The 59,444-nt window shown below is 42.4% G+C and overlaps 3 protein-coding genes across 9 annotated transcripts; all 3 read left to right on the top strand.

Moving 5' to 3' along the window:
- The first annotated feature begins 1,606 nt into the window (after positions 1-1,606).
- Positions 1,607-4,264, top strand: LOC133916295 (cytochrome P450 CYP72A616-like). The gene is made up of 5 exons (XM_062359915.1): positions 1,607-1,997; positions 2,106-2,329; positions 2,548-2,792; positions 3,069-3,453; positions 3,557-4,264. Exons 1-5 carry the CDS (start codon positions 1,619-1,621, stop codon positions 3,980-3,982), a joined length of 1,659 nt encoding a protein of 552 aa, XP_062215899.1. The 5' UTR covers positions 1,607-1,618; the 3' UTR covers positions 3,983-4,264.
- A 21,699-nt stretch (positions 4,265-25,963) lies between these two features.
- On the top strand, positions 25,964-28,276 carry LOC133916305 (cytochrome P450 CYP72A616-like). Its single transcript, XM_062359926.1, has 5 exons — positions 25,964-26,455; positions 26,597-26,820; positions 26,920-27,161; positions 27,276-27,660; positions 27,754-28,276. The coding sequence occupies exons 1-5, from the start codon at positions 26,173-26,175 to the stop codon at positions 28,177-28,179; spliced, it is 1,560 nt and encodes a 519-aa protein (XP_062215910.1). The 5' UTR covers positions 25,964-26,172; the 3' UTR covers positions 28,180-28,276.
- A 13,988-nt stretch (positions 28,277-42,264) lies between these two features.
- On the top strand, positions 42,265-47,846 carry LOC133916312 (uncharacterized). Of its 7 annotated transcripts, XM_062359966.1 has the most exons (8): positions 42,356-42,490; positions 43,580-43,688; positions 44,201-44,258; positions 44,811-44,941; positions 45,825-45,927; positions 46,125-46,631; positions 46,991-47,328; positions 47,415-47,846. In XM_062359966.1, coding segments are annotated over exons 3-8 (1,248 nt in total). In that variant the 5' UTR covers positions 42,356-42,490; positions 43,580-43,688; positions 44,201-44,257; the 3' UTR covers positions 47,583-47,846. The 7 variants fall into 7 exon arrangements, with proteins under 7 accessions (XP_062215919.1, XP_062215924.1, XP_062215933.1 ...); XM_062359935.1 differs by lacking the exon at positions 44,201-44,258 and having other exon boundaries at positions 42,265-42,490; positions 43,572-43,688; XM_062359949.1 differs by lacking the exon at positions 44,201-44,258 and having other exon boundaries at positions 42,346-42,490; positions 43,477-43,688.
- The last annotated feature ends 11,598 nt before the right edge of the window (positions 47,847-59,444 follow it).

The following is a 59,444-nucleotide window of genomic DNA, read 5'->3' on the forward strand; positions in this document are numbered from 1 at the left end:
GTCAACGGGATTGCATAACGATCAACAGGATCGCAGTCACTATTTGATATGCTTATCTTGTAGGGTGCTTCAAATGATAGGAGTTTTGTTCCAGCACATCTGGTGGTGCTAACTGATATGTAGTCACTACTGGGAGAGCCTGAGATTGTCCTGCTTAGAGTATTTGTTTGCAGGTATGTGTGCTAGTGTAGGGTGGTGACACTTAGCACTCTAGATAGCAATGATGATTATACTATTTTGTAGGAGTGTGACTGTGAGGAGGAAGAATGCTAGCATCATGTTCTACAAAACTGTTGGTTAAAAGGCTTGCCAACACAAGTTCAAAAGCATCTCAAATCCCACAACGATGTCTAGGCTAGGGGGCGCCGCATGGCAATTGGACTAGGGGATTCGAATCGGACGAGCAAGAAGAATTCTACTAGCGTGGATAGCTCAGTTGGCCACCTATAATTTCGTCGTGCTTGTGACCTACCTTCTTAAAACTGAATTCATGACGTGTCGGGTCATAAGATACACCATCAGAAGTCTATCTGGCTCAGAATGTGCATCCCTGTATTATTTTCGGTGTAATTGATGTATGAATTTAGTTTAGGTGCTAGGTTAAGCAACCTAATATTGTTCTGTGAGACTGTCATGCAGGTGCAGTCACTGTTGTCTTCTTTACGTATTTCATTCTATTATAAAACAACACCATAACAAAGACGGAAACAAATGTTACCATGCAACAATACGTACCAAGGGGCTTTTGCGCATCCCCTGGTGCACTAAGCGAGTCCCACAGCAAAGAAAGACCTGGCTTCTCATCTTAACTTAGTTGATCCGTGTTGGCAGCCAATGCGCCAACTCCAGGCAGCAAGCATTTTGCGGTGCGGCGACAACAACACCAATAGAGCAGCCAGCACGCCATAATAACCGCAAGGAAGCAAATGCAAGCAATGATGATCACTCACTCGGTGTTTGTGAAGGTACGGTCTAGCGTCCAATATCATCACCGCTCATTGTCGAGATTGGTGGAGGGGAGTAGGGGACAAGTCCTCCTTGTTGTGCGGCGGTATGGTTTCTCGCGAAGGAGGGAGATAGAGGGAGTCACATAGGTGTATTTCTCTTATTCGTTTAGTTAGTTTGTTCTTTTTTTACGAATATTACAGAGGATAATGTAGTAAAGATAGAGTTTGTTAAGAAGGTTACATAGAGGATGACTGAGCACGGCTAGAGTTGAGCATAGGATTTTGGATCCATAATTCAGCACTTCAATGCGGTAGGGATGAGAGAACACACCACTGTCATCACAAACATGCCTTGTTCTTTTTTTATGTAGTAGAGATAAATCTTTTCACCTTTCTCAAACATCACCCACATACCTTATTCTAGGGTTGATGTCATGAATGATGATTCGCAAAGAAAGAGTCTCTTTGTTTCTTGGGGAAGACTAGTCCAACAAATATAATGCCAATCTTCCAACTATAAATAGTACTATACCGAGGAAGTCTCTGTTTTTTCTCCCAGATGTGATGTGACGGACGAAACCTGACACGAAGACACCTGGAGGATGCGAAGAAGAATCAAAAGGCCAAAGCCGCGCTATTTGAGGCTCTGTCTCCACGGTCATCGTCTCACCATGTTATCAATCCATCTTGCCACTTCTTTCCTCCCACACAACAGCACGGAGCCAGATAACCGACAGGCGACGACAGCGATGGCGATTCTTGGTGCATCACCGGCAGCACCACCGTGGAGCTTGCTCTGCGCGCTCGGGGCCCTGGTATTTCTGTGGTGGGCCTGGCGGGCTCTGGAGCGAACCTGGTTCATCCCACGGAGGCTGGGCCGCGCCCTGAGGGCACAGGGCCTCCGCGGCACGGCGTACCGCTTCCCTGCCGGCGACATGAAGGAGTTCATCCGGCTCGGCGCCGAGGCATGCTCCGAGCCCATGCCGTTGCAGTCGCACGCCATCACACCCCGAGCGGTTCCCTTCGATCACAGCGTCATAAAGCAGCATGGTACTAGCACTTCTTCGGTTCGCAGTTTTGCTGTGGTAATCTCTCGTGTGCGCGTGATTGCTGGTTAGTTTCATCTGCTACATGCATGAGTGGTCGCCGAAATGGCAGGTAATGTCGCTGTGACTTGGTTCGGGCCGGAGCCGAGAGTGATCGTGAACGACCCTAAACTGCTGCGAGAGATCCTGGCGAACAAGCACGGCCAGTTTGGGAAGCAGAGGTCCACTGCTTGGATTGAGAGGCTGTTGGCGAACGGGCTGACGACACACCAAGGCGAGAAGTGGGTCACACACCGGAGGATAATCAACCATGCCTTCCATCTCGAGAAATTGAAGGTCAATTCCGAAGCACAACCCATTGTCTTATAAACTTTTCGATTCTTTACCAATTCAAGCCTATTTGGATCTTTATGTCTTATAAAGGAATTTGAAAAGATTTGGATTTGAATCGTTTCGTGCATGATACCTGCGAAATTTCTGTAGTTTATACCTGACAGAAAAGTTCAGGTACGAGGTTTACACCGCTGTAATGCCGAATTGATTGGTTTTTGCAGAGGATGTTGCCGGCTTTTGCTGCCTGTTCCAGTGAACTGATAGGCAGATGGGAGGATTCTTTGGGGTCTGATGGTGTCCAAGAGATAGATGTCTGGCCAGAGTTCCAAAATCTCACAGGCGACGTCATCTCCCGCGCGGCATTCGGAAGCTGCTTCAGTGAAGGGAGAAGGATCTTCCAGTTGCAATCGGAGCAGGCACAGAATGCTGTAAAGATGGCAAACACAATGCATATCCCAGGTTGCAGGTGGGCTCGTATATTTTAAAACAATGTAACCCTGATTGTAGCCTAGTACTGTAGGAAATCTGAAAAGTACCAAAAAGCAGCTGCAGAGTAAAAAGAAGACTAATGGTACTCAAGATTACTTTCCTATACAGGATCACCATCTCTTACAATATGCTCAAAATGTGAATGTCCCGCCGTGTCCTGCAATTTTTCTTTTTCAATATCTCCATTTAGACCACATAATCTGCGCAGATCTCAAAGGCTAAATATGTGACATGTATTGATTTTCTTATGCAGCTTCCTACCAACAAAGCTAAATAGAAGGATGAAGACAAATCGGCATGAGGTGGAAGCACTTCTGAAAGGCATAATCACAAAGAGGGAGAAGGCAATGAAGGAGGGCCTTACCAATAACGACGATCTACTAGGATTGTTACTCGAGTCAAACATCAAAGAAAGCCAAGAAAGCGGGAGCGCCAAGCCAACAATGACCACAGAAGACATTATTGGGGAGCTCAAGTTGTTCTACTTCGCCGGAATGGAGACAACCGCGGTGCTGCTCACATGGACAATGGTTGTGCTAAGCATGCATCCAGAGTGGCAGGACCGTGCAAGGGAGGAGGTTCTTCGCGTCTTTGGGAAGAACCAGCCAGACTCCGATGGCATAAATCAGCTCAAAGTTGTGAGTACAAAAAACATTTGGGTGTGATATTGTTGCAGGTGACAATGATATTACATTTTTTATTTAGTTACAAATCTAACAAGCTCTAGCTATTCTGTTGCAGGTGACAATGATATTAAATGAGGTTCTCAGGTTGTACCCACCTATCCTACAACTTGGTCGGGAAACGTATCAAGAGACAGAGCTTGGAGGTGTCAGGTATCCACCTGGTGTCACATTCGCGTTGTCAACTGTGTGCATTCACCATGATCCCGATGTCTGGGGAGAAGATGTTGATGAGTTCAAGCCAGAGAGGTTCATGGAGGGCGTCTCCAAGGCGTCCAAGGACGCTCCGGCATTCTTTCCTTTCGGTTGGGGCCCGCGGATATGTGTCGGCCAGAACTTCACATTGCTCGAAGCCAAGATGGGCTTGACCATGATCCTGCAGAACTTCTTGTTTGAGCTCTCACCGTCTTACACGCATGCACCTTGCCCAGTCTCCACTCTGCAGCCACAGTATGGGGCACATATTAAGCTCAAGAAACTCTAGTACTTTTTACTAGAATCACAGGTGAATCATGGACATAGGGATTAGGGGGTGATACTAGAATATGTCATGTAATTTGCTTATGAACTTATTATTGTAACTAAATAAGTACTTGTGATCAACTACCAAATAGCATTGGTAGTGGTCGCTACCACACTCTAGCAGTAATGGGTCCAAATGCTACTGAGAATCTGAGATGGCATGGCGCTTTAAAATTAAACAGCGATCGGGAATATGTGGATTGGTTTTGTTGCAAGTTGTATTTGAATTTCATTAGAATATATATGATTGCCATGCTTATAAATTGGTATATCATATTCGTTCCATGCTATGCAAATACTAAGAAAACTTTATACAAAACTATAATTCGAAAACATGATATGATGTAAGAATGCAGCGCCCACTATGTCACCTACTGTGTACTGTTCAATATCCATACAATTGGAAGTTAGTGCTATATTTAATCTAAATATTATTAGTAGACAAATAAAACAAAGGACTATATGTAAAATATTTTTAAAAATGCCAGCAAGTAATGTAGCACTATACATTGAGACATGAAGTTGAGCAAAACACAATCTATTAGAATGTATTACAATAGGATTGATGGGGAAAAACGGTAGCAGCTTTGCAGCGCAATTGTGCGGTTGCGCAACCATGGTATAGAAACCTTATTGTTGCCTCCATGCCATGCAGGAGAACCCTGCGGCAAATCATGGTTTGATGATAAAACTCATCCTCCTCCTTGCCTCCCTGGTGTACACCAAGGAGAAGAGTTGGCCTGATTCTAGCTGCTTAGCAGAACCAGAACATATCAATGGGCACTGCCGAATCATCATAGAATGAGCATGCAGGTGGCTAACCCTAAAATCACACTAGGGGTGGAAAATGAATAGTAGATATCCGTATGATCCGATATTCGTATTAGGTCAAATATAAATACGGTAAGAAAAATTCGTATCCGATTGATAGAAGGACACGAATATGGATATGTGTGAACTCGTTTCCCATATATGAATATGGATCTATCCGAATCTGTTTTCCTAGAAATGGGTATGGATATGGATAATATCTGTATCCGAATATGTAGAAATATTTCTATGGAATATAAATATGAGTTACATAAAGTTATATTTTTTATCTTGTTCTCTTACTTAATTCTTTTTAGCATACATATTATTTTATTATTTGGTGATGTACCATGTATATTGTAATGGTAAATTTGGTCCTTTCATCTCCCATCCAACTATCCAAAATCATCTGAAGTCATGGTATTGTATTCGAAATGGCTCTTTGCCTTAAGGTAGAATTCCTTTCCACTAAAAATAAAGTTCCTTATATTGAATTGCCATCATGCTCGTGTCAAATAAATTTATTATTTCAAAATTTGTCGTTAAAGCTGTAGGATATTCGCATAGAACTGAATCTAATATGTATTTGGATGTGTATTTATATTTGAATAATCCGATTTGTATTCACATTCGAGGATATTCGGATTCGTATTAAAATATGGATGACAATGTAAAATGTGAACTATTCGATTAGTACCCGATCTGTTTCTACCCCTAAATTGCACACCGGTGGATGAGCGCAAACCACAAAGATGGCAACATTTGAATAGTGTGACAGCGAGGCAAGATTAGCTTAGGGCTTTGGCAATGACTACAAGGATTTGGAAGAAGGGATTTCATTTTCACTACGTAAAAAACCATCAAAGGAGACACGCCATTAGTGATGGCTCCTCAGTACCCATCACTAGTGCATTATTAGTGATGGGTCCAGTGCCGACCCGTTACTAATGTGTGGACCGGGCCGGGACTCAACCACGACCTGTCACTAAATGATGGTTCATTAGTGACGGCGAGCGAACGGCCCATCACTAAAGATATTAGTGACGGATCACATTAATGTTCGTCACTAATAATTCAGTCATTAGTGGCGGGTATATGGGGCACACATCACTAAATGTAGCCTATTCATTAGTGACGGGTCGTTATGAGATCCGTCACTAATATTAAAGTAATTAGTGATGGGTTGTAGTTGTTACCGTCACTAATGACTGACTCAGTAGTGACCGGTGTCCTTATAACATGTCACTAATTTCTGTCACTCCTATCTGCTCAACAACTCTTATCCGCCCATTTCTCTCTCTCGACCACTCTCATCTCTGCTCACGTCCACTCGGCTCCTCCTTCTGCCGCCACCACCGTTTGCACCTTGCTGCTGACGTTGCCACCATCCTCCCCCTCCACCGCAGCTCGACGTACGCCGCCACCCCCTCTACCCGCTAGGGTTAGGGCGATGGATCAAGGTAGTGGCGGGGGCCGTTGCCATCACCGTGGTGGACTTAGATGGATCTCGACAACTTCTCCATCGGCTCACGCACCAGGCGTACACTACCCTACAGGCGTTCCCCCATCGGTCACAATCGAGATCGATCATAGTAACCTCTTCTCTTTTTCTGCCTCATTGTTAGGGCTCATAGTAACACTCATTAAGACACAACAATTTAATTGAGTTTATAGTACATTAGGCTCAATTCATATCATCCTATCATGTAGGTGTTGAAACCGATCCTATGGCTTAAAGAGGCAATCCCTGCGATAGGTGGTACTGTACCTTTGGTGCAATCCACTCTAGATGGAAGAAATTTTGTGAAGCTATCTATCTCTTTTGACATAGATTCAAGGGGAGAAAGTAGTGGGAATATCACTATTAGGACACGTGGCAAGACATCACCGATTTCGTTGCATTTCGAAAAAATCGCCGTTGAAGGGCGCCTAAAAGTGCTTGAGGTGCATGGGTTCTTTTTGCTTGACTACAACTATTTTTGAATAAAAGCGGTTGAGGAGGGCGAACAGGATTTGGCTTCAATCAGTGAGAGGCTTGCTCAGTTCAATGAATATGATATGGTACAGTAATATGAAATTCAGTTGTTATGATATACATGACTGTTAGCGTGTATTATTTTCATAATTTTATTTTCTTTGCTTGTAGGATACTTTTGGTGACACCTTTACGGTAATTAGCTTTCATGCTATCTTGGATCAATCCATAGAGCATATTGGGTTAAACTTTTATGACCCCGGAGTGGATTTCACTGCTGAAGGCAACTTCCAGGCTGATATAAGGTTTCATTTAAATGGAAATGAATTAGCTAATAAGACCTTGTTTACTGTCTATGGTAAAGCATCAGGTCGTCCATGTCAAGTGAAAGAGAGTGCAATAATTCATGCGCTAATATATATCGATGAAGTACTAGGATATAATATTGTAGATTTCAACTATGTTAAATATCAGAGGTTATGTGCTCCGGCAAATGCTCAAGTGTAATGATATATGGATATTTGCATAAGTATGTAATGTATGTATAACTATATTGTATGACTGACTTGAGTTAAATTCAAGTTTCTGGATGTATATCTGTGTTCTTGAATGTGAAGATGACTGTCAAATCCTGACATTGCTTTAGGAAGTCGTCCATCAAAGTTCAGTTGTTCTGTTGAATGGGATGTTGAAGTACTCTCTGTTTGCATGCATGCCTCTATTTTGAAAGTCGATCTCTTTTTGCAGAAGTCATTAGTAACGGGTATTAGTTTCCACCTGTCACTAATGTGTCATTAGTGATAGGTATCCTTATCAACCATCATTAATGTTAAATAATTACTGGTCATTGCCCCCAAGTGGAACTTGGTCTGGTATCTCGATTCATCAAGACCAGCGGTGGGACCTACCGGCGAATGAGGACAACATGACTATACTTTCGTCAAACAAATCCTCGACGAGTAAGCTCTTCATGACTTAGGTTACATATTAAACTTTTCAAACTTACTCCAAATGTTGACTATTATATATCTCTTCACATGTAGGGCTTTTGATATGTATATGCGCTATGATCCAAAGTACGATCTAAAGGAGCCCCACACACTGACACATAAGACCATCTTCACGGTAAGTACCAGCAGACATATTTGCAAATACTCTACTACTACATTTTTCCTTTCGAACTGACGTTTTTTTCCCTCTCCAGTGTCACCAACAACCACCGGGCAACTCCTACAGATTCTATGTTGCGTGTCACATGCTGTTATTCATGGCAGAAAAGGATATGAAATCCCCAGATGTAAGATAATTGCATAGTCTTTTCATAGCTGCTTTTATTCATTACAAATATCCGATGATAAAATAATTTTGCTCACACTAATTGCATACTTTTTCCGAAACTACTTTCATTCAGTAGGAATTCAGCTTACCAGATGGCAACATCAAGGAGTTTGCAATGTCCAACATTCAAGCATGAATCACCTCGTTCTCAATGGCTGAAGTCGTCTCTTCGAAAGGTGAGTTCTATTGTAGGGAGGCAGGGCTCTCACTTTCGACTTATGTAATTTGTAACTATCTTGATGTAATTTGTGATTACACTTTCGACTTATGTAATTCGAGGTTGCACTTTCGACTTATGTAATTCGAGCTCTTGATGTGGACTTGCGTCGTTGTATATTTCGAGGACTTTTGATTATGTAATTTATGGTTGCATATCTCGTGACTTGGTCCCTACATTATGGGTATATATCTTGAAATGAATGGTGATTATGGAATGAATGTATCTGGATGTGTCTTATTTGCAGGAGAAGACAGCTACCAAATCTTGACATTACTTCAGGATGCGGCAAGGAAAAAGGTAAATCCCTTCAGGGGATGAGAATATTAGTGATGGGTGGTAAATTCACCCATCACTAATGACCGAGTCCCATTGACAGGCAGCTTTTCAACCCATCTCTGCAACTCAGTCATTAGAGACAGGTTGAAAAGATACCCGTCACTAATGACTCATAACACCCTATTGCGATGACTCGGTCTACAACCCGTCACTAGTTCTAGATAATTAGTGACTGGTGGTAAATACACCCGTCACTAATGACTCGGTCACTAGTGACAGGTTGTTGTTAGCACCCGTCACTAATGACAGAGTCCCAAAGACGGATTAAAAATCTACCCGTCACTAACGACTCAGTAACCAATGATGGGTGGTAACAACCCGTCACTGATGACTCGGTCAGTAGTAACGGTTTGTAGTTAACATCTGTCATTAATGACCGAGTCCTAAAGACGCGTTGGAAAGCTACCCGTCACTAGGGATCGATAATTAGTGACGGGTGGTACATACACCCATCACTAATGACGGTCACAGTGACGGGCAATAAGCCTGCTCAGGTCATAGGAGACGCATTTTAGTGACGGGTCTCAATTATGACTTGTCACTGGTGATTGTCATTAGTGATGGGTCCCAACCTGTTACTAATGTTTTATCATTAATGACGCAATAAGAGTGACGGGTGTCGTAACCGTTACTAATGACGGTTATCACCAGTCACTAATGTGTTGTTTTGGCATAGTGTTCCCCCACATTTGCTAACGGTGAAGATTTATAAGATTATTTCATAAAATGTGGCGCATGTGACTAATTGATTCTAATATAAAAGGTAGTAGTGTGATGGTTGCTAGACTCAAAGAATTAGAATATATGGCTTGAAATACCCTCTCCTCTCCCTTCAAAACAACAAGATCATTATGTGTATTATAGTTTAATCAAAGTAAGTTATTTGATCTTGATGATGGTGTACACATGAAAGCATTAAACAAGTGGCATGGTGAGCCGAGTGCTTGCATGTAGCAGAGATAATTAGCTTGCATCAGGCGTTTGCATTAAAATAATGTGTTCATGTGGCTGCTAACGCAATGCACCACTGCTAAGCATAAATGCAAAGGCTAATTCCTCGGTTTAATGATGCATGGCCGTTTCATGTAATTATGTGTTGCATCAGTTTCCATTTAGACTACTATTTATATATGGGTGTCTTTACGATTATTTGAGTATAAGCATCACATAAAATTGCAAGAGAAAGAAAAAGCAAAGAAAGCATATGCATATGTATGGTTGTGGTTCTATTATCTCCATCACTGAAATGTTTCATGTCAAAGAATCAAGAGGACTCTAAGATTAAAAGCTTGCTCCGCACCAACTACTCAACTTAGTCCAAATTCAAGTCTAGCAATCGAAAATGCTATAGATATACAAGTCAAAGCTCAACTATTATGATTATCTTACATGATATGATGCAATACAAATGCAACAAAAGTAAGATGGAGTATATACAAAGGCAACTCCCCCTCACACAATGTCATAGGGATGGCACACACTAAGCTCTCCCCTCAAATAGGCAAATCTAATAGCATCTAGAGGTTTGGTGAAGATGTCAGCTAGCTGGTGTTGGGTATCAATGTATTTCAAGTCTATATCCTCCTTCTCATTGTGGTCTCTCAGAAAGTGAAATCTAACATCTATATGTTTGGTTCCAGAGTGCTGGACTGGATTATTGGATACGCTTATGGTACTGGTGTTATCACACAAAAGTGACACACTCCTGAAATCTAACCCAAAGTCCCTCAAAGTAGCAATTATCCACAAAATCTGTGAGCAATAGCTAACGACAGCTACATATTCAATTTCAGCAGTAGACTGCGTAACGCTAGACTGCTTGAGAGAAAACCAACACACAAATGAAGTACCCAAGAAATGACATATACCAGAAGTGCTCTTCCTGTTAATTCTACACCCAGCAAAATCCGCATCAGAAAAATCTCGAAGAGAAAGCGAAGAGTAAGCAGAAAACTAAAGTCCATACTCGAGGGTGCTTGAGGTACCTTAGAATGCGTTTCACCACTTGGCAGTGAGACATCCTCGGTGAAGCTTGGAAGCGCACGCAGAGACAAACAACAAAGTGGATGTCTGGTCTTGTCGCCGTCAGGTATAGGAGGGAGAAAATCATGCTCTTGAACTCTCGCTGGTCCATTGCTTTGCCATCTTCATCCGGATCAAGCACAGTTGAGGTGGCCATCGATGTCGACAATGGTTTCGCGTCGCTCATGTCAAACTTCTTCAGCAGCTCCTTGGTGTACTTCATTTGGTGGATAAATGTACCCTTCTTGTATTGCTTGATTTGAAGTCTAAGGAAGAAGTTGAGCTCACCCATCATTGACATCTCGAACTCCCTACTCATAATTTCTACAAACTTGGACGCAAGTGCATGAGAAGAGCCACTAAAAATGATATCATCCAACACATAAATCCGAACAAGTAGGAAATCTTTGCTATACCTAAGAGTGAATAAAGTTTTATCAACCGACCCCATGACATACCCATGCTCTAATAAGAAATACCTAAGCCTATCATACCAAATCCTATGTGCTTGCTTAAGCTCATACAAAGTTTTTTGAAGCTTGTATACTCGGATTAGGTATTTGGTGTATTCAAAGCTTGGGGATTGCTTGACATAGATCTCTTCTTGTATGAAACCATTTAGCAACACACTCTTGGCATCCATTTGATACAGGTTGAAACCCTAGGATGCCGCAAAAATAAGAAGGATCCTAATGGCTTCTAGCCTAGCTACTGATGTAAAGGTCTCTCTAAAGTCTATCCCCTCTATTTGAGTGAAATCCTGAGCCACTATGCTAGCCTTGTTTGTAGCTACAGACCCATCCTCCCCCTGTTTATTTTTGAAAACCCATTTTATGCCTATAATGTGAACATTGGAAAGTGGCTCTACAAGGACCCAAAATTGGTTTCTCTTAAAGTTTTCTAACTCTTCATGCATGTCATTTTGACCTAATTTAAATCAGATTAAGCATGTCCTACATCATGAGGCTCAAAACAAGCAACGAATGTAGAATCAATAAAATGAACATGAGAAGCGGACTTGGACATAGTTACTCTCTCATCGAGTTACTCTCTCATTAAGAAAGAAGAACCAAGAGTAGTGAGAGTAATCATCAATAGTAACAAGTACATACCACTTCCCACCAATTGAACGAACCTAGGAATGACCAACAGTGTCCATATAGAGAAGTTCTTCTGATCGTTCAATAATCACCAGATTGACTGGTGGGTGAGGAGCGACAAACATCTTACCATGCTGACAAGGAGCACAAATAAGATTCTTCTCAAACTTGAGCTTGGGTGTCACACCCTGATTTTTAGATTTCTCAAATTTCTAAAATTTTCCAAGAGTAAATCATAGGTTGAATAAATGGAATATGATAAAAACCTATTTTCTAAAATAAATTCAATTTGACATAGGATATATTTTGTTTGAATGCATTCATGCTGGAAATAGGCATGTAGGCTTTATTTGGTTTTTGTTGGCTTTTATTCGGAATTATTTTGCTTTAGAATAGTAATAGACAAGGAAAATAGAAGTAGAATAGAAAAGGATTATAAATATAAAAGGAAAAAAATCCAAAACCAAAACCTAACCCGACCCAACTCTCTCTCCCTCTCCTCCCCTCTCTTCCCTCCCTTCGGCCCAAACCCAGCTCATCCTGTTTTCCTTCTACCTCTCGTCTCTTTTGCACTTGGGCCACAGTCGAGCCGGCCCAGCTTCCTAGTCGTCTGCTACCGCCCTCTCGAAAGCGTCCCGGTCGCAGCCATTTTCGTTGTGTGCTGCCACCATGTGGGGCTCACCCATCGGAGTTGTCTTCTCCGAGTTGATTTCAACCGTGCCGCTGTGTCTGATCGGGATTCTGCCGTCGTCCGAGAGTCCTAGGCCTTCCCGCATCCTTGAGCCGCCTATATATCAAGCTGTCGTTCGAGAGTCCTAAGCTTCCCCAGGCCTCTCTGCCATCTACACCATCGTCGAGCCTCCTCCAGTACCATTCTAACCCCGGTAAGGCCCCAAACCGATTCCCCGTAAGCTTCTCTTCGAGATCTGCCGCTTGCCATCACTTTTCGACATCGGTGACGTGGTTCCGGCGAGTAGTCCGGCCATGCGCCGCCGTGCTTGCCTTGACGACGCCGCACTCGCTCCCTTCCGACCACCTAATTCACTCTGTGCCATCCGATCTAATCTGAGCGGTCCAGATTAGAACAACCAATACCCCTTTGCGGACCAACCTAAGATCGCCACGTGCCCCCTCTTAATCCCAGTCAGCTCCAGTGCCTTGTCACCTGCCACGTGTGCGCCACCTTGGTCTTCTTGCCTATGTGTCAACACAGTCAGTGGCCACACTTTAATTCAGGGTTTTTCAATACAAAAATGAATATGTTAATTCCTAGAAATTGGTAACTTTGCAAAATAGCCCCTAAACTTCCCTATTCTTACAAAAGCGCCCATGTCTCTTTACAATTTAGCCCCTAAACTTTTTTTAATTACAAATAGGTCCCTCTATTTTTACAAGAAAAGTCCCTAAAACTTTCTATAATTACAAATTAGTCCTTTTCTTTTATAAAATAAAACCTAATCTTGTTTTTAGCATATCTTTTCGTCATAGCCCCTTTTCAGCGATTCTTGTGCCTTTAGATTCATTTTCCCGAGCTCTATCTTTCTAGATAGTTTTTATCCTGTTGTTGTTCTGCTTTGTGTTCTGTTCTTAGTATGTTTCTTTGTGTGCTTTGCCAGTAATTGTGCGATTAGTGACAATGCCCCGGATCAATTTGAAGAACATCAAGAACAAGAGCTAGAGTACACTGAGCAACAGTAAGGAGAAGGCTAGTGTCTTTGATCATGTTTAACCTATGTTTTAAATGTTTTATTTTACAAAATTGCATGCAATATCTGTCAACTTGATGGGTTTACCTAGTTCTTCCTTTACATTCTCTGAAGCCAAACTGGTAGTTGATATGAGTTTCTTAGGTAGAATTACTTAGCCATGCTTTTGGGATGTTGGGGAAGTGTCATATAGATGTTTAGTGGACATATGCAATGGTGATGATGAACTTGTTTTAGTAACATAGAACCCTAGGACTTGGTCAATGAGTTTGTTTGATAATGGTGGTTCATTTGGTGGGTTTGTGGATACGTTCCAAGAAAAGGTGTTAGGTTTTGTTGGTTATTTTTCTATTAGATAGTCTTTGCCCAAGTGTCACAAATATGGACCGGTTCGTGGAGCGACAACCCAAGAAATATCGTACCAAACACGAGGACGATATGGGTAAGGTTTTGCATATCGATTGGATACTTGGCTGATATTCCTTGGAGTACCAGGACCTAATTAATGGGCCATGCTCCGTAGTGATTCTCCTAACGGCACACAACTGGCGTGTGTTAAGTGTCTTACAAACACGACAACATGGATATCACGACTCATAGCTAAAAGTTGGACAAAATCTGCAGAGTGTAAAACTGTTATAACAGCCGTACTCACGGTTATGAGAGACTTGGATCTTCACATGATTAGATGATTATGGTCATAGTTTTGGGTATAGTACAGGTGGTACTAGATTTTTATGGTTATAGGATGGTTAACCTTGGATGGTTAGTTGTCGAGTTGTTTGGGTGAAGTCTTTATGTAAAAGTTAAACGATTGTAAGTTAAAGAATTGCTTTTGTTACTTCACCTATGATGTCCTAATGTGTGATGAATTTCCTGGGCACACATGAGCCGCAGTTGGTTTTATCCATTAAAACCAGGTGTGATATTGGGCAATCCTCATATCAAGCCTAGGGCACTCAAACAAGTAAGCAAATCAGAGCTCATGTGCCATAGTCTCCTATGCCACATCCAAAGCTCAGAAGAAGTTTGGACAATTAAACACTGAGAAGTACTAGAAGACTCAGAAAAATCGGCTCCAAAAACTCTCCAAACTCAAGAAATCTTGCAAATCAAAGCGCCACAAGAATCAAGAAATCGAGAAGTATCACGCTTGAAATGCACTTCCAAGTCCTCATCAAGAACTAAGATACAAAAAGCAAGTTGTATCTTAGATGCTCAAATAAAGTCATATATTTGAGAGTGAAACTCTCATTTACCTTTACTATTCCTTTGGCATTCACTCTACCTTTCTGATCATCCCCAAATGTGATGTACTCGTTATGCTTCGTTGGGGTGAGTCTGGAGAACCATGATGAATCTCCAGTCATGTGACGCAAACAACCGGAGTTGATAAGCCACTTGTTCTCCAGGCCTCTGCCTGCTACCTACATATGAGAAGAACAGAAGGTGGATGGCTCAGTACTGGAGTTAGTCAAAAACCTCCTGGAAGTCCAGTATTGAGTCATCCGCCCTGAAGTAGTGAAAGTGCCTAGAGGGGGGTGAATAGGCTTTTCTGAAAATTAAAACTAAAACAGCAGATTAAATCTGCCGGATACTCCGGTTTGGTCCGGAGTATCCGGTCTAGTCCGGAGTCTCTGGTCTATACAGGAATTCTAGAACAACTACGAATTAAAGCAAGTAGCTAGAATCTAAGGTTGAAGCTAGGTCTACTGGATATCACAGAGCTAAAATAACACTTAACACTAGCAAGATGATCACTAGAGCAATTTGTATGAAGAATCACAAATTTCACACGATAAAACAAATTGCACGAATACGAACACAAGAGATTATCCCGGAGTTCGGCCACCTCACAAAGAAGTGCCTACGTCTCCGTTGAGGAGCTCACAAGGAGCCGGGTCTTTTCCAACCCTATGCTCTTCTAGCGACCACCAAGATCAAGCTAGAAATTCTTACTCAATTCGAAGATGTTTACAAACTTCCCGTGGCACTCCACAAGTTTAGGTGCTCTACGGGTGACGCCTTGCCGTCTAGAAGCACAAAGCTTCAAGAGAAATGATTGCAGCGAATGCTCGATGAAGAACTCAATGCTCAAGTGGCTTAAACCCTCTCCAAACACAAACTCTCTAAATTTTTGCAAACTTTGCACTAGAGGTGGTTGGAGGGTCTTTCAATGCTCTTAAAGTGCTCAAGAGGTCTAAAGTTCACCAGCAACAGCAAGCCCTAAATGCCATGGGGTGTGGGAGCATTTATAGCCCTCTCCCAAAAACTAGCCGTTACTGTTTTGTCAAAACTGACCGGAGTATCCGGTGAACACCGGAGTATCCGGCCCTAAATCCAAAAACGGTGTCAGAATGGTCACAGAACGTGTCAGAACTAGCCATTACAGTTCTGTTAAATTACCGGAGTCTCCGGTGAACATCGGAGTCTCCGGTCCTGACAGGGCTTCCAAAAACACTAAGTCCAGAGACTAGCCGGACCCTCTGGCCTCTCCAAGTACCGGAGTATCCGGTGAACACCGGAGACTCCGGTCTTTTTTATCAAAAAGATTAAAAGCTAACCGAGACTCTCTGCCGGAGTCTCTCTCTGAGACTCCGGTTAAAACTAAATCTCTTATCGGAGTATCCGGTGAACACTGGAGACTCCGGTCTTTTTCAATTAAAATAAAGACCTAACTGAGACTCTCTGGCGGAGTCTCCCTCGAAGACTCCGGTCCTATAACCCATAAGTTACCGGAGTATCCGGTGAACATCGGAGACTCCGGTGTTTTTCCAATAAAAATAAACCATAACCGAGACTCTCTGCCGGAGTCTACCTCGGAGACTCCGGACTAAATACTGAGTACCGGAGTATCCGGTGAACACCGGAGTATCCGGACTCAGTGAATTTTTGCAGAACTAGCTCGGTGTCCGTGGGTGATTGTGTCTCTCAACAAGTTGGTTCTAAGGGATATCTTGAGCATTGAGACACTAACCAAGCAATCAAAAGTAACCCTCTTAATAGAGCGGCTATCCTAGACTCAATTTCAAAAATAAAAGAATTTAAATCCTATTGAGTACTCTTCGTTGATTCTCCATTTGTTTCGACGGGCGTCAAACGTCACATGTCTTTTCAACTAATGCTTAAACATGTTCATAACTTAGATAAACATATTAGTTCCTTAATCGTTTTATCATCAATAAGCCAAAACCCACTTAGGGGGCCTAGATGCACTTTCAAGTAGAAAATAGTAGGTGCATGCAACTTAACACCAATACGCTGGGGGTGAGTACCACGATGAGAAAAATATGGTTCGTCTAAGCGCTGGGACTCAAGGCCTCTTACACATGGACTAAAACCATATGAGTCATGGTAAAATCCACGCTTGGCAACGCCTCTAGAGGAGAACTGAAGAGTGTCAGAAACTCATGAGCGAGAGTGAGAAAAAGGCTCATATACATCAAAAGAGGAGCGGTACATGTCCCGGGTACTTCATTCCCACTCACGCTACTCATCTCTCCTACGGCAAAAGCAAAACCCAACCAAGTCATCCTTCCTCTGACAGTAGGTGCAATGGTAAAGTCTCTCGGGAGCTCGATTGCCGGTCACTCTGGGCTCTCTCATAGGGTCTCTCACCTTAGGTTGTGGAGCTTTCTTGAGCTGTAGTGCGGTTTCTTCTTGATGGGTTGTGATGTGGGTTTCTTCTTGATGAGTGATAGTGTAGCATCAATCTTGTACTTTTTGTTTTCTAGGATAGTAGGTGTGGTGAACACAGTCTTACTCTCCCCATTGTAAGCCATCCTATCAAAATCAGCACACATATTGGTCTTTTCCAAGATCAAATTCATTTTTTCCTTGCCATCTGAGCACTTCTCCACTAGAAAAATGAGGTACTCATTCTCTGTCAAAAGTTTTTGAACTTGCCCTCTAACCCAGCTGAGCTTGTCCTGAAAGACTATATAGGTGGAACAGTTTGGCTGCATATCCATTGAACACCCAGCACTCTCTAATCTAGATTCTAGCTCCTTAAGGCGCTTGTCTTTCAGTTCAATATCCTTTGCAAGCAAATGGTAATTCTTGCAAACACCTAAGAGAGTAGACCTAGACTCCTCCTCAAGGAGCTTCTTCTCGGCACTCTCAAGCCGACTGTCAACTTGAGCATGCACATTCCGAAGCTCGGCAAGTTCAGCCATGACAATCAAACAACTCTCACACTCCTCATCATCAGGCCTAGACCTAAGCAATGCAAGTTCAGTTGACACAGACTCATACTTAGACCTAAGATCCTTTAACTCACACACTGCTTTAGTAAGTAACCTATCCTAGCTAACAAGAGTATCATTCAAGGTATCGACTTGGATGAAAAACTGGTCGTATGAAGGTAATACCTCAAAAAGATCAAGCTTAGGGTCGCTGTCATTGTCATTGTCATCCGCCATGAACTAGAGGCCGGTGAGGTCCTTGGCCATCTTCTTGCTCGTCACTTGTGGTCCTCCTCCAAGCTCTCCTCCTCGCTTGAAGAGGTGTCGATGTTGCTAAGTGCCACCACGAACGCCCTAGAAGCCACCTTGGCCACCTTCTTGGCCATCTTGTCACGTTTCTTCTTGAAGAAGGGATTCTTGTTCTTCTTTTTGTTCTTGTCATAGTCATGGTCATGGTCTTCCTTCCTCTTGAGCTTAGGGAAGTTCGCCTTGAAGTGGGTCGTATCACCACACTCAAAGTAGATACGAGAACCACCCCTCCTCCAGTCTTGTCTGTTGTTTTAGAAGCGGGTAAATTTTTTCACAATTAGCGTAAGGTCCTCATCATCTAGTGCGTCCACCTACTCCTCTATGATAGAAACTATGGAAGACAAAGCAAATCCACTCTGTGAAGTGTTAGCACAAGAAAAATTAGCTTCAGTCTGATTGTCACAACTAGGTCCGGAAATCAAAGCCATGTTCTGAGACAGGGGGTTTACGAGACTGATCTGAGCCGCCTTGGCCATTTCGGTAAACTTGAGTTTACTGAAGAGTTCATCACAAGTTAACGTATCATAACTTGGTGACTCTGCTTGAGATCTTAACTTTCTATATGCTACGGTCAAGAGTATAGATAAGCTTGATCGCTCTCTCATGACCAAAATAGGGCAAAACACCAGTGGATCTAAGGTTGCTAACAATTCCATTAAAACGAGCAAATATAACATCCAAAACTCTCCAAGATTCTATACGAACATATAGTATTCCTGGTTGTACGTGCTCTGGCGCCTAGCCTTAATATGGTTAGTGCCCACATGAAAGGCACTAGGAGTGGACCAGATCTCGCGAGCAATACGGAGGTGTTGAACTCTGTCAAACTCATTACGACTCAGTCTAGTGAATAATATATTGCGAGCCTTGTTGTTAGTCTCATATTTTTCAATCTAAGCCAGAGAAGAACGAGCAATAGGAATTACATAGTTGGAGTCCACAATCTCCCACATTGCACTTCCTTAGCTTATGAGATAAGCCTCCATGCGCATCTTTCAGTACGAAAAATCTCGACCATCACAGAACGGATTTTTTCGACTTCTCTCAATTGTCGCTTAAGGATCGCAAAGTCGGTTAAGGTCAACAAGTGATCAAACCGGCTCTGAATACCAATTGTAAGTTCGAGAATGGTGACTAAATGGGTGAATATGCACCTTGCAAATTTCTTGCGAATAGATGGCCTACTCTTTGTTCACGTAAAACCTCTAAAAATGTACAATCGGAAGCATAAACTTTAGAGAGACAAAGTGAGAAATAAAGTTCTAAGACAACATGATTCCACAGATAGAATATGAACCATATGCTCTATTCAAGACCATTCCATATGTCTTTGAGTATAAAAGCTTGAAACTTGAACAAAGAACAAAGCAAAAAGACAGTCACCGAAAGAAGCAGCTCTCCAAGTTGATGGTCTAGAGATAAGGGGATTCAAGACCCTCTCAAATACAAAAGTATATGAACGTTTATACCTCTAGAAACAAGAAGAACAACTTCCTGAGGTTGAAAAATCATAGCTCAAAGGAAAAAATGAAAACCAATAAGAAAATTACAACCGAAAAAGGAAAACTTGCAAACTTACAAGGGAATCAATAGAGAGAAACTAAAAGGAAGGGAATTCAAGCATATGCAAAAATATAAACTTCATTACCCAAAGAGGTCAACCCTATTTTAGGCGGATTATAAAGATTTTTTCTTTAAAAAACTCTCACATATTACATAGGCTAAGCATTCATCTTACTCTCCTCTAAAATCCTAGCACTAGACTCTCAAATGGGTGGCACAAGAGACTTAAGTGGCTGGTTCAAACTTTCCTATAACCCTACCCCTCTATTTATAGGTCTATGAAACTTGAGCCCTAAGTTTCCTAGTTTATTACCAAAATACCCCTTTCTTCTAGTACACTTCTACCTACCACCAAGGGTATTTTGGTCCATTTCTTGTTCTGTCCATCGAACGGCCATGCCGCCTTCACGACTTAGCTTCGCCTCGACACAAGCTTTGCGATGGTGCCACATACTTCTCCAATCCTCCTACGGTTTTGAGGTCCAACCGTGAAACCCTCTGCACACTTCTCAAAGCATGACACACCACTTGCTTACACCTTAAGCAAGTGCTCTGATGTCGACATGTGTACTCCATCTTGTAATCCTGACCACCAGCAAGTCTCTCCCACTCCTGATCTTTTAGGCCACCTTGTCACTTGCACCGGCATCCCTTTCACTTGACTTTGTCAACATGTCGTATTCATCATCCGTTTCATACTTTGATTGATCTCCACGTGTACAACTAGGATCTCCCTTGACCCCGTCTGACCTCCTTGATCATTCGGCACAAAGCACTCACTTAGCCCTGATTACCCGCCGTCGACCGCCAAGTTGCATCTATCACCTGTACACCATGGGACAAGCAAACCAAGCTCAAGCAATCCAAAACTCAACAAACCAAATCAACAACCTTGTCAATCACTCATCACATAAAAACTAAGACACATTTCAAATTGGTTTCTCAAAGGAAGAGTGGTATCTTCTTCTTCATAGCTCCTTGCATCTCTCGAGCGATAACTGTTGTAGTTTTGGCACACTTAAACATATTTCCATAACCACCCATAAGATGCATAAGATGCTCCTTGAGCTTTGTAATTTCTCCTGATAACTTTTCTTATCACACAAGCAACATTGCACGAGATCTCTAATGCCAATGGTTGGCCAAATTTTATTTTTCCATCCTATCATTTGACTTTGCCTTTCGCCTTGGATCGGTCTTTGGATCAATCTTTGATGTGGCGTCTGAGGCCTCCATGCTTTGATCAATCATATTCTGAAAAAAAAAACATATGTTCTTAAAAAAATCAAGTTTTGTCCCTGTAGAAGTTTTATTTAAGGAAAAAATGATTACAAATGTTGAACCTAGTGTATGAGATAAGACCAATTTCACATGTTTGCAGGAAATGCAAATTGGTTTTGAACTAGGAGGCATGAAAGTAAATAACTATTACACTATGGGAGATAATGAAATGAATTTTGTTGGGCTGTGAAATTTGTCCGACGTGCATGCTCTAAACTTAAGAAATAGCTTAGTATGAGTTACACGTTGACAAGAAACAATGTAAAGAGTCTGAAGAATATAATGAGAAGAAAGCACTCAGCACTTAAGAATATTTTTAGAGCGTGCAAGATGGCATTGAATAAACATAGTAGAGAGAGATCGAGAAGTGGCGTGGAGCGGCTGGCGAGGTGGACGGCGGGGGCGGGCAGGGATCTAGGCGGGCGAGAAGCGACTGGCGAGGCGAACAATGGACGGGAGATGGTGAGGTAGGCGGGGATCTAGGTGGGGGCAGGCAGAGGGCGACCGTCTCGGCGGCGGTGGCAGTGAAGGTGGACGGCGGGGTGGTCGGGGATCCAAGCAAGCAAATGTCGGCTGGCAAGGTGGACGACGGGCAGGGATCCAGACAGAGGAGGACCGAGGGAGGCAGCGACAATGGCGGTGGCGAATGCGGCTCGGGCTAGGGCTCCTTGCGGGTTGCGGCTTGGACGCATGCAATGAAGTGTGTTAGGGTTGCGACCTTGCTTCACACGATTAAAGGTATGCTCACTTGGCCCATTGGTCGCCACCTAACTGGAGTAGTCGCCACATGATGCCATGGCGCTATAGCAGACGTCATATATTCCAAGCTGTGGCGTCGGCGTGGTGAGAAACGGATTGTCGCCACGGTGATATAGTGACGTTATGGCGACCCCTAACAACTATGGGTATAGGCACTCCCAACCGAGCACACAAGACAAAAAAAACATCCCTGTATGCAAGGGGCTTATTATATTTGTTGCTTTCTGCATGCAAGGTACCCAGCAATTTTCTAATGCAACACGCCCGTTGAGAGAAGGGGAGACATGCATATGTATATACTTATGGGCTGCGACAACATTTATCACAGGCCACATTTTAACGTGGCATCAATACTCGTTACAATAAGCACTGCTGGGTTAACAAGAGCAACGGGCAGTTAGTTCATGATGTTCATGGCCCATGTAGGTAGTAAGCACTAGTTAGGCAGGAGAATACAAGATACAACATTTTTGTTGACATCACCACCATAAGTTAGTTCATTCTCCTATACCCATCCTTCAGGGAGCAAGCAAGATGACACACAGCTAGGAACAAAAGAACGAAACAGGACACCTGCTCTTTTTCTTTGGGCAACGGGCCGGGAGGCAAAAACAGCAAGATGCGGCCTAACGGTGATTACTGTAGATATTGGCAGAGGGAAATAACACTAGTTATTGACAGGGCACACATCCCAATGGATTATACTTGCTTTCGAATCAGATAATGCACCTAGCTACTGGAGCACTTAGCAATTCCACTGTCTTTACTGTAGGCGTCATGACATGGTAGATTTGCTTGTTTGGAATTATTGTGTTGTTTTCTCAACTGTATCTTTCCAGACACACACCAAACCCGGTTTGTTGCAGAAGTTATTAATTTTATTGCATTCCTTTATCGAAAATGTTGTGCTCTAACTAAGGGGATCAGAGGGCATTCGGGTGGTAGCTATTATGGGGATGGATCATCGCTGTCCCCCAAATGACTGAAGCAGATGAGCAATCAGGAACTTCAAAAAGAGCACCCCCAGGCAAGGATCAAGGCCTTCGTTATAGATGGCAATCGAGTGCGATAGGTACAGGTAGTACTTTTCTATATCCGTACTTGCAAATTTTTATTTGCCCACGGGCGTACACGTCATATTACATATGGCTTTACAACATATCTAATCACCACACAAGGAGCATCTTCTGCAATTCGTTATGCAGGGGACAGAACCACATTAAGCCAAGAACAACTCCTGAAGAACACTAACAGATCTCTCTCCAAACCACAACCCCAAAATTAAATGTATATACTATTACTAGAACAATCCAACCGATCAGCAGATCAACGCCAATCATGTGTTGCCTGACACTGACTTGCTTGTCCCAGCAATTAGCTTCTCATATCCAGAAACAATACAACAACCGCGGGATCACAAAGGCAACATAGGATATGAATTAGAGAGAAGAGGAAATGGGAATCGAGCCGACCTGGGCCATGGGCTCGGTGGGGGCGAGGAGTGTGTCGGCGGTGGTGATGAGGATGGCCTTGTGCGTGATGTCACCGTAGATGGCCTGTCGGTAGTCGTATTACTCTTGCGCCCCCATCAGCTCCCACCTCACAACCCCAGTGGCCACCCCTGCCTCCACGGCCACCTCAGCCACGACCGTCCCAAGCAGCCGCCTCTCGTTGCGGCCGAGCATAGGCGCGGCACCGCCATTATGTTGAGGAGAGCGGGCGCGTTAGGTGATGTGGCCCAGTGCCAGGAGCGGGTGGTGGCGTCTCCGTGCCGTCCCTAGCGTTGCGCGCGATGTGTGTGTGTGTGTGTGTGCACGTGTGATCGAGCGGTTGGGCTCTAGGGGCTATGGACGGGTGGCATGGTGGCAGTCGAGCGAATGATGATGGATGGGGGGGATGGGTGCCGCGGTGGTGAACGAAGGCAAGTACAAAGGAGTGTCCGAGTAGGAGTGCGGGAGTGACGCTTGATGTGTCCATGTGTGAGTGATGGCGGGGTGGGGGCGGGGGGTGAAGCGTTGGAATAGTAGGGTTAGGGACTTAGGGTAAGTCGGACCCACCTGTCATGTATATAGATGGGTAAATAGGTTCCACAGGTATAAGTATGTCTTGTCCATACCCGTTTACCCGTCGGGTAGTAAATTGCGCCCACGAACATGCTCGCAGGCAGCAAATAAGAAACAAACCCGACCCTATTAGGGTATTTACCCAAGAGTAAATGGGTAAAACTGCCATCCCTAGCCTTCGTCCGTGACGAAGGCAAGAGCCCCTTGGGCCTCTCTCGTGAGGGTACCCGTGAGGTCTCGCGGAAGGCCCTAAAGGGCTGTACACGCAAGCCCAAGTGAAGATACCCCGCAATTATTCCTTGGGACTTGCCAGGGCCAGATGGCACTCTGCGAATCCTAGTTCTCTTAACTTCCACACGACGCGGCGGGAGATCTAGGACATGAGCTACAGTGCTCCGCATGTCCCTAGGGGTAGGGTAGCCAATAGAAGCATGACGGTAAATATCCTTTGTGGCCTCTCAAAAGTTACATCCATGCCCAAGTAGGTGAGTCCCGGTGGCATTCCCGTAATATCTGAGTAGGGGTAAACCTGTAATCGGCCAGCCATGTGCGACAATAAGGGGTGTTTGTCACAGCGCCAACTCCAAACTCCACCATGGATTTGGGGGGAGCTCTGCCAAACACCCCAGCTCCACCAATTTTCAGAACACTCAACTCCATAGAGCAGGCCGGGTCGTAGTTCATTTTGGTGGAGTAGCTCCACTTGTCACAGCATCCATGTAGTTGGGGGTAATTACCCTAATTGCCACTAGGGTAACCCCTGACTCGCTCTTGCTCGCTCGAGTCGCCTCTTTCTCAGCTCTCCCAACTCGCTCTTCCCAAACCCTAGAACGTTGCTGTCCTCTTCGGCCGTCGCCACCACCAAGACATCGGAAACAGAGCCCTCTGCACACCCTAAAGTCTCTAGATGTCGCTTCACATCTCCTCTGACCTCCTCGATATCCTCTACACCTCACTGCGTCGCTGGACGTTGCCATGCATCCCCGGTCTCGTCCCCTCTCCTCCCCCGGTGTCCTCCTCACTATTTGCCCATCAAGGAAGCATCCCCTCTGGTGTCTCCCCTGGCTAATCCTGCCCACACCTCCTCAAGCTCGCTCCTGCTGCTTGTCCCAAGTCAAGGTGAGCTCGGTTCACTCCCCAGATTTGATGATGGTCTTTGATGTCTCAATAGGCTGAATAAGATAATATGATGATGGTCTTGATGTCTCAATGGGCTGTGATTTACAATATCATCCTTGTGTCAATGCGAATTCCTGCTCATCTTCAAGTTGCATTCTCTTGATTTTGTTTCAGTTTCATCTTCCTTGTAGATGTGATGTTGATAAGCATCTGTTGGTTGATGCAGCATATTGATTTACAAGAATGTTGTTTTACAGGAGCACCATATTGATTTGATTTGTCAAATCAGTGGAAGCAGCTTTGCAAAATCTATAAGTGGTTTAGCCCCCTTGATATTCAGTTCAATAGTTCTCGTACACTTAACAATTGTTCTTTGAACGTTCAGTTTTGCAGTTCAGTTGCAATTGTTCAGTTCAGTAGTTCTTCGATGAACTTTAATTGTTGTTTTACAAGAATGTTGTTTGACAATATCCTAATATTCCTCTCTGAAAATAGTGACCAACATTGCAACAATCAAATTGAAAAAAAAGAATAAACACTCACAAATGCTACTAATGTGTAAGTGACAACACAGGGGTAGCACTGTCAAGTCACCAAAAAATCTCTCATTTCCGGAGCTAGAGTCAACATGTTAGCTAAACACCCTCTTAGCACCTCAAGATCCACTATGGATCTGCTCCACCGTAGATTTATGGAGTAGAGCTAAAAAACCTGGAGTGGAACTATCCCAAATCCTCAATGGATGGCTGATTAAGCCATTTCTACACTTTGCATTACCTCCAATAGCTTCACTCTCTTGTTCTTCACTCCCTGGGAACTTGAGAGCACTGCTGCTGTGATTTCTTGCCACAACAGTAGCAAACTAGCAAAGTCTTTATTTCTACCGTGCAGAACATTCGAAGGTGACATTTTCTATATTGATTTTGGAAATGTACGTAACTTGTAAGAACTTGGTTAGACTTCTTACCTTCTGTTTTCCTCCTGTCGCTGTTTTCCTTCACGGATAAGACTACGACATGCGAACATAGCAACTAGGAAACAACCGAGTAACTACCCACACAGCATTTCCATGGAAACTATGTGCTGTTACTCGTCTATTCACCGTAGTTAGCACAGAAGAAGAGCTGAACCCAACTCTAGAAAGTGTTTACTCATCCCCGCCACAAAACTGAATAGGACCACGGAAAATGCAGCGAAACAAGGAAGCAAGCGAAGAAACGATCCAAGTCGCCATGGGAGGCAGCTTCCTCTGACTGTGATCAAAGAAAAATCAAGGACGCGGCATGGATCAGCCTCCTATAAGTTGAGCCCAGTGCCGTTCGTTGCGAACCGTGCACAATCACAGAAGCTTGATTCGATCGAAAGCGATGGCGATCGGTGCACTGGAGGAGCTGCTCTACGTGCTGGGAGGCCTGGTGGCCCTGTGGTTCGCCTGGCGGGCGCTGGAGTGGGGCTGGCTCAGCCCGCAGAGGCTAGGCCGGGCCCTGAGGGCCCAGGGCCTCCACGGCACCGCATACCGCTTCCCGGCCGGCGACCTGAAGGAGGAGGCGCGTCTCCGCGCTGCGGAACGAACCAAGCCGATGCCTCTGTTGTCGCATGGCATCAGCGCTCGCGTAGAGCCACTCGTCCACAACACCGTCAAGGAACATGGTACGGCGTGCTCTGCTAATCGACTGCTCAAATAGTGAAAGTTAAAACTTACCGGCATCTGCATGCGTTCGTCGGTTAGTTCTGGACTCATGGTTGGGACTTTTTTGGTTAATTTCTTGAATGGAAAAACTGAACCGGCAGGTAAAATCTCGATGGTATGGGACGGTCCGACACCGAGAGTGATCATCAGTGATCCCAAGCTGGTCCGGGAAGTCCTATCGAACAAGTTCGGGCACTTCAGAAAATCCGAGCTGCCCTCCAACTTCATCAAGCTGATCGGCAAGGGGCTGGCGAGCCACGAAGGCGAGAAATGGGTCTTTCATCGCAAGATCATCAACCAGGCTTTCCATCTCGAGAAGTTGAAGGTATTGGATTTACTCTGCAAATTACTACTCGATACTCGTTATCAATGAAGTCCGAGTGAAGCTCGAGTAAATGGGCCGGCTAATTGTTTAACATTGCAGAAAATGCTGCCGGCTATCACTGCCTGCACGAGTGAGCTGATAGGCAGATGGGAGGACTCGATGGGGTCTGGCAAGGCGCAGGAGATAGATGTCTGGCCGGAGCTGCGAGACCTTACCGGCGACGCCATCTCCCGCGCGGCGTTTGGCAGCAGCTTAAGTGAAGGGAGAAGGATTTTCCGGATACAATCGGAGCAAATTCAGCTAGCAAATCACATGACAAACCTGTACATCCCGGGTTACACGTACGTGAGCTCATATCACTCACTCAGAGCCTTATCCATAAGTAATTTAGTTTTCTATTCAGACGTACACGTAGTGGTTGAAATTCACCTGTATTCAAAATTTATTTCTTGAAGCTTCCTACCGACCAAACTCAACAGAAGGATAAAAGCAAATGCACGAGAGGTCGAAGCGCTCCTGAAAGGCATCATCACCAAGAGGGAGAGGGCCATGAAGAACGGTCATGCCGATGACAGCGACATGCTAGGCTTGCTAATGCAGTCCAATATCAAAGAGAGCCAGGAAAGTGGAAGCTCCAAACAAATGATGACCATGGACGACATAATTGGCGAGCTGAAGCTGTTCTACTTCGCCGGAATGGAAACGACTTCTGTTCTGCTCACATGGACAATGGTGGTGCTGAGCATGCATCCCGAGTGGCAGGACCGTGCGAGGGAGGAGGTCCTGCGTGTTTTCGGGAAGAAACAGCCGGATCTTGACGGTGCAAATCAGCTGAAAATCGTGAGTATTTACTGCTACTTTCGATCACGGCTGCTAGCTATCTTTTATTTTTCTCAGTTGTAGAGTTGCTTAGATTTGACTCGCATGTGGCAGGTGACCACGGTGCTATACGAGGTTCTTAGGCTGTACCCACCGATCACATTGATTGAACGGCAAACATACAAGGAGATGGAGCTGGGAGGGATCGAGTACCCACCTGGAGTGAAACTCTTGCTACCAATCGTGACCATTCACCACGACCCAGATCTGTGGGGAGAAGACGCCGACGAGTTCAGGCCGGAGAGGTTCGCGGAGGGGATCTCCAAGGCATCCAAGGACGCGCCGGCGTTCATCCCGTTCGGCTGGGGACCACGGATATGCATCGGCCAGAACTTCGCCCTGCTCGAAGCCAAGATAGCACTGAGCATGATCCTGCAACGCTTCTCGTTTGGGCTCTCACCGTCCTACACGCATGCGCCGTTCCCCGTCTCTACGCTGCAGCCGGATCACGGGGCAGAGATTATGCTCAAGAAACTCTAATCGTTTTACTTGCATTGACATATATGATCATCGTATCGTGTGATATGGACGTTTATCGCTCTGCTGGAGATAAATAAGACACCAGAGAATAATACTAGATGTGCACATATATATATATATATATATATATATATATATATATATATATATATATATATATATATATATATATATATATATGCACAACTTAGCACATGTCTTACGGTAATGAACAATAACTCAAACTAGCGATGGTATATATACATCATTCATGCAAAATCAATTTTGATACAATAACTCAAAAAGATTGTTGGGTTAGTTACGTTTCTCACCTTGTTGAGGGTGGTATTATCATGCTGCAATATGCAGATAATACAATATATTATAAATCCAGCATGATGTGGTTAAGGCCATCAATCTCAAATTATTGCTTTATATTTATCAATTGATGTATTTTCTAAAGATAAATTTTCAAAAGAATGAGATGTTGATGATAGGAGGTGACACTGATGTTTTGAACACATGTGCAAATCTTTTTCATTATTAGATTGGATATTTTCCATAAAGATACTTAGGTGTCCCAGTCAGTCCTAGTAGACTGCACATTCTTGATTGGATAATGCTAGAAGAGAAAATTATAAAAACACTTGATATTTAGAAGGGTGGTTTACTTTCTATTGGAGAAAGAATTACTTTGATCAATGCTAGTCTGTCAAATGTATCTACTTACCATATGTCCATGTACTTGCTTCCTAGAACAGTGATAAAAAAAAACATTGACAAGGCCAGAAGAATTTTTTTTTGGTAAGGAGGTGGGGTAAAAAAGAGATATCATCTTGTTAAATGTAATATTTTCTGCAAACCTAAGAAAAAAAGGTGGATTGGGGATCAAAAGTTTGTCCAAAATGAATATTGCCCTTTTGTGCAAGTAGTGGTGGAAACTGGATAAAAAGGAATGCATGTGGCAACAAATTGTAAAAAGAAAATATCTCAATTCCTCTATTATGGCTAATGTGAAACATAAATAGAGGGATTCTCCTTGCTGGTATGATCTTGTTAAGATCAGATATATGTACTTGCATGATAGAAGAATCTCAGTTAGAAATGAGAGGAATACTAGATTCTAGAAAGATGCTTGGGTTACTCTCCTAAACCATTATGTGAGCTTTTTCCAAGTCTTATATGGGATTTGTGTTGAAAATGAAATTATGGTTAGAAATGCCTATGATAAAAGTTGTAGCCTATCTTTTAAAAGATGACCGAATAATGAGTTACAATCTCTGTGGATTTTTATTCAGAATGTGGTTGCTCAAATAACCTTGGATGATTATGAGGATTCTGTTTTTGGGGTAATTGAAAAAAGTGGGTGTTTCACTGTTAAGTCCATGTATAAATACTTAGTGAGAGGTTCTCCTAATGTTTATTTTGATCATATGTGGAAAGCAAAAATCCCATTGAAAATTAAGATTTGGTTCTTAGAACAAAAAGCATTGCTCACTAAAGATAATATGATTATGTGGCATTGGATTGGTGATGGTACTTGTTATTTTTTACTCAGAAAGAATCTTGCGTCCTTCTATTTTTCCTATGTCCTGTGCCTAAGTCAGTATGGGGTTTTGTTGTTTGGTTTCTTGGTGCTGGTTCGATTCCTAACACTATTTAATATTATTATAATTGGATCAACTCTTTTCTGCCTCATGGAAAAATTTTCCATGTGGTTGGTTTAGTTGCAGTATGATGGGTTATTTGGAAAGCATGTTTTGATTAAAAAAATGATATATGATTCTAGTGAAATAATATTTCATGCTTTCTCTTTCTCAAAAATTTGGGCAGATCTTTTGAAGGACATAAGTAAGGAGGAGTTGATGAAATACACTCAAGGTCTGTTGAAAACTATCACTACTACAAAACATCACGTATGTAGCGCCCCATTAGTGCTGGTTCAACAGTAATCAGCACTCAAAACATATCAGTGCCGGTTCTTAAACTCCCGCGCGTGAACAACAGCTAAGGAGATAAGAACCGGCACTGATAGTCACTATCGGTATCGGTTCTTGATTGGAACCGGCACTGATACATCAGTGTCAGTTTTAACCACGAACTAGCACTGATAATCAGTATCAGTACCGGTTCTAGCCATGAACCTGCAATGATGATTGCTACCGTTACGGCTCATCCTAAAAAATTCATAACTTTTTCACACGAAGTCGGATAGGGAAAAACCTTTATATGAAAATTATAGATCTCGATGAGATCTACAACTTTGTAGCTGAAACTTTTTAATTTGAAGTCATTTAAATACCCAAATAATTATAATAAAGTTGCAGCAGCGGTCGATGACAGCTCACATTAAAAAATTCATAACTTTTTCATGAAGTTAGATGGGGAAAAAACTTCGTAGTTGATCATTTTTTTTATTTGAGATCATTTAGATATCCAAATAGCTATTCAAAAGTTCGGTCAGAAGATGTCAAAAGGATTTATTTTGCTACTATACTCACAAATGGACGATAGCTGAGATGGTTAGAGGGGTAATGCGTGCACATAGACTGTGATGTCTTGAGTTCGAGTCTTCGTTGCCGCATGCAAGCGAGTATCATGTGATTTTGCTAATATTGAACGTGATCTGGTAGGCAGCCTCTGGTCGGGTGCGGTTGCAAAAAAAAATTGAAACTTTTTTTGACCTGAAAAACGTTGAATGGAGACCAACTATCAGTGCCGGTTGGTGGCTCCAACCGGCACTGATAGTGATTTTCAGTGCCGATTTCATACCCCGCACATCAGTGCCGAGTAATCAGTGTCGGTTCAAAACCCGTGGCTGATAGCGATTTTGAACCAGCACTAATGAGGTGTTTTGGTGGTGTGTGATGAATGTGCGAGGGCTCTACCTAGCACTGGTGTGACGATCTCTAACAATTAGGACGGCGGAGAAGAGCATAATCCTTCTGATGACGAAGAAGAGGACCACTGAAGGCCTTTATTTTCTGTTTTATCAGTTCAGCGTATCCCTGATGGATGATGATACTCTATCTGAAACTAGTTTCTTTGGAGTACTTTTGGTAGTTTCTGCTTGCAGCGCAGTTTACTGTCTAGCCTAGTATTACTACCCCTATAAACGTTTTTTTTTTCTCATTCTATCTTTTCTGCGGTGGATGTAAGACAATACAATGTTTGTGGTTTTATTATATAGTAATAGAAATGGGGTTTCCCTATGTTCAAAAATAAAAGAAGAAAAGGCAATAATAAAAAAAACTCAACCACGGGGAAAGACATCATCCTAGCTTTGTCTTAAAAGAGAGGAAGCCGCAAGCAACTGAGTTCAAATCTGGGTGGGTGGTCTTGTAAGATCGATTACTCTCTAATATGCAATCAGATAGGGGTGAATAATTTCAGAAGGCAAATTCAAATTTTAATTCATCCTAATTAAAAAACAATTTATTCTCGTATTCTGTTCTAGATAGATTGCTATCACATCAATAAAAATAATATACAGAAAGATATGTAGGTCCGATGGCCCTCAAATTTTAACAGTAAAAACTATACAACGTTTCGAAACTACTAGCTCAACAAGAATCAAGTCAATCAGATATATGGATCAAAATTTATGAGCCTCGCAAGCAAACTGTGAGAGATGATAAAATAAATAAATTTAATCCTAGTTTCATGATTATGCAAGAATTAAAAAATTCAACCAACCAAAATTTTCAGAGGCTTACCTAGATGCTCTTGGATGGATCAAAGCAAGATAAATTATGTTAACCAAATGATTTAAAAAAATCAAAACCAGAAGACAAAACAAGAACACGAACCACGAACGAAATCATCAACTTACAGAATTTGACTTCATTGTATATACAAGTTCACAACAAGATACATCTCCACATCATCCCAATAAGAATTTCTACGAAATCCCAAACCATAGATTAGTTCTCTCTCTTTCTTAACCTCTCTCTAAGCCGCGGCCACCACTTTTCTCGAAAAAAACACCACCACCGGCACACCTGATCGGATCCTTCTTATTTGCCTCAGCACCACGTCAGCGCATACACACCATGCAACCACCGAACACCAAGCCTCCGGCCTTTTTCATTTTTTTCATTCGGCTGCATGCATGACAAGCCATCAAGACTCCAGGGTCCAGGCCGACACCCTGCCGTGCGGCTCCAGGTCACGATATACGCATGCATGCTAACGCCTGCTGACTTGGTTTCCTTTTTTATTCCGGTTTATTAGTCTGTACACGTACAAAAGCCAATGCACCACATGCACGAGCTTCCGATGCATGTACATGCCTCCATCGTCTCTCAATCGGTTTGCATCAAACCGGCCCGAGCCACCTCCTGCGTCTGCTCGCCACGCAGCGCACACACCGCGCGTGAGCTGGCCAGTCCGCGAACTCACGCAGCTGCTCGCCCGACTACACCGCTCGGCCACCACGCCCCACGACCTCAGGTACGTCCGCGCTTCCCACGACGCACCTCACCGCAATGCCGTCTTGTTGCTCTTCCGTGCCATGGCCTAGCGTACACGATCCATTTCACATCATACACTATATCTCCGGTGTACATCTTATGATGCTATTAATCTTTATGGGAACTGTTTCCTATCCTAAATGTTTCGCATGACCTACTGATTGTCTTCACCGATTGATGACGTGTAGCCTCGAAGATGATTGAGAAACATAACCAACAAGAATTCAACGGAATTATCATTTACTTTTAGTGGAACATTTAGACAGAAAGAAATAGAAGAATTTTTTAAGGTGAGCATCTTCATGCACTCTAGGTGTCCATTAAAATTAAGGAGGTTGATCAACGCCAAGAAGCTTTCTCGCTCACCTAGTTTCTTCTCCCTCTGTTGCTATTTGTGATTTGTGATCACCTTCAATAAACCAGGTGAAACCCCCCCTCTTGTTGGGTGTCTTGTAGTTGTTGGGTGTCTTGTCTTCCACCCAATTTTTTTTTCATCTAAACTTCTCTTTCCTTGTTTAATAAAATCGACAGATCTCATGTCATTGTTAAAAAAAAACCTCATGACTACTTTGACCTCAGTTCTTCCTTAAACAAACCAATTTTCCGAGCATATACCTAACTTGACTAAATATCAATCCACACAATATATGAACATCATTATTATGCGAAACACTTTGTTATTTTTGCCAATTTCACCATAAATCTAATTTTTCATCATACATGATTTCACATGCCTGAGACTGATGAATAAGTCTTGTGTATTAGTTAGTTAGTTAGTTAGTCAGTCAATTGGTTAGGCTCTGAAACGTGCAAAGTTTATGTTGAGAGCTTTTTTCAGGTAAGTTGAGTTAGTAGTTTAGTTCGAGTTTAGTTAGCACTACTGCAAAAAGGCACAAGAGTGCCGGTTGAAAAATGACTGCAGTGCTAATTTTTCAACCGGTACTCTTTATTCGGCACTGATACTCAAATAGTATCAGTACCGGTTCCACAACCGGCACAGTAACTGACTATCACTGCTGGTTTCGAGACACGAACCTGCAGTGATAGGTGCACCGCGAGCCAAAAAAAAAAGAGAACGAGCCGGCTCGAAAACGAGCTGGCTCGGCTGCTGGTACCGTCGACGTGCTCCACCGCCACGCCCGCTCCTCCGTCAAACTCCACTCGCTCGAGAACAAATCCCCAATCCCCAAATCGACATACACCACAACATCACAGCCCAATCCCCAACATCACACCACAACATCACATACACTTCACGGGAACACAAAACTGACAAACAACATGGGAACACAAAAACATTGACGAGGAGCAAAGATCGGTGGGATCCAAATCCACCTTCATGTATGACTCTAGTTTGGTGGAATCTAGAACGATGCACACATCCAAAACGAGCACGAGGAGCAAAGATCGGTGGAATCCAAAAGTATCTTCTTGATTATTGGTTATTACCACTAGCAAATCCTCCTTGGAGGCTTCCAACGGCTCCACACTCTGTTCTTCTGCAGGTACCCTTCCTTGGTGACGAACTTGCAAATGCGGCCCCATTTAGAGGAATCAAACGGGTGCCTGCACAAGACATTGCACATGCACACAATGTCAAACACACACAGCAGATACTTCTCTCCATACATAGCGACATGGGTAGGCAGGCAGCTCACAGCTTCTCGATTCTGAGGAAGGCGATGTCGTAGGCCAACGAGTAGACCACCAGCGCCTGCGAGAAACAAACGCAGATGAAATCAAAACATGGGCAGCACGCCCGGTCCTTGGAACGGAAGGGGGGGAGTTTGGGACCGACCTTTGAGGCAGGGACGTCCAGGTAGAGCTTGCTGGAGAGGATTCGGTTGCGGCGGAGGGACTCCGCGGGGGCGGGTGCCGGCGAATGGTCGCGCTGCGAGGGTTGCGCCTCCAGCCGGGGGCTTCTGCCGCCGCGCTAGTGCGCGCTTGCCGCGGAGGAGAGGAACAACAGTTGCGGTGCCGGCAGATGGAGAGCGCATGAGATCCAGAGGGAGAGTGGTCGGAGAGGAGGGATAGATGGGGGAGAGCGAGCGCGTGTGGATAAGGACGAGTGCGTGAGGGAGAGACGCGCGTGAGGATAAGGTCAAGAACTGAGCGCATGGCCGAGCCGTGGATGCGAGAGGGTGAGCCAAAATCGTATTCCATAAAAATTTTGGGTCTAGGCCAGGCATCAGTGCCGGTTTCAAAAAAAACCGTCACTGATGTTTTTATTAGAAACTGGCACTGACAGTTCATATCAGTGTCGGTTCTAAGCGGTTTTATCATGATTTGAGCGTGAGAGGGTAAGAATCGGCAGTGATACGCTTTCACTGCTGTTTCTTGTATAACCGGCAGTGATGAGGTGCTACTTATAGCTAGTTCTGTAGTAGTGTAGTAATCTGTTAGAGTCACACGGCTGTAAGTTGGTGGTGGATCACGTCTCACAGATCGTGCCTTAGATGTAGGAGATAATCGTTGTATCCATTTGCCAATAAATAGTGAAGAAAACCCTTGACGCTATGCTTTCAGGCAGCACAAACTATGAATCTCCGGTCTAAAGAAATTCAGTTATTGTTCATCATCTGAAAACGAGCTATTTTTTGTCAGCTAACTTTAGATCGATCGGTGAGCTGTGAGAGCGAGTGATTTCTTCCAACATTTGGTACCAAAGCTGAGCCACAATCCGGGGTGAAAACATGTTGTCATCTCCGGTGGGTACACAATCATGGACTCCTCTACGGTGCAGCTGACCCCATTAGCCAACACCTCCTCCGCATCGGCCATGACACCGTGATGATGGCGGTCAAGGGATTATTGTGCAGCGTGTTGTGAAGAAGGTTGATGGTTCTTTGGTGTACTCGGTGCTGACTCGAACCAACTATGACGATTGGTCTGTAATAATGAAGGTGATGCTTCAAGCAAGGGAGATGTGGGATGCTATCGATCAAGGTGGCATGGAGATACAAGAAGACAAGATGGCGCTCAAGGCCATCTTGCGCAATGTGCCAACTGAGATGATCTCGATCATCGCCAACAAGCCCAGCGCCAAGGAAGCGTGCGATTCCATCAAGACGATGTAAGTTGGTGTCGATCAAGTACATGAGGCCAATGCACACCAATTGCACCGGGAATTCGAGGAGATAGTCTTCCACGACGGTGAGAATATTGATGATTTTGCAATGTTCTTGTCAGGACTTATGAGCTTGCTTAAGGTTCTCAGCATCGAGATCGAAGGAGAAAGAGTGGTGTAGAAACTGTTGCATGTTGTTCCTCCCCCAACTCCAGCAAATTGCCTTGTCCATTGAGACTCTCCTCGATCTTGAGGCACTGACCATGGGGGATGTGGTCGGTCGCTTGAAGGTGGCTAAAGAACAATATAGCGATGGTTGTCACGCCAACTCCAACACAAAGGGCAAGTTGCTACTCACCAAAGAAGAGTGGATGGCTAGGCTCAAGGATTGCCAACAAGGAAGTGATTCCTCCATAGAGCCAAGAAGGGGTGCCGAAAATCGGCATCATGGGCATGGCAGGTGTACTGACGTTGGAACACGCAACGACAACTGTGTCTGCAATGAGAAAGATTATTCCCAATACAAGTGCAGGAATTGTGGCAAGCTTGGCCACAGGGCTAGAGATTGCTGGCAACCCAAGCGCAACGAGAAGACCCTCCTGGCCGAAGTTGAGGACGATCAGTCGGCGCTGCTCAAGGCGCACGCCTGCAATGTGAAGCCAACACCATCGCCAGCGTAGGGCAGTACAGTGGGAGGGAGTACCCACATTCATGAGCGCTCAGACAAGCCTCGTTGTTGATGCCGCCAAACAAGACAAAGTGTGGTACATGGACACTGGAGCCACGAACCACATGACCAAGCACAGTGAGTTCTTCACAAATCTCTACATGATGGTGATGGGCTCTGTGAGATGGATCTATCGTCAACACCCACGACATTGGCACAGTTCTCCTCGTGGGACACGATGGTGAACATTGCTGATGGATGTTTACTACATCCTGGAGCTCTGAGCCAATATCCTGAGCATCAGTCAAGTCGACGAAAATGACAGAAAAGTGGAAATCGAAGCTAGTGTACTTTGAATTTGGGATCGGCATCGTCGGTCACTTGCCAAGGTAAATCGAACCTCCAATTGCTTGTATATGCTCAAGCTTAGGGTCGAGCAACCGATTTATTTACTGGCGAAGAAGGTGGATCGAGCGTGGCAGTGGCACAAGCGACTGGGACACCTCAACTTCGAGAGCATGCGCAAATAGAGTCATCAGAGCAAGGTGCAGGCCTACCAGAGGTGAAGCAGGCATACCAGCTCTGTGAGGCATGCCTGGTCGGGAAGTATAGGAGGAGCCCATTCCTGAGAGCGAAATTTCAAGCCAAGGAGCCACTGGACCTTGTACACGGGGACTTGTGTTGCCTGATTTCACCACCAACGCCTGGAGGAAGGCGATACTTCTTGTTGATGGTTGATGACTTCAACCGTTTCATGTGGCTGGAGCTCCACACCATCAAGAACGAAGCTCCAGCAGCTGTGAAGCGCATCCGAGCAGTGGGAAAGGCGCAGACTGGGAAGAAACTCTAAGTGCTCCAAATTGACAATGGGGTGAGTTCACCTTTGTTCAGTTTGAGGTGTGCTGCATGAGCCTTGGCATTGGGCAACATTGCACAGCTTCTTACATGCCATAGCAAAATGGTGTGGTAGAAAGGCGAAATCAAACAATGATCGGGATGGCAAGAAGTCTTCTGAAGGGGAAAGGAATGTCGGCCGTGTTCTGGGGTGAAGTAGTCACCACGACAGTTTTTTTGCTAAATCAGCCGCCAACACGAAGCCTTAATGGAATAACAACTTTTAAAGTGTTGCATGTATGAAAATCTATTGTGTACTTCCTCAGGACCTTTGGATGTGTCGCTCATGTGAACATCACCAAGCCAAATCAGGAGAAGCTCGGGGATCAGAGTGTACCTATGGTGTTCATCAGCTACCAATGCAGCGTGAAGGGGTACCATGTTTATATCCTAGCCACATGTCGTGTCCATGTGACGTGCGATGTGGTGTGTGATGAAGATTGCAGCTGGGACTGGACGGCCTACTGAGCATGTACAAGATGCAGTAGGCAGCACCTTCATCGTGGAGTACACCATCGACAACCCAGCACTAAGTCCTGTCATGTCAGTCACACCATCATGGAGCAGAGGTCAAGGATGCTCGGTGGAGGATAATGGGGGTGCTTGGACAATGGCATCCTCATTTGTCCCTCTCGACACCGACCATGATGACGCCCCGCTGAAGCTATGCACCATGGACAACATCATCAAACCAGCCACACCTCGGGGTGTTACACAACATGAACTTGATAGTGAGGCTTCTGTAAGGTTAAATGTCTTCTAATTGTCTTGTCTCTGATAGGGTCCTCTGACTCCGTATATATAGGGAGCATCGTACGACCTCTCGAGTCCTTTCTTATCATTCTAAGAGATAAACTTCCCTGTTTACGAGATATTCTGGGTATTTATGGGCAGTTTTCATACGTTTAGGGATTATTTTTCCAAGTATAAAAATATGCCCTAATAATATAGAAAATGCTAGAGGATCCCGATACGGTAGTTTATACTACCTATTGTCAAGAGCTCTTGTTCATATGGTTTCGGCAGATTCCTGCCAACCCAAATCAACAGAAAGATAAAAGCAAATGGACGAGAGGTGTGCTTCTAAGAAGCATAGTCGGCAAGAGGGAGAGGTCCATGAAAGAATGTCATGCCAACAATGATGACCTGCTCAGTGTGCTGCTGGAGTCCAACATCCTGGAGACCAAGCAAGCTGGGAACTTGAAGCCCATCATGACCATGGATGACATAATCAAGGAGCTGAAGTTGTTCTACTTCACGGGAATGGACACCACCACCATGTTGCTCACATGGACTATGGTCATCCTAAGCGTGCACCCCGAGTGGCAGGACCGTGCGAGGGAGGAGGTTATGCGTGTCTTTGGAAAGAACCAGCCAGACATCGGTGGCACAAACCAGCTGAAATGCAAGTCTGACATGGTCATTTTTGAGTTATTTGGCATGCAAGTGACCATGATACTGCATGAGGTCCTCAGGCTATACTCGTCGGTCATACAGTTTGATCGACAGACGTATGAGGAGATGGAGCTGGGCAGCGTCACGTACCTGCCTCGGGTGATACTCTCGTTGCCCATTGTCACTGCTACAGAAAAACATCATCACTGCCAGTTCAAAAATGTCATTACTGCCAATTTTGGAACCGACAGTGATAGTTGGCTTATCACTGTCAGTCCATGTGACATTTTTGAACCGGTGGTGATAACATTTTCTGTAGAAGTGATGATGGGTAGCAAAAGTATCACCCAAGGTAGGTACGTGACGTGCCAGTTCACGTAATTAATTGATAGTGATAGTTAAATTATCACTTCCCATTACAAGAACCGACAATGATAAACCCCACCTCCACCCAGTACAATTGTTGTCAGCAACAACATATTCAGAAAATAACACATATACATATACAATTCATCACATATAGGTTCAACAGATTTCATTCACAAATCACATATATATACATACACGATTAACATGTCATTCACAAATGTTCTTGGTTAGACATTTCGTGCACAAATCACATACACAATTAATATGTCAAATCACATTTCATTCATGAATAACTCTCTAACTCACAATTTGTTTCAAAAATCTCACGGTTCACTTCAAACATTCATAAAAGGGAAACAAATAGGCGGTTCAACCTTTCTTGCTACCCGAAGTTGTCGAACTCGGTAAGTCCCAAGTGTTCAACTAAAGAAGCTCTTTATATGCCAGTTCATAAAACTCATCTTTTGGACTTATCACTTCATCATTGATGAACCCGATAAGTTGTTCTTGAATAGCATTGAATTGATGTTGCAGAAGTTTACTTGTGTTCAACTTGATTACCTACCATTAGAAGAATTTAAGAAATCAATCCAACAGAACATGTGTAGAAACTGAGAAGCTTGCATGAATATGTATTTACATACCTTTGCATCATCTTGGATTACCCTGTCACTAGTGAACATGAACAAGGATGATTTGTTGGAAACTTGCTGAATTTAGATGAATTTACAAAGTGGCTTGGAATTTAGATGAAATTTGCTAAATAAGATTCAAAACGATGAACTCTATTTGAATTATGAAGGCTAGAACAAAATTGATTATAGAAGGTAGGGGCTAACATGTAGACATCCTAAAAAAGAGGTAAAGACATAACTAAAAGAGAGAAAGGGAGGGGGTTTCCTGCAATTGGGCATACTAACAGAGAGGATAGAGAGAATGGAACAGGGCGATGACTCGTGGTGGGCTCTCGGCGTTGCCAGCGATGGAGGACACAGGCACGGCGGTGGTGATCACTGACGTCAACGTCGGGTAGCAATGAGTTTCAACAAATTGAGGAGACCATGGTGTAGAACGCGAGAAGGCAAGCTCGTTTTTTTGGTTGGTCTTGGCAGATGAGTTATGAGGTAATGGCAAAATAGCGACAAACACTCTAAGGTTCGGAGGTGGTCACACGCAGACATAGCGAAGAAGATGTACGTGTTTCCAGATATTGGTTGTGATATTCAAGAAACAATTTGAATAGAAGGTTTGTCTCGTGATGTCTTCTCTCTGAGATTGGCTGTGATATTCACTGTGCTAACTCACTTCTCTCGTGATGTCTTCTCTCTTACCAAACTTGAATTTCTTCACCTCTGTGTTTTCTAAGGGGCATTTTTGTCGCATTCCATCAATAAAACGACTGCCTAATTATATGTTGCAAAATGGTTGCATAGTTATGCACGTTGGTAAAAAATGGTCATGTGCTTATTTGTACTTCGCCAAGTGATCACGACCTCTTCAGTTCGTACCAAGCCTGCTCTTCATCACGATAGAAAGGCGCAAACAACCGTCGAAGTCCGCAACACTATTTGCGTACGATAACTGAAGCCAAAAAAACATCGCGCGGGAACATGTCAGATCACCGCCTGCCTTTGCCGCGTCCCCTTCGCACGTGCGCGCGGCGCCGTTGCTTCCGTCCCCTCGTCTGCGCGGACGGCGGACACGGCGGCGGCCGCACGCGCCTGGGGGGAGTGGTGCGTTCTGCCCCAGGGCTCTCTCGCCACGCGTCGACAAATCAGTGGACGCAGCCACAAATGAGGAGCAGAAGATCTAGCGCCGTCCTCGGTCCCCGTGTACCCCCACTACATAAATTACAAGGAACGCAAACATTCAAGGAGACCTTCTCACTGACTGATGGGCTCCATCATCGTTTGCCCAGGATGTCAGTAAGGGTATCTGATGACGAGTACGACTAGTGTGCCGACCTGATAAAAGTAGGGCTTATGAAATAAATAAGGGAGTGTTGAGTTATCTTATAAAACTCTAAATATGTTAAAATTTAGATCCTTCCATAGATTAGATAATCTAGATTTGTCGCATATATATATATATATATAATCTGAAACACTGTGAGTTACAACTTTAGGCCTATAAATATATAATTGCAACACGAAAAGCTAACACTGTGAGTTACAACTTGTTATTTGCACTGTGCACATCCCCAGTTACAACATGAAACACTGTGAATTCAACTTGTGAGGTATGCGTAGACATGAACTACAGTAAACATACCTGCAGAATATACATACAGTATATATATATATAAAAACTCTAGTTTCCCCATCTCATTCTATCTTTCTTAGTCTGACTCCTGTCATCACTCCGACTCGACCTCGCGGCACCACCTCACTGGCACCATCCCAGATGTTGGCGTGGCCCGCTCACTTGCATCGCCACTCCCTCCACCTCCACCGCCCCTCTTCCAACACCCTCCATCGGATCCGAGCTCTTTTCCCAAGCTCCCCGCCTCCATTGCCATCTCGCTTGGCTCCGATGATGCCACCACCACTGTCTGCCGCCTCCGATGCTAACCATTCCAACCTTCTTGCCCTCGCCACCATCGTCGACCCAGCCGTCATCCACCACCACCACAACGAGCAGTGCCCCCACTGCCTTACCATCCTACCCATCGTCTGTTACAACCGTCGGACCGGCGAGCTTCCTGACCATCTTCTAGAGCTGGAGGCCCGTAAGTCTCTAAAAACCTAGAATCCTAACCCTAATTTTGCCAGAGTTTATAGAGCTTGTCGGAGTTTATTGGAGATGAAAGAGAAGGAGTCCTACACGAATCTCAACACCGGTTAAAAGATTAGAAATTTAACAGATTATCTCTCAAAAATCTATCTTAAGGTATTTAGCATTTCTCGTAAATAAACGGGTGGACTCCGCCCGGCATGATGAGCTACCCGATCCTCACCGTCCACGTGTACCCATCGTCCACTGCTACCCTGACCTACCAGATGGAGTATCTTGCTCAGCAACTGATACGTGGAGCCACGGTTTCTGCGGCCCACTGTCAGGGACCTGTTAAGTTCGAGTAATCGATGTGGGGCAGAGGGGAATGATAGGGAGGGCAGGAGCGTCAACCCACCCTGAAATACGAGACCTACATAAATTCCTACCCGTCTAAATCAGTTCTAGGTGGGGCCGATGAGTTGTGCCCCACCTGCCTGTGAGAGTGGTGAGTACTGGTCTTGGCGGACGCTGGTCCATAGATTATGTGGTGCGGGAGTAGCGAGCGATCGAGCTGTCCCCTACCTGTTGCGCGCTTGCTTCCCCGCTTCCCTTCTCCCTCTTCGCTTCCTCCGGCTCCTCTCTTCTCTGATTCTCTTTGTGTATGCGAGACTAAGGCTAAGCGCAGGGCGAGGTACCGAGCTGCAGGAGAGTACACCAGCGGGAGGTGGGCGGCGGGACGAGCTCGGTGTCTGGGTACGTGTCTCTCCTCGTCTCGCCGGAGCTCTGCTTAATTTGGTCGGGATTTCCTGAGCTCAAGTTCTGGCTCGTCTTTGATATTTGACCAGCCCCCGTGCGGTTTTCTACTCTCTTGTGTGGGATTTTTGTGGCTCATGTGTGATTAAGCCAGGGGGCGCTTCGCTTGGTAAAATCGGTGGAAATTTGTGGTTTTTAGCATGCAGTTGTGGAGATTTTGGTGAGCTGTTGAGCATGCGGATCGAATTTGTGAATTCAAGTCCCTGGAAAGACGATTCTGTGAGTTTACACTTTGAGCTGAACAGAGGTGTGCGGTGAAGGTTGTTGGGCTGGTCCCCGCACTTCTTTTCCACTCCTCGTGAGCCAATTCAAGCTCGATGGTTTGCCCGACGAGTAGGAGAAGTGAAGTGAGCCCCTCTTTATGTGATGTGATGTGGGGAATTTACGGGGTTCGTTGCTGCTTTGACGTACGGCATATTTCGGCTCTAGTTTTATTTTTGTTTACCTTGTCCTTGCAAGGTGGTTGGAAGATTTGTGCTGGGACAGCAAAAAATTACGGGGAAAGGAGGAAGGGAAGGAAGGGTCTTTAGTCAGTGATAGGGTTGTTACTTGTTAGGAGAGTTCAGAGATCTCAGAGTGTCTGGGGCCTGTTTGCTTTGGCGAATTCACTTCCTATATGTTCTAGGCATGCGAGATGTGACTACTGCTTTCAAGTAGAGCATTACTTTGCTTTTTAGTAGCGTTCAGTCAAAGATGCATAGCTTTTTCCTGTTTCGTTGATAACGATTGCACTTTACATGGCTTCGTTTGTCTAGATACCAATCCTCACAGTACTGAGTTATTTTTTTTATACAATTTATTGGTGGTTTTTCCTTTAGAACAAACTGGTTAAATATGTTCTTTACACTGCATTAGGCCTAGATATTTGACTTTTTTCACTTTTTCTCCACTAATGTCTTTAGTGATATGAAATATTGTTTCAACAGTTGGCCTTTTCCTACTGGAACTGCAGTACTTTGAACATGCTTTTTGCAAATACTTGCATTAAGGATGAATAAAATGTTAAGCACCGACTGTTTAGGGACACAGGAGCTTCATACATTTTGCAAGACCACTGAAATATTGGAACATTCACATCCTCAAGAGATTACAGTCGATAAAACAACAGTGGGGTCAACGCTAATAAGTCATCAAAATGGTAGTCTGCACAATTTCCAGTCTCATCTACGGGGCAAGATCATTTAATATATTTGTGCTGTTGCTGAATTCTGCGTTTCCTGCTTGAAATCTATATGAGTCACTGCAGCATTACAAAAAATAATTTTGTATTCTATGCTATTGCTGCACCTGTAAGTCTGTAACTCTGGTAGTAAATTCACTCCCTGTAATGCATAAAACTCAGTTCTGGCCATGTTACTAGAATTGGCACTTTTGAGATTTTGACTTAACAATACTTTGTAGCATGAAAGGAACTGTTATCTTCATATCGTACAACAGAAACAGCCTGATATCTATATGTGATTAATTGTGTTGTCTCCAACCAAGACAAACATAATGTTCTAAGCTCACATAACTTTCCCTCCAAAAAGGAAGAAAAGGAAAATGTCACAGAAAGAATAAATATAACAGAAAGTTTCACTGAGAAGTTTGTGTCTTCTTCAGGCAATAATCAAGTTGGCATTTAACTATTTTTTTGTAAATATATTATAGATCTTGTTTTTTGGATTGGGGAGGGAGAAATGTCAGCTTACAATGGAGAACTGACTCAGTAAGTTGCAGCTTATAAGCTCAAACCAGAAGCATCATTAATCTATCAAAATGCACAAGTGCAAATCCTTAGAACTAGTTAATGTGATAAAAATTAAAAAGAAGGTAGGTGAATTACAATATCATGAATTAATCAAAACAAGACTGTATAAATGAAAGAGAAGAGTGGGCTCGTTGCATATGTATGTGTTGATCACAAAAGTATAATTCTTAACAGATTTGTGCTGGTTTAAAAAAATAGATTTGTGCACCCTCTTTCCTACCCAAATCATCGAGTTTACCTTCTGTTCTGGAACCTAGGCTGTTTTGCACAAAAATAGTTGGATACAGTATCAATGCATGGTGTAAGTGTGCAACTGTGTAAGTTACATTTCCGTGGTTTATGAATTCATATTTAGGATATGTATAGCACTGCACTTTTACAAACATGTGGAGATTTGGACTTAGTCAGGACAAACATAGTTTAGCATATTAGTACTAACTTTAGTAAGTAGATTATGGCTGGACTGCAAGAAGTGTATGCCTAACAACTTCATTAAATATCTTTTTGCAGTGTGCTGTACTACTGAAGTGTCAGGGGAAAACGCTGAAATCATGGAAATCAGCTTATTGCAGGATGAATCTGATGCAGCAGCCACCAGTTTATTACCACTGCCATTGTTGTCATGTGGCCCTAGATCTATGGTAATTAACCTTTTTTTTCGTTTTATAAAGTTCCTGTGAACACTAGCATATTTGTGTTGCTGAATATTAATCCGCACCTTCCATTTTTTGCTTGATTGCTTATATTTCTCAGAACAAAGTTCTTTGAGTTCATATTTCATACTGTGGTCTTATGAATAAAAAGAAGAATGAGAGAAACACAAACCAGCCTATGGCACAACGCAATGCACAACTATTATCAGCCAACCACAAAGTTTGTGCTTCTTGCAGCTGCTGTTAGATCTTCAAATAACTTCCCTCAAGCAAATCATTTCGGATTTAGTTCTATTAGCTTCTTTTTGAATTTATAAACTCTATTGTTAAAAGCTTCAATTATTATTGAGCTTGAGCGATTTCTTTTGTTTGTAGTAATAATGTTAAACTCATAAAATTTCACAAATTGGATGGCCTTGTTCCAAAAATGTTATATTTGGAAATCACGAAGGCATTGGGATGAAGTAGGTCAAAGCCAATTATATGTTTCACACTATAATTTATTAAATCATGATACCGCAGGGACTGAGATTTGTTATAGCCCTATAGCCAGTGTTTTTTATTGCAAATTACGAAACAATGCTCTATAACTGACATTATTTTGAGCACCTCAAATTGCTGAATAATTAATAGGATGGTGGTGCTAATTCATGATCAAGATCTGATCTGTCATAATACAGCTGCTAGTGCTCTCAATTGTCAAGCCCTGAGCGGTCTGCTTAGAAACAATAGTGTATCAGTAAAAGTGACTTGGATGATGGTTATTAGCAATGTTATGTAAAGTCTTACAGAACAACTGCATATTTGTTTTATTTATGTGATGCTATGGAGTATGGAATATTAAAATTATTATTGCATTAATATTTTGCAGGTTCCAATATCAGTACCATCATCATCTGACCTTGAGACTATCCTCTCACCAGATACAATCTACAGTGATCTTCAGTTCAAAGAGATAAACTACAATGCTGCAGGTAACATGGCTTGGCTTCCAACTCTTTCTGTAATAATTTGATTTTAGGTTGCTATACATTCAAGTTCTTGTATTGGATAGCTTGACTACATGTAGATTTATAAATTTCTTAGTTTATCCAATTCGTGTCTGACTATCTAATATTTGGTAGCTGAATGCCCTGATCATTTCATCTTTCCTTTTTTTATGTCACTGCAGCAATGGACGAAAGCAGTGAGTTCCTTCACCTGATTCTTAGTGGCAATGATGAAGGATACAATACTACAACTGAATTCCAAGTTTGGGATGTTTTGGACTTCTATGTGTCAGAAAACTTTTCTGCTCTACAGTTTGAAAGTTTAATGGGCTTTACAAATGAAGTTAGTACTTCCTATCATGACTGTATAAATCTAGTTGACATGGTAGAGCGGCCTGTGGCTTGCCTGTCTCTAGATGATACAATGGAACCAAATAACACTAGTGATGAGGTTCCAGTCGACCACACTACAATGGAACCTGATGAAACATCCTTATACCTTCAACCAAAACCAACAGATTCAGAAACGGAAAGTAGTTCTGCCTCTGGAGATGTGGTAGAAACTGGATATCTTGATCAAAAGCTACTTTCCAGAGGTCTGCCCGATTTAATGGATGTTGACTCGCCTAGTCGCTTACTGAAATCACCAGTGAGAACGAAACATGTGACTCTTGTGCTGGATTTAGACGGTAAGCAGTCACTGACTTCACATCATGCAATCTTACATTTGTATGTGTTTTTTTCTTCTGGTACTTTTGGCTTGTGTAGCTCTCTTGTCTTCTTAATCATTTATGGGGCCAAGGTTTATAGGCTACATCACCTGTACAACAATATTAAAAATAGGTCATCAAACTAGTCAAATAATTAGGACAGGGTAGAATAATTTTTATTATGCTTTTCTTGCTGGCGTGTTATTATAGATTTTTTCCAGTTAATATTTGTATAGGATTAGCATGTCATGATCAGGATTCTGAAATTTAGTTGTAATATGAACTTTGTCACTGCAATACTTTCTTTGTAAGATAGTCTAATCGTTTCTCATATGCAGAGACTCTTGTACATTCAACATTGGATCACTGCAACAATGCTGATTTTGCCCTAGAAGTTTTCTTTAATATGCAAAATCATACAGTATATGTGAGAAAAAGGCCTCGCCTGAAGATGTTTCTTGAGAAGGTAGCTCAGATGTTTGAGCTTGTCATTTTCACAGCAAGTCAGAGAATCTATGCTGAGCAGCTAATAGATAGGCTTGATCCTGATGGGAAATTGATTTCACAGCGTATTTATCGTGAATCCTGTATATTCTCTGATGGTTGCTATACAAAGGACCTGACAATTCTAGGAGTCGACCTGGCAAAAGTTGCAATAATCGACAATACTCCACAGGTAGCACCCCTGTCCTGATATCTAGTAAATCTAGCACTATATATTGTGACCTCTAGGCATTTGATTGAAAACATTTCTTCTTCCAGGTTTTCCAGTTGCAAGTGGATAACGGCATACCAATCAAGAGCTGGTTTGATGACCCCTCGGATCAGGAATTAGTGGAGTTACTCCCGTTCCTGGAGAGCCTCATTGACGCAGAGGACGTTAGGCCAATAATCTCAAAGACCTTCCACGATAAACTTCAGCATAATTAGTTTTAGAGGCATATTTATCATCTAGTGAACCTGTCAGTGAAGTCAGGTTCACTCCACATGGTGCAGGCCATTCTTGGGAAATTAGGTATAGGAGTCAAGATTCACCATTTATGTTATGTTAGCTGTTACAAATAGCAAGCATAAACAGCAGTTGTGGTCGAAATGGCTTGTATATGTATGTTCTTTGGTTTTCTGCATCGCAGATCATTGTACAGAAAAGAACAATAGTGTTGAATAAAGTGATCTAAGTGCAATTTTGCTCAAGCAGGACATGCTTAGCCGTAGCTGAGTTTAGAACGTGAGTTTCAGTCAAGACTTCCTTTATCCTGCTTTAAAGCACAGTCCTAGAATCTAGTTTGCCCGTATTTGAAGGATTGTCATGGGTTATTTTTTTCGTTTAATAACTAGTTTCTCGATTTGATCATTTACCTTCACAGGTTCCGTTAACGATCCCGTTTGGAACACACAAATTTCGAAACAGTCCAATTCCGAAAAGATCTGGCAGGAATATATAATATACAATCTGTAGAGGGAACCCTCCAGTTTCATCCAAGAAAAAAAAACTTGCAGGAATCGAGGAAATTTCCTGGTTACCAAACGGGGCACAAGTCTGGCCAACAGTTGCTATTTGAATTGACTGTCAAGATCCCAACGCTTCATACAATATGTCACTTGCATGAAATATATGCAGCATGTCTCCAATGTCTAAGTTCAACAAGTCTTCTGAACTTCTGCAGAAATGAAATCACAAATCCTGTGCTGGGTCTTCACAGCAACAGCCAGTAGTTCAATACCCTGTATTTTAAGCATTCGTCGACATCAGTTTTTTTTTTCTTGGTCATTCAGTGATTTTTCTTTTGATATTGTAATCTCCTCATGGTGCGTACATCATCCAATATGTCACTCGCTCAAACAAGTGCAAATTGTCACAATGTCTAACACTAATTTCAACAAGTCTAAGCAAATTTGATCCCTTAATACTACGGAGCGAATTCCCTCTGCCATAAAAAAAATGGCTTTTGCCTCTATGCCATCAAAAATTTCGAGGTTCCTTACCTACCATCTTTTTTATCTTTCTTTCCCTCCTTCCCACTCGGTCAGCCCTCCTGCAGACTCCTGTCGAAAATCACTGTGCACGGGTACGGTTCATGAGTACTGTTTAAAAGACACATGACCTCATGTTCCTCTAAAAAAGTGGTCTTCTATTTCTCTAAAAAATCTAGAACTTTTTATATGTGGTCCATAATCTATGTGCAATTTATTTTAATTAGATTCACCTAAAAATCCTATATAGAATTTAAACTAAAATTCTCCAAAAAAGGCTACTTTTATAACTTCTAACAATTGTTACGGACTCAAATAAAATCTCAAAAATCTGGTAAAATTCACTAATATTCTTATTATATGATGGAATAATTTATAAAAATATTTTTAACCCTAGTTTATATGGTGAAAAAGTGAATTCATTTATAATGCTCTATTTATATGCAATGATAAAAATACATAGAAATGGAGCATTACAAATGAACTCATTTTTTCACCATATAACTTAGATCTAGAAATAATTTTAGAAACTAGTTCATCATATAAGAAGAATATTAGTAAATTTTACCAGATTATTAGAATTTTATTTGAGGCCATAACAATTGTTAGAAGTTATAAAGTGGTATTTTTTTGGAGAATTTTAGTTTAAATTCTACACATGTTTTTTGGATGATTCAAATAAAAATAGGTTACACATAGATTATAGAAATATATAAAAAAATTATAGGATTTTTGGAGAAACATAAGACTATTGATTTTTAGAGGAATAGGAAGCACTTGTGAACAGTACATATGAATAGTACCCATAGTGATTTTCGACCGGAGTTCTGCAGGAGGGTCGAGGGAGTGGCAATGTTGGAAAGAAAGATAATAATAATGGTAAACAAGGAAGTTTGAATCTTTTGATGACATACAGGGAAGAATCATTTTTTGGCATAGAGGGAATTCGTCCAATACTACGTCGGGCCTTCACAGCAGCAACTACCTCAACTCCACAGGCCTCTCCCGCAACCGCAACCACTAGAACCGCCATTTTAGCATCATCTTCCTCGATAACCCCCTTGGGTCTGGCTTCAGCGCACCGGCGTATGACGCCAACATCCCCAGGCACGAGCCCACCATCGCCGTGCATCTCCTCGCGGGTCTCAAGTCGTTCATGGCGCTCGACACCTTGCAAGACTTTGTTGTGTTCTGTCTCGTGTGCTATAGACTATTCTATTGCTAGGTAAGGAGTGAGTGAATAAGATCGGAAACCTTGCAAGATTTTTCAGATGTTGACATGAAAAGATGTTGCGACAAATACTGAGCACCTCGTGTATAATATTCGGCGAGCAGCACCCATGATACTCTGGTCGTGGTGTTGCGTCATCGGACCTTCATCATCACCCACACTCGGGAGGAACCCCGTCGGAGCGCGGATGACCGATGGCTTATTCTTAGTCGTTAAGATCAAGAACAGGTACAAATGTAGATTGGAAAAGGAGAAAGGGACTATAGGAACTAGATAAATAGATAAAAATGGAAGGTAATTAAATTATATTTGATCGATTGGATTCATCCTTCTCAATCGTCCATAACCCTCTCATATTTAAAGGGCGGTAAATCTTAGCCGTATAAGATCAGGACTTCTAATTCAAACCGAACAAGACTTATAGATATGATTCGGGCATACCTTCTGATCTCCAAACTTTCTATGACTAACATATATTTCCTACTCAACCATGTAAACTCCCATATATTTGTCCGAGTATCCTTTATTGCAGTTCGGCCTTCTTGGATTCGACTACATGCTTGACTCGAACATCTGCTCGCGTACTAACTTCTCAGTTTGACTACCTGCTTAGAAACCAATTGCTCGATGTACCTATGTGCTCGAATCCGTCCAATTCTTCCACCTGTTCAGAGACCAACTGCTGAAACTCACCGTTGTTCAGAGATTACTATGGTCGGTGATCGCCTGGTCATGGTCATTGGTCGTGGTCACTAGTCGCTGGTCGTGGTCACCTCCCACGTATTCGACTAGGTCCAACAATATCACATTAAGTCGATCATAATTATAATGACCACTATAGATGTCAAATCTTGCCATCAACACATGCCCCATGTTTTTGATAAACAGACATGTTTGACACAAAACAATATCCTCGGTTGTTTTTCAAGATGATGGTAAGCAAAACATCGGCCATATCTTATCTAAGTACTTTGCCATACACTAGGATAATACTTCTTGAAGTATCATCCGTTAATAGCTCTATGCAATTTCTCTCCTTGCAAGGTTTCTAACAAATAAGAATTTTCAGGGATGATACTTACAACTAGGTATAGACATTCCCAACTCAGAGACCACTTGCCAAGCTTATTGTCCTTTGACCCAACTGGCAGGATAGTCTTCCATACAAGATCTCTAATTTGAAATGATTTTGCTCTTCTTGTTGTAGATTTGGCTACTCTTAATTTGTCCTTCTCAATTTCCCTCAAGTTTGTGATCTTCCATCCATCACTTATTCAATCATGTCTATCGTTAGATCATAATAATTCACAGTCGACAGATTATTCTGCTTGACCAACCTCAAAGCACCAAGGTATACTTCAACAAGTAGTACAATTTCTTGTCCATAAAAAGTTCATACGGTGTTACTTTAGTGGCACCATGTCTAGAGATATGATATGCCCATAAAGGCTCAGATAAAACTTCTTGCCATCTTTTAGGGTGTTCCTCTATTTTTCTCTTGATAAACTTAATCAAAACCTTATTACTAGAATCGATCTAACCATTGGCCTGAGTATAATATGGAGATGAATTGAGAAGCTTAACTTTTAATGAATCGGCAAATTCACATACCTGATGTGGCATGAATGAGGTACCTTAATCCGTAGTTATAGTTTGCGGAATACTGAATCTATGAACAATATGCTTCAAAATAAAACCAATCATCTCCTTATGTGTCATGTTCCTAAGAGGAACAGCTTCAACCCACTTGGTGCACTAATCAGTAGCCACTAAAATAAAGTGATAATCTTTAGATGATGGAGGATGTATTTGATCAATGAAATTCAAGCCCCATCCTCGTAACGGTCATGGTTTAAGAATACGATGCATCATACCAGCAAGAATTAATTGAATATCACCAAACTTTTGGCATGTCTTCCATCCCTTATAATACCTAAAGCAATCATTAAGCATAATAGGTCAATAGAATTCAGCTTTTTTCAATAACCACTTCATATTGCATGCTGATTGATGTCTGCCACATATGCCTTCATGTGCTTCTCCCATAGCAAGTGTTGTTTGATCTGAATCCAAACATTTGAGAAGCAAACCATCTAAAACTCGGCGATATAAATCATCATTCAACAATGCATATTTGAAGGCTTGTCAACAGATTCTTCTATCAACACTTTTGTTTGGATCCTTCAAGTACTAAAGAAGACATAACCAAACCTAAGATTCAACCACTTCAACATTTTCTATCACTGAAGAAGACATAACCAAACCTAAGAACTCATGTTCGGCTATACAATGATCAATATTTTCAAGCATCGGTATTTCAATTATAAAGAATTTACCTCTATCAAGCATCGGTCATTAGCTCTAAAATTATCATATCTAGACACATGACTGACAACAAAATCATCCAAGACGATAATGATGTCTAGACATTTGTCAAGATAACTATTTAGTGATTCGTCAAAACATTGATAATTACCGAAAACTTGTTATACAACTAACAATGAATCACAAAAAACTTATATATTCTTTACATCCATGGAACTCAAAACTTCTAATCCTAACAAGAGAGCTTCATATTCTATTTGGTTATTAGTACAAAAATACTCCAAACGATAAGATGTTTCAAAAACAACACCTCTAGGTGAAAAAAAAACAAAACCAATACATTAACCTACCCCGCAAGCTGAACCATCAAAATAAAGCTTCCATGGTTTAATATAAAAATACAACTTCTAAATCATACTTATCATTAATCCGATGATCAACAATAAAATTAGCCACAATCTGGTCTTCCATAGATTTCAAAGACTCATAAGCCAAATCATACTCTATAAGTGCATAAGCCCGTTTGCCAACTCTACTACTTAAAATTGGCCTTAGGAACATGTATTTGACCACATTGGCTTGATATACTACTACGCAAGTAATAGATAGCAAGTAATGCCTCAACTTTGTGCAAGCATAATACAACGATAAGCATAACTTTTCAATAAAGACATACTCCGTCTCCGCTTCCAAGAGACTTTGGCTCAAGTAGGTGACTACACGCGTACTCCTTGCCATCAATTTTTTGTGTCAAAACAGTACTTAGCACATTCTCTCTCGCAACAATGTATAACCGAAAAGGTAATCCAGCTTTAGGTGCCCAAAGCACCGGAGGAGTAGACAAATATTTCTTGATCTCTTCAAATACAAGTTGTTGTTTTGCCCCCTAAGCAAATTCAGTCTCACTCTTTAACCGAAGTATAGGTGTAAAAGCACTAATCTTTCTAGACAAGTTTGATATAAAAGCACTAACCTTACCGAAGAACTTTTGCATATCTCTTTTACATATAGGTGCTTGAACCTTTTGTATGGCCTCTATTTTAGCAGAATCTATCTCTATGCCTCTCTCATTTATTATAAAACCTAAAAACTTCCTAGTCGACACACCAAAAATACATTTGAATGAATTCATTTTCAAACCATACCGATGCATCCTTTCAAAGGCTAATAGTAAATCAGCTAAATAAGAATCATCACCATCCGATTTAACAACTATGTCATCAATATACCTCTAATATGATACCAAGCAAATCATGAAAAATCAAATTCATAGTCCTTTGGTAAGTAGCACCAACATTTCTCAACCCAAATGTCATAATCACCCACTCAAATAAACCAATAAAATTAGGACAACAAAAAGCCGTTTTAGACATATCTTCCTTGGCCATAAAAACTTGAATATAACTAGCATTACCTTCAAGAAAACTAATTATTCTATGTCATGAAGCATCATTAATCAACATGTTGGCTATAGGCATAGGATACTCATCTTTAGGAGTAGCTTTATTCAAATTTCTAAAATCAATGCAAACTCGTAACTTACAACTACTCTTCTTATCAACCAGGATGATATTGGAAATCCAGTCCGCATATCTGCATGACCTAATAAATCCAGCTTTCAATAATCGGTCTATCTCTTCTTTAATCCAATCATACATGTTAGCATTAAACCTCCTAGGTGGTTGGTTATAAGGTCTAAACCCCGCTTTACTGGGCAACCAATGTTCTACCAACTCTCAGTCAAGCCCTTGCATTTCATGATACTCCCAAGCAAAACAATCGATGTACTCTTTGAGCAGCTCGATCACTTTAGCCTTGTAATCGGCTCCCATATTTTTGTTTACAAATATCGGCCTTGGTACAATACCATCACCTATATCAACTTCTTCTAATGGATTAGCCGATAAAAAACATTGACCTAACTTATCTAATTCATCTAAGTCTTCAATGGCTTCACAAATATCATTTTTATGTAAACGATATTGTTCCATACGCTTTTGTAGCCATTCTAAATTCCTATATCTACTCATTGATACACTGCATCATTTAACCAATTATCGTAAATTGGCTTTACGACCATAGGTACAAGACCATCTTTAGAGACACTAAGAAAGTCATAATCCGAAAGATCAAGTCCTGATAAGCACTTGACATTGCCATATCTCCAATCGGCTGAAGCATCGACCAATGCGACATAGGCCGAAGTATCCGTGGGTACCACTTATACGTTGTTGTCTACCCATTGAATCAAAAATTGATGCAAAGTAGAGAGAACACAACCATTTGTATGAATCCAATCCCATCCAAGAATAACACTATAATTATCTTGCACCTCGACGACAAAGAAGACAATGCATAATGTTTTGCTTCCAATAGTAAGTTTCATGAAAATAACACTTTTGGCCTCATTAGAATCACCCGCGAACCCATTGATCACAAAATTAGTCTTTATCAATTTATCGTCATCTCTGCCAAGCTTCTTGAAAATGGAGTATGGCATCAAGTTAACTGCAACTCCTCCATCAACAAGCATTCTCAAAATCGGTTTTCCATTAATATGACCCTTTACAGATAACGGCTTCAAATGTTGATCTGCCTCTTTGGGCTTTTCAAAGATAGCCTCTCTCAGTCCTAATTCTAATTGAGCCACTTCACCCTCATCTATAGCACGAAACTCCAAAGGTAACATAAAAACTATATTTATATGCATACCTTCGACCGGTGAAGCGTCATTAGTGGGTATCGACGAATCACCATAATTGAGCAGTTCTTCATCTTCCATGTCATCTTGTATAGGCATGGGCGCCGGTGTAGAAGCTAGCGTAAGAGCTGATATTGGTATGGTTGTAGTACCTTGCTTTGGCCTCCATATTTGCTTCACATGTTGCATCGGTTTAACCTCATTAATAGTAGCATCCCATAATATTTCAGTTTGTTGATACATCAATTCTTGTTTGCGCAGCCACTGCAATCTTCTCTTCTTTGTATGGGATAAGACTAAGGGGCGCCATCTCGGCTGTAGGTATCTAAACAATGGCTTGCTGCTACTCGCCTCATGACCATTAGCTTTTGGAGCGACTTGGACAGCAGTAGGTACATGTTTAGACTTGACTGGATTATTGCTAATGACAATCGGTCCTTCGCAGGCTCTTTGGCAACCACTTTCATTGAACCAATCTCAATAATATCAGCAGCTATGGTCCTCGCTTCATCGTCATTAGGATCTGAAATTTGAGTAGAAACCTCACCCTCCTTGGCTCGGTATACCTTCTTCATAGCTCTAGTATGTTGTACATTACTAGATTGATTTATGCCCCTCAATCAGTCATGAATAGGGCGTGATATTCTATCAAACACCGGCCTCCGTGTTGATGTCCATCCCCGATAAAAATGAGAAAATTGCATGAGAGAAGGAGGCATCCACATACCGTCATAACCCCACGTTGGGCAAGGAGGAAACAACATAGGAGGGAGTGCCCATAGTAGTGGCGCCGACTTTCCAAGTGGTGGATAAATGGCAGTAGCACAATCCTTTCATTGTCGATGATGATCACGCGCTTCCTGCCTTGAAGGTGATCCTGGTCACTTAAACCCACTTTGTCGACTCTTATGTGCTCGAACGACCTGATCTTTCTCATATTTAAGTAAAAGTTGCTCGAATGTAGGCTTGATCTTCTCAATCTTGCCATGTCTCTGCGCCTCATTAACCTTCCACTTGCTAACTTCCAAGCTTTTTGGTTTGATCATCCTTGGCTCAGCATTGTGATCATGACCCCCGGTAGCTAAAGTGTGCACCACTATCTTGATTGATTCTTTACCTTTGGGAGTCTTCTCAAGTAACACTTCTTTTAACAAGCTTTTGTTTTCCCCCAAAGGCTTAGGTCTTTCTTCACCAACGATTACATTTTTTCCCTCTAGTTGATTCGGCTTGATTTGGCCAAATCAGGATGCTTTTGTCTTGGAAATCGACCATGTTAATCAGGAACGATTGTTTGTCTATTTGCATCTCCATAAATTTCAATCGTCCTTCATTAATGGGCAATTGAATCTGTCGACAAAATCCATTGCAATCGTTAGTTGCATGAGAATAAGAATTATACCATTTGCAATAAGCTCACCTATTTAACTCATCTGGCAGTGGAACTACATGACCATGAGATAACTTAATCTTTTTTTTAGCAAGTAATCAAAATTCGATCACACTTTGCTACATCAAGAGTAAATTTAATCTCTTGTTGCCGATTATTTGGAGGTATCGGCGTAAGAGTAGAGCAAACGAATGGTTTGGACTTAGAGGACCAGGCCCATTTGGCCATAAACACATCAGCATCAGCATCGTCCAAATTTTCAGATTCGTACTTAAGCATGTGAATATTAGGATGATCAACTCTTATTTTGTCATTTGACCTCTGAAAATTTCTTAACTCTTTAACTTGGCTCCATTGTACCAAAGCTATTTGTACGACTTGACTAACATCTTGAAAATCATAACCATCTAGCTTCTCCTTAAGATGTGACAATAAGCCCGAATAAGCTAATTCGCAAATCTTTTTCAGAAAATGTCAAATTGAAATATCGGTTCTTTGTATCCCTAAACCTTCTAATATAACCAGCAACATGTTCATTGTATTTCTGCTTAACCAATGTCAAATGCGAAAATCTCCCTTCAGTGTCAGTACTATAAAAATATTCATGAAACTTTTCTTCTAATTGAGACTACACAGGTACGGAATTATGAGCAAGAGATGCAAACCATGTAAAAGTAGTCCCAGACAATGACAAAAGAAATAATCTAATTTTTAAGACATCATTGGAACTGGCTTTACCCACTTGCACAAGAAATTGACCCACATGCTCCCTAGCCATTCTATTATATTCCCCAATGAATTTCACAAATCAGGAACTTTGAAACCGTGGGGGTATGTGATTGTATCATAGTGCTCGGGATATGGCTTTTGATATGCATAGGCTTTTCTTCTAACCTCCACACCGAATTGTTCTCTTAGCATGGTAGCTACTTGTTCTCACATGATTCAACATAATTGGCCACAGGTCGAGCAGGGTTAGCTATTGGCTCAAGCTATGATGTGGGTAAATTCGGCGCGTAGGAAGTAATAGGAGGTGGCGTAGCGAAACATTCTGGAGGTGTCGGCCCATAAGGGATATCTGACCCTTGCGGTGGTATAGGTAGAGCATTATATGCTATAGGTTGGTAATATGGTGTCTGCACATTAGGATAACTTTCGGCTCTATAAACTTGAGCCAAAGTTGAAGCATGGTGTTTAAAATATAGTGTTTGATACGAGTTTTGTGTCACATCAGTTTTAATAGCATGAGAAGTGACATGATTAGGTGCAACACTACCCATATAATTTTGGCCATCATGAGGATTATTCAAGTAAGCATAAGAAGCACTAGGTAATGTATCAATGAATAGCAGAAGGAATTGAAGCATTAGCATTACTAGAAACATGTTTCTTCAAACCTTGTTCGTCATGTATTTGTAAAACTAAAGGCTGGATTCTCTGAACCAATGCATCCTTAATCATCTTTTGGATATTATTAGCCATAGTCACACTGACAGCTTGACCGATCATATTAGCAACATCTTCATGTGAGGGATGGGGTTGAGCACTTACAATAATTGGTACCTTAGAGTTTTGGATGGTGGGTGGCAGAGAATTTTCTTTCTTGAACATGCCTTGCCAAGTGTTTACGTAGCACGAGAGTAGTTGTTGCCGACGTTGCTCCAAGTCGACCTTGATCGCCAGACGCGCTTCTTCTAACAACTCATTGTAGGACGCCATGATGATGTTATCTTTGTCAATATCTAAAGTAGACATATCTAGAGCTTTAGAATTCAGCCAGAGGATAGCCGAAAGTCTTCGTCCCCAGCGGAGTCGTCAAAAAGTGTGTTGACGCGGAAAGATACTGCGTCAAACACTGAACACTCCATGTGCATTATCCGGTTAGCAGCACCCAGGATACCCTGTTAGTGGTGCTGTGGCTGTGTCGTCGGACCTTCGTCGTCACCCACGCTCACGCTCGGAAGGGACCTCATTGGAGTGCGGATGGCCGACGCCTTGTCCTTAGCCGTCAAGATCAAAAATAGGTAGCAACGTAGATTGAAAAGGAGAAAGGGACTATAGGAACTAGGCAAAATAGATAAAAAATAAAAGGTAATATAAATTGTGTTTGATCAATTGAATTCATTCTTCTCAATCGGTCATGACCCTCTCATATTTAAAGGGCGGCTGATCTTAGCCATACAAGATCAGAACTCCTCGTTCAAACCAAACAAGACTTACAGATATGATTTGGCCATGCCTTCTGATATCTAAACTTCCTATAACTAACATATCTTTCCTAGTCACCAATGTAAAATCCCATATATTTGTCCGAGTATCCTTTATTGCAATTCGACCTTCTTGAATTCGACTACATGAACGACCCGAATATCTACTCGCGTACTACCTTCTCGATCTGACTACATGCTTACAGACTAATTGCTCGATGTACCCATGTGCTTGAATCCGTCCAATTCTTCTATCTGTTCGGAAGCCAACTGCTGAAATTCATCATTGTTCAGAGATCACCATGGTCGGTGGTCTGATCATGGTCACTGGTCGCCGATCGTGATCACTTGATCGATGGTCACCTATCATATATTCGATCAGATCCAATAATATCTCATTAAAATAATTAATAACTATTATATATACTAAATCTTATCATCAACACTATGTTTGCTTGATTTGTCTGAACTGATGTTCACGCGACATTCCTCTTGACCATAGAAGGACCCACGTAGTAAGTTTCCTTTTTAATAAATCTGTCAAGCTTGGACGTGACGTCAAAATATTGAGTGCAAATTGTACAAGTCAAAGCATTTAGATTGGCCACAGAAAAGTAATATATTAGATTTATCATATATTTACTATGATTATCAACATACTAGAAAAAAGAAATTGGCATTTAAAGTTGCATCTCAAACAATGTAACAAAACCTAAAATAGTATTATGTTAAATTCTTGATCTACAAAATGAAAGATGGGTTGGTGCCATTTATCGAAAAAATGAAGAAAAAACAAGATCGTGTATGTCTTTGAACAGAGGGAGTATGCGCGCTATATATTTCTGAACCGGGAGGGTATAATTTATAAAATGAAATTGTCCTTTTATACTGTCGCTGAAGCAATCGTTGATAACGATGCTATGTTCGTATAATCGTATCCGTGACTTTGTGTTGCTTGAAAGCAATA

Source organism: Phragmites australis, chromosome 1, assembly GCF_958298935.1.
Source record: "Phragmites australis chromosome 1, lpPhrAust1.1, whole genome shotgun sequence".
NCBI lineage: Eukaryota > Viridiplantae > Streptophyta > Magnoliopsida > Poales > Poaceae > Phragmites > Phragmites australis.

Bases quoted from the DNA above. Each gene is read 5' to 3' on its own strand.
- LOC133916295 (XM_062359915.1), top strand. From the start codon at position 1,619: ATGTTATCAATCCATCTTGCCACTTCTTTCCTCCCACACAACAGCACG. The intron at 2,793-3,068 runs GTGGGCTCGTAT...TTTCTTATGCAG, and splicing joins ATGCATATCCCAGGTTGCAG to CTTCCTACCAACAAAGCTAA. The intron at 3,454-3,556 runs GTGAGTACAAAA...ATTCTGTTGCAG, and splicing joins GCATAAATCAGCTCAAAGTT to GTGACAATGATATTAAATGA.
- LOC133916305 (XM_062359926.1), top strand. From the start codon at position 26,173: ATGGCGATCGGTGCACTGGAGGAGCTGCTCTACGTGCTGGGAGGCCTG. The intron at 26,821-26,919 runs GTATTGGATTTA...TTAACATTGCAG, and splicing joins TCCATCTCGAGAAGTTGAAG to AAAATGCTGCCGGCTATCAC. The intron at 27,162-27,275 runs GTACGTGAGCTC...TATTTCTTGAAG, and splicing joins CTGTACATCCCGGGTTACAC to CTTCCTACCGACCAAACTCA.
- LOC133916312 (XM_062359935.1), top strand. From the start codon at position 42,280: ATGTGGTGCGGGAGTAGCGAGCGATCGAGCTGTCCCCTACCTGTTGCG. The intron at 43,689-44,810 runs GTAGTCTGCACA...ATCTTTTTGCAG, and splicing joins GCTAATAAGTCATCAAAATG to TGTGCTGTACTACTGAAGTG. The intron at 45,928-46,124 runs GTAACATGGCTT...ATGTCACTGCAG, and splicing joins GATAAACTACAATGCTGCAG to CAATGGACGAAAGCAGTGAG.